The sequence below is a fragment of the Amblyomma mixtum genome, chromosome 8 (genome assembly GCF_055824585.1).
Source record: "Amblyomma mixtum isolate Tamu chromosome 8, ASM5582458v1, whole genome shotgun sequence".
Classification (NCBI taxonomy): Eukaryota; Metazoa; Arthropoda; class Arachnida; order Ixodida; family Ixodidae; genus Amblyomma; species Amblyomma mixtum.
Window position 1 is genome coordinate 95064744 of NC_143019.1, and position 58213 is coordinate 95122956.

General features: G+C 48.7%; 1 protein-coding gene across 1 annotated transcript; it reads right to left on the reverse strand.

Annotated features, from left to right (window-relative positions):
* Positions 1-14442: 14442 nt before the first annotated feature.
* On the reverse strand, positions 14443-30642 carry LOC149333605 (BTB/POZ domain-containing protein 2-like). The gene is made up of 5 exons (XM_089556086.1): positions 30505-30642; positions 28399-28437; positions 18381-18604; positions 15955-16263; positions 14443-14808 (listed from the first exon to the last, which is right to left on the reverse strand). The coding sequence occupies exons 1-5, from the start codon at positions 30622-30624 to the stop codon at positions 14523-14525; spliced, it is 978 nt and encodes a 325-aa protein (XP_089412212.1). The 5' UTR covers positions 30625-30642; the 3' UTR covers positions 14443-14522.
* Positions 30643-58213: the final 27571 nt, after the last annotated feature.

A 58213-nucleotide genomic window follows, 5' to 3' on the forward strand; every position in this document is an offset into this window, starting at 1 on the left:
AGTATTACTTGATGGCTATCCTACCGAATACCCAATCTCTCGAGGAAGAGCAGGCAGCAAAAGCTGTACTAGGGCGTGTATAGTGCCTTTCTCAGAACATATATTGCACTACCCACCGAGTTATTTAAATAATTTTCCGACATTTTCTTTAGCGATAGAGGTGCACACTTTCAAAAGCAGTAGAGGGACTTAAAATTGGCACATGCATTGAAAACAATCTAATGAACAACAAGAGAGGATACTACCATCACTGAAAAGTCGAAATAATTTATATGTTTTTATTTATGTGTCTGTACACAGAATTCCGAACGCCGATAATTTCGGCCTACGCAATTACAGGATTCCGCACACACACCTTGGTTGCACGTCTAAAAACAGAAAAATGTTAAAGATCAATATCGAGTTAAATGTTTGTTATTAACCGCTCAATCACACTATCAAGCAAATACACGAAAGTGCTGTACTGAGCACAAGAGATTACCTAGCTCTTGTACAAAGCAGCTTTTCTTAGCACGTCTGCCTGTGTGCTTGACATAATAGCACCATCAATTACAAAATTACTAATCGAATTACCAATTCCAATTTATCAAATAAAATTGGGGAACTAACTTCCGCCATGTACTAACCCTTCAGCCATTTATAAAGTGCTTTCGTCCCTCGCTAGGAAACTGCCGCGGAAGAGTTTCACGGATAACTTTGAGTGTCATCTTGCACAAGCTGTCGCCGCTCGTTGGCATTGTTTCCTGGTGGACTGAGGTGACTGCGAGGTGACTGGCAGGTCCTGTTGCTCAGGGGCATATGACAGATTTGTCTTTTGTGAACCTGATAACTGTTTAAAAGCGGTTTGCGGAAATAGTCACAAACAGTTTGTAGATGCCGTATGCTAGGGTGTTAAAACGGAAATGCAGGAGTACCTCGGCTAAATTTTTTCGCATTACATGCTAACGAGTATCTTTAGTAGCTTCATTTATAATGTGTTCAGGTCTTTTCGCAGACCTAGTTTTCATGCCATTATACCGTTTGCATGTCGGAACCGAATTATACATATTGTTACATGATGGCAAGCCGGATGAAGACACGACTACATGACATATCGCGATGGAATTATTTATTCGCGACGGGCCTAGCGTGATCGCTCCGTGACGCGGCACTGTCCACTTTTCCGTCTTTTAGTCTGTGACACTACCCGGAGCTAAAGAGCGTTCATCCCGATCGCGCGAACTAGGAGAACGGCAGTGACAATGAAACACAGGACATGACAATGGGCGTGACAGGAGGAATGAACACAGAAGAGAAGAAGGTGCTGGGCTTGCCGTCACGATGAAAGCGATGAGCAGATGATGATCGATGAGATCTGGTCCTGAAAGCTTTCGGGCCACAGGTCACCTTGAGCCGACGCCCGAGGTTCATGGGCGCACCAAACGGCATGGCCAGGGGGCTGTATGCGCACGTGCCTCGGATCACTCTGGTCGCGTAAGGTGCGGATGGCAGGATTAGTTCGTCGTGTCTTGTGGTCGGGGCGGAGGACGGGGCTGGGGCGAACGACGAAGATGGTTCTGGTGAGGGGGGTGGGGCACAGCCGGACGGTGCAGACCAGTGACACATGGGCGACGACCATGGCAGACGCAGCACGCTGAAGGTCCAAGACCGGCATGACGATGGTTGCCCAGCACCTCACATCAAATGTTACGTGACGGCAAGCTCGATCAAGGCAAGACTACATAACATGTGGCTATGGAATGATGTAATGGCGGCGGGCCTAGCGCTAGCTCTTCTTGACGCGCCACTGCCCACTTTTTCGTCTTCTAATCCGTGACATTATCAAAGCTTTGCAAAGTCGTCCGTGTTTGTTTATCGTGGTCACGCGGTTAAGGTGTTCGAACCTTTGTCCGGATCGATAACCGGGCGAGCGGGTAAAACTAAGCGGTGCTCGGGGCTGCGGGTAATTAACCTCTACAGCCATGTCCGGTCCATTCGCCGAAGGCAGATCGCGGCATGTGCTACAACGATGACAGCACGTTCATTGTGCAAGGAGCGGCTGCTGTGCGGAAAGAAAATGAGAAAATGACGATGGGAGCTCCAGAAAGAGTAAAAAATGACGTGTGCGGGTTAATAGTCCGAGAGGAGGGAGCGAGTCGGAGTGGCCAGGTGTGCTTTGGCCTGTGGAAGGCCTTCCGCTTGTCGTCCGTGCTCGTCATTGGCAGCTCTGGTGTCACACCAAACTGTCTCACCCTTGGAAGCTCCTGTGGAATGGCACAGCAATTTGCGGCAGCGGCAGCCTCTCGGCGAGCAGGCCTCGCAACAGCTCGTCTTCTACAGCACCCCAATATGAACACCACGATAAAGAGCCCAATGCGACGCTGACTAGGATGTTTAGTATGGCTTGTATACATTAGTTGGGTTAGAGCACGTTTTTACTGACGTCTGCGAAAACGCTGTCTTGTAGACAAGTGTGAACTGGTACTAGAAAGTATCCACCCTTGCTAGCGTAACCTTTTTCCTAATTCATTTTCCTGAAACACAGGAAGTCTTCTGACAATACGTCAAAAGCTACGCGTTAATGCTTTTTTTTCGCAGTGAAGACCCTGTGCAATAAGAGTCGGTACTCAGGGTGAACTTGTTGAAAACTTCGGCCACGTCATAATCTGTGTTTGCTATGATTAACGCCACCACAAGGTTTTATGCGGCGTGGTTGACAGCACGACCGCACACGTCCATGGCACGCAAAATACCGGCACTAAACTAGAAACATTTAGTCTGCCTACTGCGGCCTACAGTTACATATGTGTCGATGTCAGCGATATCAACAAATTACGAAGATTTGAGATCAACGAATATAAAAACACCATAGACGCAGCTGCTGGCGGGAGAATTATTGCAGAGAAATCTGGTCGCCTTTCGCATAGAAAATGAAACTAAAGCGCGTTCCGTCAGCTTGAAACGTTTGCTGCAATCATGAAAGGCTAACAAGATTTGCGGCATAATATTGTGTCTGCGAGTCCAAACTACTATGAAATTTTCATATTTTGTGAAGCTCTTCGGTCTTCGAACCTTGATCTTAAATCTGATACGTTGTTTGGGGGAGGGGGGGAGTAGGCATATGAAGGGTGACCTCACTGTTTTGTATTTACTTCATTTGTAGTGTTTTTCATCACTTTCGCTCCGACAACCTCCGTTTCAAGTTGGTAGCGCCATCGAAGCCCTAAGAACTGGAGGTCCCACCAAAGGAGTCTTTTGAACGCCGTGAGCAATGCAATGTCCACGGGGTTGACGCACTGCGTGGCTCACATTTCTGCGCAGAAGACACAAGGGATTCTACCCAGCGCACTATCGATTATCGCGCAGCAGCCCCAGCAAAGGCAGTCGTCGGGACTGCATGGTATTCACAATCGGTTTTGAAATGCAAGGCGCTGCCTCAGAGTATTGCGAAAACCTGTAGGACGCAGTGGTAAGCGCAACAGAGAATGCAGCTTTAGGTCATAGTTGAGAAAATGAAGGCGTGGATTGAGAAACTCATGTTAAAATGGAATGTATCTGCTTTCTTCGACGAGGCGCCTGACAGGACAATGCCTTCAGCTGGTTTAGGAAAGGTCAATAATGCAATTTTTATGCCATTGCGGGGGGAGTGAGCTAGCTTTTGAAGTAATATGTTTTTTGGATGTCATCGTCAACATTAATATACTGCAAATAATTTTGTGCGTTAGTCGTATATGAAATGCAGTGACATTTCACGGCACGCTGTGCAGGACAATAGCGAAGCCAGCACTTCTATCTTACGGCGGGAAAAAGCTACTTGTAACTTATCCGAAAAGCTACTTACGTTACTTCAAACAAGATTGCCTGCGTCGTTGTTTGGCATCTTGCTAGGCAGATGGCGGTTGGCGGCCGCATATGCAGCCTTCAGTTGCTTTGAATTTTAAAGAGATTCGTTCCCTCAAAGATCTGGCAGGCTGTGTGTAGGATATACATTCATTTATTTTCGATGCCTTCAAGGGCGCGAAATATACTTTATGTCACGTGGCATAGTTACCGTCATTGAAATGATTCAGATCGCCCAATCTGCTCAGGTGACTGAAGACTGCCAGTTATCTATGCATGGAAATTACAGATTTAGAAACTCCGCATGTGTGGGCTTAACCCACTGTCGCTATCGCGCCATACCCTTCAGCTGGAACTGCCACAGAATGAACAGCAAGAGAAATTGTCAAAGCATTCAAACGATCCACCGAGGATCGCCTAAGAGTTTTAGAGTGGAAGCAATTCTTCATTCGCAGTCCTCAAAAAGGGGGTATTTGTCTGAATGCTCTCACATACCTGCAAGAATAAAATAAATATTGCGCTGACTGGGATTCGCGCTCACTGCGGCCCGTACAGATCAACTTCGATGGCCATTGCACGTGAGCACTACGCTACGCGGTGCTTCTTACGCACGTGCTGTTTCTTCGAAGGCGGTCTATTGCTATTATTTTTCTGCAAACTCAGGCGTGGCCGATGCTTGTGATGCAAGTCGTCGCTCCACAACTTACTCGTGTACTGAGGCCTTGGGTGATCCTTGGTGAATGCTACACATGTTACCCGGTTAAAAAGTTAGAAAGCGTCATCTGCAAGAAATTTCTCTAATTAAGGGCCTATCTTTCACATTAGCCGTGCCTTAGCAGAGGTAAGAGTAAAGCGTAGCACACTGGAACATTAAATTGTGTACTCATATTCTCGTCAAAAAATAGCGAGACAGCCATACCTAATCTTTTGAACATAATTAACATATACGCCCGGCTATCGGTAAAAGCCCCCCCCCCCCCCCCCCCCAAAGTGTGAAGTGCGAGAATGCCAGAGACATGACATTTCGCGTGCGTGGAGCTGCATGTTCTAGCTCACATCGTAAGGAAGCTTCAGTTATGTCCAGAACCGCAGAAAATAGCGCCACGTTTTACGTTGAAGAGTACAAGCCGTAGGAAGCCATTTTACCGTGTGTAGTGTTTCCCTAACACACGCAATGCATAAAACAGCGCAGCATACTTTTGAAAGTCGTCCATGGTAGGGAGGCAACGACAGCGCTCGACACAATGCTGCTTAACGTTCCCGACGAAGACAACGTCAGTGTCTCCGCTTAGCTACGGCGCTCAGGAGCTACGACACCCGGGCGGTTAAACAATGAAGACCAGCAATAGCTCAGGTCACATTTTCTGGTAAGTCCACTGCTCGTAGAGCCTGATTGTCCTATTTACCTTGAGTGCTTACATCGATTCCCGGCCTACTGCCATTCTCGAGAGCCTGTCGATAACCACCGATATACGGTGACTCTCCTAAGCACCTCCTAGCCCCGCCGAGCATGCTATGCACATCGATTCGGTGCACGCTTTACGCGTAATTTTTTGCGAGGATAGACGTCGTCCCCAAAACACAAAACCTGGGTACGGAGCAATGGGAGACTCTGCTGTCCAGCGACGGCTGTGAAGACCAACAAGGTCTGGTAAAGCGAGCTCAACGGGCGCCTGTTGCCGGCGGAGCGCTGCACTGAGGGCAACCGACCATTGATTAGAGGTGGACGACTTCAACAGAGAAGACTCCTGGGGATAGAACCAAGGAGAGCACGTCTCTGAAGATGCCCCCAAACCGCAGGAAAAAGCACTAGGGTAAAATTAAATTTTCTCTTCCTTCTGAGCTATGGTTCTGTATACCTGAAAGTTCGTGAAATTCTTATCCGGCCTCTTTCTGGCACCTTCCGTGTTTCTGGTGAAGGTTAGATCTGGCGTAGTGTCGATGCTCACGCTGTTGCCCACCCTGGTCGGACAGCACTGGTCTGTTTGCAGGGTGAGGCCCAGTTCGTGAAAGTCTTCCCACAGCTGTCTTGCCTTCAGGTGATGCGAATTGCATTACCTTGGTGGGCGGCATTAAAGTCTCCTACAATTAGCGGGGGTTGGTTCCTGCCGCCTTGATCGCCTTGCAAAAGAGTGCCCTTAACTCTGCTTTTCCTACGGTTGTCCGTACTTTACTCTTGCTGCTGTTTAAGTTTTTTCATTTGTTCTTTTTGTCTCCTCCATTGTTCTTTTCGCATCTTTCGGTTCATTGGCTCCGGTTACGTATGGCTGTGCAACGCTTTCAAATTCTTGCAGTAGTAGTAGTAGTAAAAGACTTTTATTCGACCAAAATTTATAGGCCGAGCATTTCGACCGCCTGGGCGACCAGAAGCCGCTGTTCTTCTTCCCCTCAGCGCCAAGCCAGTCGAGCCAGGTGGTGATGGATAGAGAGGGTGGGGGGAAGGAACCCGACTGCTGAGCAGCCGGGCAATAGAAGAGGCAATGGGCCAGGTCGGCATAGATACAGGGGCAGTTGGGACAGGAAGGGTCCGATCGATAGCGATAGAGGAAGAGGCGGGACGGGGTGATAACTGCATTCATCTGAATGTGACGAAGAAGGCGAGACTCCGGCACCGTGAGTGATGGATGAGGGGGAGGGTAAAGGCGTTTGTCGAGGCGGAGCTCAAGGTAGACCTCTTTTATGGTGCGGCGAAGGGTGAGTCTCCCACCGTCCTCCGAGGGCTTGGGCCAGGGGATCAACGGTGCCCGGAAAAGTGTGTCGCGGGCGAGCTGATGGGCCAGCTCATTGCCGTCAATCCCCGAATGCCCAGGGACCCAGCGGAGGAAAACGATGGAAGGCTGCAGTGCGGAGACCGCTCGTTCGACCTCCTGTTGGAGAGAAGGGGTCAGGGTGCGTTTCTGTATGTGGTGTATAGCGGCTTGTGAGTCTGAATAGACTGTGTACTCTTGGAGAGAGGGAAGGAGGGCAAATGACTGGAGGGCATGCGCAATGGCGAGAACCTCGAGGGACAATGCGTCTGGAGGGTGTAGATACGGCCCGCTGGTGTGGGTTGCAGGAGCAGGGAGGTGTGGATGGTACAGGGCGTAGCCGCAGGAACCTCGAGGAGCCACGAAAGAGGCATCCGTGTAAGCTACACCCTGGGTATCAAAGAGGGGAATGGTGCTGCGCGGCCGCATGACGACGTCCGGCGTGCAGGACGGGGGACATGTTGGTCGGGAGGGGAAGGATACGAAGATTGGAGGCGGGGGTGGGAATAGGAGAGGTAAACGGGGAGATTGGAATGGGCGAGATACCCGCTTGAGTCAATAACCACTGACCCTGACGGGTAAGGGAAAGCCGGGCAAGCTGCGAGTCACGATGGAGACTGAGAAGAGAACGAAGAGGCTGGAAGAGGCCTGTGGCAAAGAGCTTAGTGGTAGAGGTAGTGATAGGGAGGTTGAGAGCTGCCTTGTAGAGGCCCACAAGGGCAGTCTCGAGAGCGTTAAGTTGAGTCGGAGTGAAGGAAGCGTAGGGTGCAAAGTACAAGACCTTGTTGAGGGCCAGCGCGTGGGCAACTCGGCACGCGTGAGCCTCGTGGAGACCTGAGCGTCGAGTGACCACGCGCCGCAGGAGGTGAGTTACAGAGTGGCAGGTGGTGACAGCGCGGTGGAGGGCTTGCACATTCTTAGTCGCATGCAAAGGGAAGCCAAGAACTTTGCACTGTGTGACGACAGGAATGGGGGAGCCAGAAAGGTGGAGAGAGACGAAGTGGTTGTGTGAGCGCTGGTAGGAGGAATGGTTGAGAAGGAGAAGCTCGGATTTCTCAGGAGCAGGAGAGAGGCCAGCGGTGGTGAGAAAGGAGTCGATGAGATCTAGGCCACGTTGCAGGGTGTCCTGTACGTGACCGGGAGAGCCAGATGAACACCAGAGTGTGATGTCATCGGCGTAAAATATATGATGCAGGTCGGGAATTTCAGATAGCTGGGAGGCGAGAGGGGCCATAGCGAGATTGAAAAGGGTAGGAGAGAGAACAGCACCTTGAGGAGTGCCACGGGTGAGGTGGTGTGGGTTAGACAAGTGGGTATCTACTCGAAAGCGAGCCACACGTTTAGAGAGGAATGAGCGGATATAGGAGTACATGCGGGAGCCACAATCCAAAGAGGCGAGTTGAGAAAGGATGTGATCGTGGCAAACACCGTCAAAAGCCTTGCGAACATCGACGGTCACAAGTGCGTAAATTTGAGTGGGTGTAGGGGACAGAAAAGTTTGCTGGAGAATCAGAAACATATAAGGGTTTAGCGTGCTTTAAGGGCAATAGATGGATGACGTTTTGTTTATAATTATGTTACTCTCGGTCTCATGATGCCACGTGGATTGTGGATTGCATATAAGAGTTGCTCCTTGCATTCAATAAACTGTTGGTAGTTCAGCGCCAGATCTGTCTTTTGTTCGTCCTTGTCTTTTCGCGCTGCTTCTTTTTATTATCTATTCTGACCAACGAGCCCAAATAAAGATCTATAGTTAGCCGCAATGAGCTCTTTATCCTATGGCGTAAAATTAAAATTGGTTCTGAGGAACGAAAAGACAGTAAGTATCTCACTTCTCGAGAGGTGCACACCTCACACTCTCGGTGTGAGGGAAGGGGTGCATGAGGGACGTCAACTAAGAGAGAAAGAGGCTACATAATGGAGCGCTCCAGATTAATTTCGATCACATAGAAGTGCACTGACAATCCACAGTCCACGGAAGTGTTCTGCGCTTCGCTTCCATAGAAATGTGGCGACAGTTGCCAAGGTGCTATCTCACGCCCTCATGTTCAGGAGCTCAACGCTCAACGACCAGCAGCCACCGCGGCGGGTCGCCCCCCCCCCTCCCTCCCCCCCACTTTCCCGGTTCAATGCAAACCGAATTCTCCGCTTGCTGCTGCTTGAGCGTTTCGTGCTACGGGGCTCATTACAGCTTTCAAGACAACTGGCGAGAAATAAGACAGTCCGGGGTTTGAGCATGGCCACGGCGGCCATGTTTCAATGGAGGCGAAATGCAACAAGACGCCCGTGTGCTGTGCGATGTCAGTGCACGTCAAAGAACCCCAGGTGGTCAAAATTATTCCAGAACCCTCCACCACAGCCCCTCTTTCTTCTCTCACTCTCTCCTTTATCCCTTCCCTTACGGCGTGCTTTAGGTGTCCACCGAGATGTAAGACAGATACTGCGCCATTTCTTCTCCTCAAAAACCAATTTTCAAATTCTATTTGGATGGGTACGGTATAGAGCTAGTCAGGGTATTCCTTGTGCACTGGTCAATTGAATAAATCTTTAAACGTTAATTTACTGTTTAGATATTGCAGTTAGGGCACCAATTTTAGCGCCAAATTGTTTTAGCTTGCAAGAGAATGTTTGATGGAACGGTTTGGTTTTCATACTTCATAACTTCATGCGGCGCCCACGTTTCGATGGAGGAAGAGAAGGAAAGAACTTTTCATGCACAACAAATGCATCCCCCCCCCCTCGGCACTAGGCCAGGGAGGCAGGAGGCGCCGCTATAGATGCTGGCCGGGAGGTCTTGTGTCGCGGCGGCCTCTTCAGCCAGTCGGACGAGGCGGAGCTGGAGCTCAGGGACCCAGCTACGCAGCAATGTCACCCAGGATTCTTTACAGTAGATACCTTGCGCCTTCCCAGAATAATTTGGAGGCGAGAAGCTATCAGACGCAGGTGTGCTTTGCGATGTCGGTGCAAGTTAAAAATAGATTGGCCATCAGGAAATGAAAGGCTCGGTACCTGTCTCACTACTCGGTAGACACCTCAACCACACCGTGAGAGAAGGCAGGAAGGGTGGAGTGAAAGAGGAAAGAGGTGTCGTAGTGGAGTGCTGCGCAATTATTTCTACCTCCTGCAGATCTTTGACGTGCACGCTGACATCGCACAGCACACGGGCGCCTTTTGCGTTTCGACGGCGGTGGGGGTGGTAGTAAATACATTTCCAGCCTTGTGTCGCTGTCACACTCGCTGAAAGGGACGGTTTCAAGGCCAAAGATTGTGGGCCCCAAAGTGGTCGCAATAGTGCGCACTATTGCGACCACTTTGCAACGCAGCGCTGCGTTGACTGAGATCGACTCTGCACAGAACTGCATCATCACGGACTCCCGAAAAGCATGTGATCATTACTTGGCAGGTGTCACAAAGTTCGTGCATGTCTTCCGTTTCTTTTTCTTTTGTGGGCGAGGTGGCCACGGCGCCGGTTGTTCGCAGGCATGTGGCGACGCGGCGGCGATGATTTTGCGCCCCTCGCGGGGGCAGTTGACCGCTTGCGACGCTGGAGGGTCAAGGCTACTCTGCCCCCTCCCAAGGATGATCGCCGGGGAGCGAGCGCTTTCACGATGTAAAGACGGGAAGCGGCCAGTCGAATGCCCCATGCCCCCTGCCCGACCTTCGCAAGCTTCACCGAGCTTTACGTCGCGTCCCCTTGAGGTTTTCGGGTTTCTTCTACCCCTTTTTTTAACACCTGCGAATCGTTGGCGCACTGGGCCTTGAGGATTTGTTTGTTTGTTTTTTGTTGTTGTTTGTCACGAGAACGCGGTGGCGGGAAAACCGCGAGCCAGTTAGTTGGTTTGGAGATTTCGGTGCGTGCGGACGTGTGTGAGGTCAGCCAGGGAAGTGGTCGGCAAGCGAGCTAAGGCAGGTGTGTGACGCGTAGAGCGAGGTCACGGCGGTCCGGAAGACGTGTGGCCCAAGTTCGCCCGTATCCGCAACCCCCCATCAGCCCGGCGCGCCACCGCAGCCCGACGCTCCCTGCGACGGGACCTTGCCACTACGCAGCTAAGTCACCGTTTCTCCCCACTCGCTTTACTCTTTTCCTTTGGTCTGTCGCTGTTCGCGTCCTATTCTTTTGTGCATTGCTTTAATCGTGTAACATTGTTGTATAGTTCTAGCCCTTGATGAATTCCTTTTCCTTGTTAATAGTTGTTTGTGTTCTTATTCAGTGTTTGTAATTCGCATCGCGCCTGTGTGTTGCCGCTATTTTGTTGGGCCGGGTTTTGTAACTTTTTGTTGTTATTCTTCGCGCAAGTATAAAGATGTTTGGTAAGTAACTTGCCTACGACTCATGCCTCCGGTCAACGGCTAATCACACGTGGCCCCTGTCGCCGGTCAGCAGTCGAACCTCGTCTTTTGCACGCGGGGTGGAGAAGTTTGTCGCTCCTCCCCCTCCAAACTTACGGAGAGTGCAGTGGTGGGCAGGTTGGCCCGAAAAATTATAACTTTCGACGCCAACCCAACATCAAGCCTCCCACAAAATCGTGACGGCAGGGGAGATCTCCCCCTTAGCCGCTTGTATTCTAAGACGGACTGCCACTGATCCAACACCGAAAATAATCATTCGTGCTTCTGGCTACCAGGGCTTATCAGGTAATGAGGCCGCTGACGCGGCTGCTCGAGCGCTAACTCACTGGGCTCCTCATCCCAGTTCTGGCTCGGAGACAAACGAGCCGCTGCTATGGTTCAGGGAAATCATAACACATTATAACGACAACCACCTCCTTTCGGCGGCCCCCCGCAAAGGGGCTGCGTAAGATGGAGGAGCGAACTTCAAGGTGCCTGCAGACAGGTACTCTACTCTGTCCTGCAATCATAAAACACTGCAACATTGATGGGCGATGTCTGCACTGGGGAGACCTGTGACATCTTCCACATGGTGTGGGCATGTACTCAAAATGCCCACCTCCCCCTTCCCGAGAGGCATGGGAGACTGCCCTCCTCAACTGCTCCTCGCTTGAGTCCCAAAGGGCCCTGGTGAAACGGGCGAGAGACGGGGCCCCGTCATGCGGTGCCCCGGACTTGGGACGCCAACCATAGCGGGGACCCTCTGGCTCCCAAACTCTACTCCCCAAATAAAAATTTTCACCTCCACCACAACTAGTACATAACTGCTGGTAGAAACTTGAGACCTGTCTTCGGTCGACAGTCGAACCATAAAATAACTCATGCATGACCGTCTGGCATAAAGCTCTGTGCCCTCAAATTTTCGGACAAGTGCGCAACTGATCGCGTTCGAATCTGAGTGAGATCTAAGAACTGCTATTGGCAACTTGCGCCAGCCATCGGTCGGGAATTGAACTGTCAACCAGCACAGGCAGTGGTGCATGAGAACACAACTAACCACAGACGTATCAGTATTAACGCGAGCATGAAGCAGCACAGCCCCCGTACGGGCATGGTTCCATCCCACCAACTTCAGCTGGACGGTAGCGCAGAATCTGTGGCAAAATACGCGAACATGCGGACGCCGCCTGGAAGCCCTCATTTTCCCAAGTGGTTTCTGTATGTGTTGTTTGTATAGAGTTCCAAGCTGCAGATCGGTTATTAGTGAGATCGTAGTGGAGGGCTCCGGATTAACTTTGTTCATTTGGGGTTATTTAGAGCAAACTTACATCACACAGTATACGGGGGGTTTTATCTGGCCATCCATGCAAATCCTGCAGCTGGGATTTGATATTTTACGTCACTGGGCTGACCAACCGAGGGCCATAACCGCTCTGTCACCACGATGGATGCAGGCGAAGGCACAGACGACGCCCAAATAGTATGTGGTCGCCGATGCAGGAGCCAAACAATACTCGCTGCTTTGAATGTTCGAAGAATCGGTGCAAAAGGAGACAGGGACAAAAACGTAGAACAGAAAACAATGACGACCGCTGGGTCTTGTCATTTTTGGTGCCTCGCTCTTGCCCTATCTGCTATTGGACTGTCTTTGTATACTTATAATGAAGCAACTCGCTGAGACCGATCCCTTTTCCATCTCTGAACGTTTCATGAAAGTCTTGGGAATCCTTCGAATCTAAAGTTGGTTTCAGTATTTCAAGAAATTCTGTGGCTTTAGACCACTTATGCGCCCGTGTTCGCGCTAACAGGTAAACATAGGGTGCTAGAAGAGTTGGTGAAGTACCTCACTGCCTCCTGGTAATCGCAGCAATTGGCAAGCAGAGCTGATACTACAATCAGAAGTGCCCATTGGCGAGTGCAACGCTGTCATTACCCATCACTGCACCCTCTGCGGAGAACTGAGATTTATGAAATGCGTTATTCCTGATGTGTTCGTCTTTTTAGGCGGTCTTCAATCCCAAAGGTAAATTATTCCTCGCCACTCTTTCGCGCAGCCAGTTGTCGTAGCACGCGCACGCACCTCGAAGAAAGCAGACTGTGATGGAAGCCCAGAGACCGTGCAATTGAAATCAAACTACTCTGCCCGAAACGTGCCCTCTTGCACCTAATCGCCAGCAGAAAAAAAAAGTTTTATGATACCAGCGTGATACTTTAAATGAGTATTGTCCCCAATGCACTAGACTTGAGTTGACCATCGCAGATTTTCCTCCCTGCCATGGATGCTCTGCAAAGCATTCGTTTTTTAAGCAGCCCCTATTCCCCGAATACACATAGCCAAATACTCACACACAAATCCTAGCGACTCTCAGGTTTCAGACTGGGTTCTGCCTCTATGTGAATAAGGATGGTTACGTGAACTTCTAAACTTTAAATCTAGTACTATTGCGCCAAATGCTTAGCACAGAAGTAGTCTGCAAGCGCCGGCAACAGGAAAGAGTTTACCACAGGAGAATTATTGCGCATCACAATATCCGGTTTTTGCGAAGCTATGTAAGCATTTGGCGCACAATACCCAACAGTTCAACCTGCAAACAAAAATTCACTAAAAGACAGAAATGTGGCAGAAGAAGAAACATACAAAGAAAGGGGATAGCTGACACTAGGCATATCAAAAGAACATAGCATTTCTTTATTCTGGACATGATAAATACAAGCAAATATACTGTTCAGAGATCATCATTTTGACTACACGATTTGTGTGCGTAATAAGGAAACCAAACAACACACGCAACAAAGCCAACCGCTTGCTCGTTCAGATGACAAGACTGCTTCACGGCTCCAGTGTGGGATGGTTGTCTCCAGGGGATATCAGTGAGGCATACACGGCTTCTACCTGCGGGGCTTGATGCGTGATTAAAATAAAAAGATACTTCCAGTTGCTTTGCAGACCTGTTCAAACTTACACTTGCATAAAATACAAAACAGTATGAAACAGTCCTTACAAACCCGAGTATTCTTATAAAAACAAACACTATTGGCAATACACATACTGAAACATCTCCTGCAGCTTGCATGGTATAACCTTTGGCACATACAAGGGGAAAACCTTCCACAATGCTCAAGGCATAAAAAAACTCACTTCATATTGACTTCACATTCTACCAAGTTTAACCTTCTATTTTATTTTTAATGATCTTCAAAGCTATTCTTCGATGCCCCATGTGGCGAGAAACCTTTGAAAACTGTTCAAACTGAAACTTGCAGAAAATACAAAATGTAGTGTGAAGCAATCTTTACAAACCCATGTACCTTTACGAAAATGAACACTACCAACAAAACACACGCTAAAATATCTCCTGCATCTTGCACAGAATAAGATTTGACACATAAAAGGGGAAAGCCTTCCCCAATACTCAGACCATAAAATACTCATGGCATTTTGATTTGAAACTCTAGTAAGCTTAATGTTCTTTTTATTTTTAGCAATTTTCAAAATTCTTTTTCGTTACATGTGGCGACGAACCTTTGAAAGCACTTGGGGTGAATGCTGGGTGGAAGGGTAATCCGTGCAACCTCACGCCTTATGCGCACCTTTTGTGGAAACCTCGAGTGTGTGTTCTCCAAACACTAATAGCGGCTCTGCGTGGAAGCGCAAAATCCCGAAGGAAGCGGCACCGCCCCCTTGGACGCGATGTTCCGCAGAACGCACATAGCCTCTTTGTTGTTCACAATGCCCCAGGCGACCGGCCCTGTCAGGAACTCCTCGGCGGTCATGTTCAGGAAGCGCAGCTTTGCAAAGAATGGACGAATCACATCTTTCAGCTGGAGCGGGGAATCCGAGCCGTGGCTTTTGGCGCACTGCTCCTTGGACCAGCGCATGACGGCTGTGGCTATCTTGATCTCCCGAACGTGCCTAAAAGGCAAGAAAAGCAGTGAAAGAGGTCTGTTAAAACATTATAGAACACAGTGTGTAGACAAGGAGACCGTGGGACGATTAGCCTTACAGTGAACATGTAAACAGTTGATGCACCTGCGTCTCACAGTGTAGACGAAATATTACTGGCATAGCATGAACCTAGAAGGCCCCGGCTCTCCAAGAATTAAAAAAGTAGCCTTTGTACGACATGCCTTTTACTCCTGTAGCTTCCGAGTGCTCTCCGCTGTCTACGCAACAGACGATGCGCGACCGCTAGATGGGCAACTGGATTGCGAAATAATCAATGGAATTTCTCATATAGCCTGCCGACGAAGCTTATATGAAAAACAATGCTGCGAGTATGACAAGGTTACCATGAATTATTAAAGGCTCTGGTGAGTCACGACAATCTCCTGCAGGCTTATCAACAGTCCTGGCCCTGAGATAAATTTGCTAATTTAGAGAAAGCCCAGGGGCGCAGCAGTTGTATAGCAGGAAAGTGGTATGGGATACTAATAACAATAATGACAATAAAATGAATGGGCCTAGCTATGAAAAACAGAAAAAAAAGCGTGGAAAAGGGACAACGGGAGCAAAGCAACAAGAAGAGTCAACAAATAAGTAACAAAAATATGAAGAACAGTGCTTTCTCATTACCGTGAGCAGTATTAAAGAACTGTACATTTACAATTCCTTGGTGAATGTAATAACACAGTGTTGATCTAGACAACACATCAGATAGCAACTCATAACACTCACAGTCTGTACATGCAATAAAATAGTACTTCATTAATTTAGTCTGGAGTTCATTTCTCGTGTTTTAAAACAGTGCTCTCTTCTGTTTGAGACAAAGTGGGTGCTTTAGAGTAATTCTGGTTGTCAATGCCTTCCGAATTATTGCAATCAGTTCGAGCCCTTGCTCCAGACGCCTTCTGCGGAATCGTTCCATTCCAATGTGTTTCTTTCTTTCACTTATAAATACATGGCTGTAGTAAATCCGACTGCGCAGTTTCAGATTCTGTTTTATCTTATCAGGGAGGCACTGCTAGTACTGATGCCACACTGGGGTTGCACATTCCCAGTGCGGCCTTACCATTGATCTGTATGCTGCATCTTTATAAATCCTGTCGGGGCTGGACATACCTAATGTTGTCAAGTATGAAGTGGAAGATGTGCTCTTCTGCTTGGGCGAGTTCTTTGAGAGACAACGCCTGAAGTGCCAGCGACTGCGACCACGACTTCAGTACCACTGGAACGTAGGCATCCCTGTCCGGTTCACCGGTCAGGCTATAGTAGTCAAGGTAGGAGAAGAGGTTTGAAGGAACCAGGTTTTTGCGTATATACTCGGTGCATCCATTCCTTAGCGAGACTATGATGTACTTCCTTGCCGCTGCTCGGGCGTGCAGTGCGTCCAGTACAGTGCTGATGCGGGCACAGCCAGAGTAGAGGTACCTGCATCATATGCATGGATGAATGATAAAGGTACGGACACACTGGCGGCAAAGCGCGCACGGCACGCCGGCGGCGGCATGCCGCTTGCCGCTAAACCTGCCGCGGCGGCGGTTTGATCTGCCGCCCAGCGAATGGGTCGAGGAGCCATTTTCGGCGGCTTGCCGCGTGCCGCGGAGACCAGTGAGGGGTGCCCGGCTTTGTCACGTGGGGAGCGTCTGTGTCGCCACCTCTTGGCTCCTACTAAAGTTACATGGCAGCGGCGGCGGCGGTGCCGCGCTCGCTCCTGCACAATCGCGGACCTAGACCGGTTTGTTACGAAGGGAGCTTTGCGCGGCAGCGACTCTTTGCCGCCGAGTGTGGCCGTCCCTTTCGCGGCGGCGGTGGCGCCGCCAGCGGCATGCCGCGCGCTTTGCCGCTAGTGTGTTCGTACCTTAACAGCATTACCTTTGAAATAAGGTGGTGACAGGCATCACCAGCCTTAGGGTTTTTATTTATTCTATATTTTCTCAACATTTAAACTACTACCAGCAACAGGCACGTATATACAAGGCCTCACTTTCCTCCTCCACCAAACCCCTCAAAAAAAAAGAACCAAGCTCAATCCCTCCCCCAATTCTCTTGACTGCACTTGTTGGCCGGGCACTGGAGGAATAACATACCACACCACCGACCATCCCCGAGCTGACTGAGAAATTTTTCTTGATAGCAAAGATCCCATGACAAAAAAAATTCTGTCATTTTCTAGATCTAAAGTGGCTAACAGATTCACTTGTAGACGACCAGAGGAGGGAAAATAAAAGTACAGACAAGCGTCATGTCTGTGAACAAAGGTATGGTGCTGCGGCTGGCAGCAACTCGGGTGTTGGGAACAACGCGGCATACCTATGCATGCACCAAGCAACGCTGGCTTAGGAACCCAACACGTATGCGAATATTTCAAAGCTTGGCATTGCTTGTGGTTAGAAACATTTTCTGTTCATGCCCGGAGAGTAGTTGAGCACTTTTTCAACCTGTTCACAGGATATTTCAAGTCATTCGGCTAATTTTAAAATTTACATTCATGTGCGTACCTTATTACAATTGATCAGAGTGACTTTTAGTCTGGTATTTTCTGCTTCTGCCAGGCTCTCATCTGCCTGCAATGATAAAATTCGTGTAACATGGGAATTAAATAACACTGCGTGACTTTCCCAATATCCTATAGCGACGTTTCATCGTTTTCTAGGACAGATGTTGAAAAAACACACTTATTGAAGCCAGTAAAAGAGAAAATAGAGAAATAATACTAATCGTACTTACTGCTACCAGAGTACAGCGTTCCCTCAAATTTCAAAATTTTCGCTATGAGTGCTGTATGTGACCGGTATTAGCTGGTTTGCATTCTTTTTGCACAAAGAGATTCTCGAAACATAGTCACGGTGATTGGCATACCTGAAAACGGCCCCTTGCATTCAGCTTATCATCACACGCACACTCAATATCACGTCTAAACTTCTTGTAAAGAGAGATATACAGAACGCGAACAAGTTGCAGGCGTTGATTCTTCCCCTGTTCGCTGCACGACTGAAGAGCAACCATGTAGATTAAGAGACACAAACTATCATATTTAGATGCAGAAATGCGATACTAGCCGCAGAGTCAAGTTGTCGCCGCACTTGTCCCGTTCCACGGCCGCTGCCAATTGCTATGAGCCCCATGTATAACTGCAATAAACTAGTGGAAACTTATGCTGCAAACATTTTTCAGCCTCGGGTTTCAACCACCCGCACCACAACTCATTGGAACATTGCCAAATACGTTCACAAATGTGCAAATGTGCCATACCCAAGGCACATGGTGCAGCCTTTTGCCAACACAACGAAAGTCACTGCTGGCGCCAGGGCTGCCGCATCTTCGGGACATCACCGTCTGACACTAGTGTATGCAGGCACCATCCTACTTCGCTTAAAGGATAGTCGACACGCAGAAGCTTCACGGGAAATACTGAAGTGCATTTTAGATCTATTTATTAACGAAAGACGAACGCCCCAAAGAAATGGAATCCGTCTTCCAGGCATGTGCGCTACTCAAGAAGGCGCCGCCCAAGAGGAAGAAGGTTGTGCCTTAGTGCCCCTCACCTGAGCATGATCTCGAAGCCCTTTGGGTGGACGTCCGTTATGATGACGACATCCCCTTCGGCCAGGTCGCCAAAGAACATGGCCTCGAACACCTCGCTCCTCAGGGCGAGAAGCCGCTTGTGGGCACGAAATTTGCGTTCGGGAACATCGGGAAACAAAGCCGAGCGAACCTTGAACTCGACGTTGGTCAGGCGACCGCTGTCGAGAGAGGCCTCTAGGTCGATCTGCAACCGGATGTCGTAAGATATAGAAGGGCGTGAGTGCACTGAGAGAGCATGAAATAGAAGTCAGATGGAGATAAAGCTGCTGCACTGAGTAATTATCCACAGAATATGAAGTTTCAGGGCCTAACACATGGTGCGGATATTCCCAATGTTAAAAGCTTGCATTGCCCGTTGATGGCCCATCTCCAGGAGCCTACCAGACCGTCCATTGCCCGAGCTCGCCAAACGATCTCGGCCCATGGTCGGGGATTGAAATTTGCCCTCCACTGGCTGATCCCTGCTTGCCTAAGCCGGGAGATGCTTAGCCCTACGATGGCCTAATGATAAATAACCTTATATACCAGAGAGTACACTTGAATGGCAGCTGTAGAAAATGCATGAAAAACATTCACAAAGCATAATTTGCACTTTTTGTAATTTAGACATGAAAAAGAACGGCCAGCAGCTTATAACCATGTAGTAGTTGTTTGGCCTAGTGCCGACATATCAGGAGTTTGCAGCAGGTGAAATCTTTATAGTGTAGTGTGCCAACTGTGACAGGTTCCGCTACCGCCATGCGCCGACACTACGCTGCGCCTGACGACGACGAAGTTGCCCCGCTCTCTTGGTGCTGGCTACGCCCGTCTACGCTGCCAGATCCTGCACGGCGGTTCGGTCTCTTGAGGACGCCTAATAAACGCACCCCTACAATTGGTGGAGGTGCTGAGTTCGTCCCCTACCAACCTGGAACTCCGGAGCCGTACGCTGCCGCCTGTGTCAACCATGCCAGATGAGACTGCCCCAACACCGGCGGCCAGTTCAACCACCGTCATTTGCTCTGGCGCCATCCGGCAGCGTGACCCTGCCCTCTTCAGTGGGACTGCCGACCAAGATGTTGACGACTGGTTGTCATCGTATGAGCGAGTGAGCAGCTATAACAAGTGGGATGACACTATCAAGCTGAGTAACGTCATCTTTTATCTCACGGACGTGGCGAACCTCTGGTTTCGAAACCATGAGGCGGACCTACCCACTTGGCCCGTATTTAAGAAGAGCTTTGCGGAAGTGTTCGGCCGCCCTGCGGTGCGCAAGCTCCGTGCCGAACAGCGCTTACGGGACAGCGCTCAACACACCGACGAGACCTTCACAAGTTACATTGAGGACATCGTTGACCTCTGCAAACGTGTCAACGCCGCCATGCCAGAAGCGGACAAGATCCACCATATCCTCAAAGGCATCGCTGACGACGCATTTCAGATGCTCCTCGCGAAAAATCCCACCACCGTCAGTGAGGTCATTAAGCTTTGCCAGAGCTACGACGGCTCCGCAAGCAGCGCGCTTCTACACGGCGTGCCGGTGTCTGCGACGAAGCCCTCTCCACTCTGGCCCTGGGCGGTACTACTCCTGAGGACTCCCCTCTTCTCAACCACATCAAAGCCTTCGTTCGTGAAGAGGTCGCTCGCCAGCTGTCCCTCATATCCCATTTTCAAGACCCCGCCCGCCAAGTTCCTGACTCGACCCCGTCTTTGGCTCCTACCATTCGCCGTGTCGTGCAAGACCAAGTCGCTGATCTGCTACCGTCCAGCCCTGTGCCCACGCCTGTGACAGCACCCCTGACGTACGCCCAAGCGGTGTCCAGGCCACGACATACGCCGGCAACCGATTCCTACCAGGCCGCCCCTTCTTTCCGTCCTCCGCCGCCGTCTGAGCCCCCGTCTCAAGCTCCGTTTTCAAGGGTTCGCGCACATCCTACCAATACCTGGCGTACTGCGGACAACCGACCCATCTGTTACGCCTGTGGTCTGCCCGGCCATGTCGCGCGGCTTTGCCGCCAGCGCCTTCCGCCTTCTCGACCTGACCTGCGCTCCTACCCGTACGATGCCGAACTATCCTCGCCGAGAAGGCCACCTGGTCCCCCCTTTGTTTCCCCTGATAGCCAAATTTACACCACTCGCCGATCGCCTTCCCCTCGACGCCGTTCCCCTTCTCCGATGCTGCGACGTTCTAGCTCCGCGCTTGAGGGAAACTAACAGCCGCAGTTCCGGGGGCAAGAACTGCGCTTGTTTCGAACTCCTCAAGTCCTCCGTGTCGTCCTGCTAATGTAATCGTAGTGTTCGTGGAAGGTGCCAAGGTTCTCGCCCTCGTCGACACGGGCGCTGCAGTATCTGTCATAAGTGAAGCTCTCTGCCGCCGACTCCGCAAAGTGACTACCCCAATTTCTGACTTTTCGCTTCGCACCGCCTCATCACAGCGCATTCATCCATCAGCCGCATGTACGGCCCGTGTCCTCATTCAAGATGTTTTGTACACCATCGAGTTTATTGTGCTGTCTCACTGTTCACACGACATCATCCTGGGATGTGACTTCCTTTCGACTCATCGTGCCGTTATTGACTGCCCTCGAGCTGAAATCGCCTTTTCTCCGCCGTGTGTCGCTCCCTTTTGCGACGTACCTACGCAGTCTGCCAAACTTGTGGTCGCGACTGATACCGACATTCCTCCGTTTTCTGCTGCCCTCGTGCCGCTCTCCTGTGTCGGCGTCCCTCATTCAACTGTTTTCTTCACGCCTTCCGAAACCGCTTCCCGCCATCCCTGCCTCCTGCTTCCCTTTGCTGTTCTGACGATCGACCATGGACAAAGTGCAATTTACGTCTCGAACCCATCTTCGTGCCCGTCAGCAGTGCTCCGAGGTGAATGCCTCGGGCGTATTGAAGAACTTGATTCCTGCCTTCCCTACCCTATTCTCGATACCACCGCTTCCTTCGATGTCGATGTGCTCAGCTCTTGTGATGTTCAGAATGATCCACCGCCCTCCGATGTCTTCCACCGTGCCATTGACGCCGACCTTCCACCCGCGCTACGTGATCAACTCGTCGCCCTCCTCCAGCGCTTCAGTTCTTCTTTCGATCTTCCTCAGACTGCCTTGGGCCGTACGTCTGTCGTTGCGCACACCATCGACACCGGTACACACGCCCCTCTTCGCCAGCGCCCCTATCGTGTCTCGGCTTCTGAGCGCCGCGTCATTTCTGATCACGTGGACGACATGCTCCGTCGGGGTGTCATACAGCCCTCCCACAGTCCCTGGGCGTCTCCTGTTGTGTTCGTAAAAAAGAAAGATGGTTCCATCAGGTTCTGTGTTGATTACCGCCGGCTCAACAACATCACACGCAAGGACGTCTATCCCCTGCCACGAATCGATGACGCCATGGACTGCTTGCAGGGAGCTGAGTATTTCTCCTCGCTGGATTTGAGGTCAGGCTACTGGCAGGTGCCCATGGCTGACGCTGATCGCTCAAAAACTGCCTTCATAACACCTGACGGCTTATATGAGTTCAACGTCATGCCGTTTGGCCTTTGCAACGCCCCGGCAACTTTCGAACGCCTGATGGACACTATCCTTAGTGGACTCAAGTGGGAGAGTTGTCTTTGCTATCTCGATGACATCGTCGTCTTTTCTGCGGACTTTTCTTCTCATCTCATCCGCCTCGAGCGCGTTCTGACTTGTCTTACTGACGCTGGGCTCCAGATGAATTTGAAAAAGTGCCGCTTTGCTGCCCGACAACTCACCATTTTAGGACATGTAGTCTCTAAAGACGGCATTCTTCCGGACCCCGCCAAACTTCGTGCAGTTGCCGAATTTCCGAAGCCCACCTCACTGAAGCAGCTCCGTAGCTTCGTTGGCCTTTGCTCTTACTTCCGTCGCTTCACCTTGAATTTCGCCACGATCATCGCTCCTCTGACCCAGCTACTCGCAGGCAGCTCCAACCTCTCCGCTTGGACGCCTGCTTGCGATGACGCCTTCGACACTTTGCGCCGCCTTTTGGTTTCGCCTCCCATCCTGCGCCACTTTGACCCGACTGCGCCTACTGAGATCCACACTGACGCCAGCGGTATTGGACTGGGTGCCGTTCTCACTCAACGCGAACCTGGCTTCCGTGAATATGTGGTCGCCTACGCCAGTCGGACCTTGAGCAAAGCGGAGGCCAACTATTCTGTTACCGAACGAGAATGTTTGGCCATCATTTGGGCTATTGGAAAATTTCGTCCCTATGTCTACGGTCGCCCGTTCTGTATAGTAACCGACCACCATGCCCTGTGCTGGCTGGCCTCTCTCAAAGACCCGTCAGGCCGCCTAGCTCGCTGGGCTCTGCGATTGCAGGAGTATGACATTCATGTCATTTACCGCTCTGGCATCAAGCATAATGACGCGGACGCTCTTTCCCGCTCGCCGCTACGTAGTGCTTCATCGCCTGCTCCTGTGTCTGCTTACGACTTGTCCTCGCTTGCCACTGCCGACATGTCCACCGAGCAGCGGAAAGACCCTTGGATCGCCACTCTTATTAACTTCCTTTCGAGTCCTACGACTGATAATTCGTCCCGTTCCCTCTTACGTCAAGCCCGTCACTTTTCTATTCGGGACGGTCTCCTCTATCGTCGCAATTACCTGTTCGACGGACGCAAATGGCTCCTAGTGATCCCCCGCCATCTACGCACCGACATTTGCGCCGCTTTCCATGCGGACCCCCAGTGTGCACACGGCGGCGTGTTGAAAACCTATACGCGTCTGCGTCTCCGATTCTACTGGCGTGGCATGTACCGCTTTGTTCGCCACTTTGTGCGATCTTGCTCATCCTGTCAACGGCGTAAATGTCCGCCTCACACCTCGCCTGCTCCACTGCAGCCGTTACCCTGCCCTGCCCGCCCGTTTGACCGCGTTGGCATAGACCTCTACGGCCCCCTCCCTCCCACTCCCGCTGGTCACCGCTGGATTATCGTGGCCGTGGATCATCTCACACGTTATGCTGAAACGTCTCCATTACCATCTGCCTCCGCCCGCGACGTGGCTTCCTTTCTTCTAAAGAACCTGATTCTTCGCCATGGTGCTCCTCAAGAACTGCTCATCGACTGTGGACGCGTATTCCTGTCTGACGCTCTTGAGGCCCTCCTCAAGGAATGCCGCATTATCCATCGAACCGCTTCGTCTTACCACCCTCAGACCAACGGCCTGACCGAGCCTTTCAACCGAACCCTCAGTGACATGCTGTCCATGTACGTCGACGCCAACCACTCCAACTGGGACCAAGTTCTTCCCTTCGTCACCTACGCATATAACACTGCGACACAAACCACCACTGGATTCTCTCCCTTCTTTCTTCTGTACGGCCGCGAGCCCCCCTGCACGATGGATACTCTTCTTCGCTACCAACCCGACATTTCCGAGTCCACGCCACTGTCCGACGCTGCCAGGTACGCCGAAGAATGCCGCCAGCTTGCTCGCTCGTTTACCACGCAGACCCAGTGGCAGCAAAAACATGACCGCGACACTTCCGCGGCCTCTACCTCCTACCCTGCCGACTCCCTTGTGTGGCTCTGGGTGCCTCCCACAACTCCCGGCCTTTCGCGGAAACTGCTACATCGGTATCATGGTCCCTACCGGGTTCTCAAGCAAACATCTCCGGTCAATTATATTGTTGAGCCTGTTGCACCCGCTGCGGACTTGCGTCGCCGTGGCCGCGAAACCGTCCACGTCGACCGACTGAAGCCGTACTACGACCCCTCTGTTCTTCCTTCCCCTTAAGACGCCAGGATGGCTCCTTTTCACCGGGGGGAAACTGTAGTGTGCCAACTGTGACAGGTTCCGCTACCGCCATGCGCCGACACTACGCTGCGCCTGACGACGACGAAGTTGCCCCGCTCTCTTGGTGCTGGCTACGCCCGTCTACGCTGCCAGAACCTGCACGGCGGTTCGGTCTCTTGAGGACGCCTAATAAACGCACCCCTACAATAGTAATATTATCACGCTGTCACCCTGACGCCTAATGACATACGTAAATTAGAAAATCTCATGTTGCACCAACATGTCGAGCCTAAATCCACACAACAAAGCATTTTCACGGGCTTATACACTCCAAATAAAAGACCCTGCTGTTGGAGCCTGCGGCTCTTGCACATTAAGAATAAAATTTAATTCAGTTGTGATTCTGTGATGACACAAATCAGAAATGCAAATGAGCGGACTGCATTTCAAATACCTTCTATTAGAACAAAGTTAAAAGTCCACTTTGCAATCTTTGTTGCGAACGTTATGCTAACGTAATGAGACTAGATTTTCTCAGGCGCCACAACTGTGCGGCATGCACGTGTCATGAAGGTCATACTATCATATATTTGAACAACGTTCTGCCGGCTGTTACACGTACGATCAATACATACCATTCTGATGAGTGGCTGTGCTTTAGCTAATTACGTGTAACTGCCTAAAAATTTACTGGAAGTGGTTGGTGGTGCTGTGTCGGCCTGTTTGCTTGCCTACACGTTGGCGACCAGCTATTGCCAGGCGTTCGCCAGCGGTCAGTAGTTTGTCTTTTGCGAATCACAGGCAGACACAGCAGTTGGTCTGCCATTGCCCAACACAGGCTGAGCCAAGTTGGCCAAGCACATCAGCTACCAACACGAAGCCGGTGAGCGACTAATTATCGGCCATAGGCCAGTTTCTCTTGGGTTGCCACCTGACAGAAAACTCTAAGAAAGCCAAGCAAAGCGTATTTCCTTAGTCTTGATTAACCAAGTTCATAGAAGCCGGCGAGAATATGTACGTTCCTGCTTTGCTTTGTCATTGCGCTTATTAACTGGTCGCAGCAACTTTGCCGTTGGGACACACGTATCTATATATAATCAGCGGTCTTTTGACATTTCGGTATTTCATCACAACCTTTACAGGCTAGCCATTTGTCTTGAATACGCAAGCGAAATTCTGCATGAGTATGCTTGTGCTTTGTTTCATTGCATATGGAATTCAAACGAGGCTCATTTCGTCAGCTTTATCGGGGCTGATCTCTAAGTGTGACACTGATCTTGATAAATATTGCAGCCATTGCCGGTTGACATTGTTTAGTGCTTCCTAAGGAATAGAAGGCAAGTTTTATTGCCCTTTTAGAAACTGCAGAAAAAGTGGCATTATTTACAGCTCGTGCTTAAGCCTTTAGCACAAAAACAGGAATTTTGACGATAAGCGAAGCTGCTTGACGGAGGGAACAATGCACTGCCCGTCGAAGCAACGGCTTGGTCTGAGACCCTTTTCCTAAAAAGAATTTTACCTCAGATGAGCTGAAATCCACCGCCAGAAGAGATCTGTACTCCTTAGGAAACAGGTGGGTGCCTGGCGGCTGTAGGGATTGAACACAGCACCTCCCAAATGCTTGGCGGGTCCTGTACCACAAGGCCACCTTTTCTGTTCTGAGCACTGTATTTCATTCAACCCCTTATCCCCACAATGCCTTGACTCTGGGCTCTTCGGTGACAGCCTGTACGCAGCGACATGTGGATACTAAACTGTCTTCACTCTCTCTCCACTTTACCCCAAGTGTCCACCCTGCTGTTATGCTGTCACTCTAGGAAAGAGTTTTGCCTCAGACTACGACAAGCTTGAGAACCCTTCAATACGCGCTGAGCATTAACTCCCGAAATTCTTTAACGAGACTCAAGAAACTTTTGCCATTAGACGCCATTGAACGAGACCATTCAAATGGTGTAAGCCAATATACACCCATTTCTCAAAACATATATGGATACAGCAATTCAGCCGTTTGCACTACAAACGGAACACGAATGCGAAGGATACGAGTTGTATAATGCATCCTGCATTAAAAAGCCACATAAACCACCTAGAAATGTTTACCTTGCAACCCAGCACTGAGAAAAAACACTTGAAAAGAGGAAGGCGGCTATACTCTCTATCAGGCTGGCCAGTATCGAGGCGGCAGAGTACAGAGGCCAGTGTTTTTGTTTCATCGGTAATATTGGGCATACAAAACTGCACCTCTGATCGTTTCGTCGCAGCGCTCAAACTATGAAAATATAAGCAATCCACCGTGCTGATACCTCTGTGTTTACATATTCATCTAATGCTCTGGCTATGTTTTGAAGCACAAAACAGTAACGAGACATCAGAAACAACAGAAAATCTACCCCTGCAGCAACCTTTTAATTAACATCTGCAGAGTCTGTCAACGAAAATTAAACGCTCCGTGCAATCTATGAACTCGAGTTCACAGAGTAGTTCGGCAGGTCACAACAGCCACAAAAGGCCCGCATTTCATAAGGGCTGCTTTCATGGTAGTAGCTTTACTCCTCCTGGAGAAAACGGAGAGTCAAGATCGACAGAGAAGTGCTTTGTACTCAACTGCATTACAGTGTTAATGCACAGGACTTCTGGTATTGCTGTAGCCAAGAGGCAATGCTACAGTAGCGAAACTGGCGCACTAATTGAGAGCCTGATTTCGACACGGGCTTTTGCAAAGGCTTGCAGCTAATTGACCGAATTGCAGTGACCCTTGCTTTTGTCCACAGATGTAGAATAAACATGTGAAAGATATACGGTTTCGTACAACCACTTCAGGCCCCAGTGTTGAAGCTTCCGGGGATCAAGAATTTTGTAAGGCGAGACAAAGTCGGCTCACAACTAAATGTTAACATCCTGCTCTGCCATGCCAAGGAGGTGGGAGAGGCTCCAGGGAGGAACGTTCTCTCACGTTCGGTCTGCGATAGCTGCTTCAAGAAGAGTTCGTTACGTTATCCCAAGTGCGTATTCCATAACAGCGACTCCTCACTATCTGTGCGTTAAACTTACAGCAGCCCCGCCAAGTACTTGTTACCCAACCTAACACCCAGGAAGGTTGTGGGACTATTCATCTCTCAATTGTTCCTCACATCCAGTTTCTACAGATTGCACTCACCTGCATGCCACCGTGCCGTTGCAGAGGGCGGCCCTGGATGCAGAGCGCTCAGATAATTAAGACGGGAGTTGGTGTATCCTCCAGACAGCAGAGGCACTGGCTGTGGCAGAGCATGCATGGCAACCACAACAAGCCTCGGCCCATCTTGTGCTTTCTGCACTCTAACGATACCTCCACCTCCAAACCTGCTCTGCTCTTTCTAATCCCGAATGCCTGCCATGTCCATCAAGCACAGACAATCTTCCACTACCGTTTGTTTTTACTGAGAAAGCTGACAAAGCACTCTGGTGCCTAGAGGACATAGTCTGTGTCACTTCTCATGTAGGTAGTAGCTAACATGGCTGCAAAACTCCGGCCCAACTTCGTCTTCATCTGCGCACATTCATTGCAGGTTGAGACATTTCGTGCAGAAAATGCATATGTGCTTCACACTGCATCACACTGAGGGACATAGCAAACATAATGCGCATGCACGAATGTAAACACTATAAAGGCTATAGGTTGCGCCAGCCATACATGATCCGCCTTCAGCGCCTGAAAGTCGCCGACGTTTACTGAAGGAAAAATCTGCGGGTTAAAAAACCCAAACTTTAGTTGAGCGGTCTTGCATTATAATGATGCGCAAGACATCAGTAAACACAAATTGCTGGTATGAATTATGACTATAATCGAATTTCCTTCCTCATGTTACTTCACTTTCGGTTTCATCAGCCAAACGGCTGTTAAGGCGTTAAATTTCAGTTCAAGTGAGGCCCACAAAACTTGTAGCTGCTCATCCTTTGGAGCTTGGGGCAAGCCAGCATTAATTTGTAGCGAATTAAAATGATAAAGTAGTACCTATATGTCACTTCTTATGTATTATTTCATGTAAACTAAACTTTGGCTTCATAGCCATCATGTCAAATAAAATCAAATTTCTTTCCCTTTGCACACGGTACAAGGATGGATTTGTACGAGATAGAATGGATGCTGTGTAAACCAGAACTGGAGTAGCATGAAAGAAAAAAATTACTTAATATGACACCAGCTTTTGGTTTGATAAAACAGGTAGTGGACAAAATAAGATGAAATCATGCTCACATTGTGTTGAAAAGCAGCTGCGGCCATATCTTCGGAGCCCTGAAAAATGGAAAAGTTTAAATTGAGAAACCAAAGTACTGCCATTGAAAACACCTGATAGTCAACAACATTACCACATAGTCCACACACGGGATGAACTGACTACAGAGCACCGGTGGATACATGGACAGAGGGTATGTGCATACACTTTCAAATCAGGTGTCGTCCGGAGCAACTGGGCTGAACAACTTTTTTTCCCACTCGTTTTACTTAGTATAAAAATATGTCTCAGACTACGGGCTAGAATAAATTATTCCAGAGGAAAATAGCGCAAAGGGAACACGAAGGATGCACAGGAGGATGCAGATGACGCTTGTCACAGTCATCATGCCTGTCCTTCGTGTTTCCTTTGGTAAATCCTAAATCCAGCTAAATCCACCTGCAGAGACCACGCATAAGTATCTCTCGCAGTTTAAAAAAAAATCAAGAGGCACTTCGACGATCTGAAGTGTGCGAGGCAAAAGCTTTTCCACGCAACTTGTCTGCTAATGACACGACGGCCCTAGGCACACAAGAGGCGGCTATGGGGCGACTTGGATTGGCTAGTCATGACTAGCCAATCCAAGCCAAGCAATTAGTCATGGGTCATTAGTCATGACTAGCCAATCCAATCCAAGCCAAGCAATTAGTCATGGGTCATGACTAACTAGTCATGACGAATTAGTTGAAGACTAACTATCCACAATTTGTTAATGACTGACTAGTCATGATTGGTTAAAGACTAACTAGTTGTGACTATTAAGTTGATGACTGGTTAATGACTAGAGACTAGTAATGACTGCTATGACTCACTTCAGATGTAACGGACGGACGGACAGGGTCATGGCCGCGAGTGTGAGCCAATAAAGTCTTTCGCATTAAAAACCTCTCAACAGCATCTCCCATTATCTCCGGACGCCAAAGGCCGCCGCGGTGGTTATGGCGCTCGGCTGCTGACACGAAAGACGCGGGTTCGATTCCGGCCGCGGCGGTTGAATATCTTTGGAGGAGAAATTCTAGAGGCCCGTGTACTGTGCGATGTCAGTGCACTTTAAAGAACCCCAGGTGGTCGAAATTTCCGGAGCCCTCCACTACGGCGTCTCTCATAGCCTTAGTCGCTTTGGGACGTTAGACCCCATAAAACCAACCAACCAAACGCCGACTATAGGGGCGAACACACGAGATAAAGGCGGAGAACAAAGAAAGGAAGACGAAGACAAGATCATGAGCTCAGTGGTCACCGGTTCCAAGGGGAGGAGCGCCTCAGGTTTTGACAGGGTAAGCCGGAGGAAGACGTTGCTGCAGGAGTCATAAAGTCGATACTCAGTTTTCATTCCTTATGACCTCTTTGCATGCATTTGCTGTCGGCAATGAAGGCAATCCTCGAACGTGGTTAACCAGCACAGTCCGCTTATGCTTCTGGCAGCTGCAAATGGATTCATTCGACGAGTACCATGACTGAGAGACACGCTGCGCCGCGGCCCGGGATATTTGACCTCTCCTGTGGACACACCACGAGGCGCGCCCACATTCGGACTCTGAACCTCTCAACTCTAGAAGCCTCGGCACTACGCGAGCGACGAGCGAGAAGCCCACTGCGAAAATGCCCGCTGCGAAAGTACCAAGCTTCGAGCGGGGCCATTTCCGATAGAGACAAACGAGAGACACTGCCGACGGCAGCACTGCACCCGTCCACGTTCTGCACATCCACCGAACCAACGTAATGGATTTAATTAACGAGTTCGCTTTCAAATTCAGTAGCCAGCCTCAATGCTGGCATTTAAGTTGCACCAATCTGAGCTGCACAGTTATATCGCAGGGCTGGCGCCGTAATCTACGATCATGAATTGCCAATGCCGGGCAGATCACATTATCCCAAGTGGAGGGGAACGCCGATGCACGCCACAGCGGCGATCAGATCTGACATGCAGCGCCCAGCACATGAGGGAAGTTTTCTTTCCGCCATCGCCCACAACGACACCACGAGATCCGCGCAACTACTGACATTTTTCTGCGCAAGCACGACAGCCACGCCGATGGGTCATAAACACACTGCAGTGGAAAAAAGCACAGGTGCACATCACTCACGTATTCAGTCCGTGTATCACTGCAAGTTGATCTGAGGCGCGGGGTTCCTACGCACTGGTTTTCAAAACGTGTACTCCAACTTCCAAGGCACTCACGAAACGAAACTTTGCGGCGGCACATCTTTCAGACAGCATGGGCAATGTAAGTTCACACGACGGTGAAGAGGTGGCGCTAGCTGTCCAGGGTACGGCAGCGCGGCAAGGATGGTAGAGAGCGTTGGGAGAGAACGTTGAGCCCATGGAGGTAAAAAAAAACTAGGAGAGAGTGCGCTCAGCCTCTGCAAGCTATCCTCCTCTGACGCCGCTGCCGAGGGCCCTTTTGCGCACTGACTCTTGGGAAATAGGCCCTCCACAGTTACCAGACTGGCAACCAGCGGTGCTTTTTAGTGAACGTCCGTGCTCCGATGTTGCGCAGAAGCGCAGCGCCCATGCAGTTCTTTCCTTCCTCCATGCGCAGCGCCTGTGTTGCAGCTTTGGCGGAATGCGTACCGAGCTCGAGATTGTCTGAAGGCTCCGCGTCTCAACACTTCTGTTGATTACACTCTTGAGTTTTTGGGTGCACTATAGAAAACTGCAGGTAAACTTTTCATCAAAGGGTGCGGCCGCGACCTCGCCACTGTTCAACTATGGTTCATAAAGAGAATGGAGAGGAATTCTTTTCGTCGTTATACACACATACGGAGCGTTTATTTCAGCGCATGCTATAAGCGGAGAACTCGAGAGTAGGCGAAGAAACGAGCCTCTAAAAAAGGGCGCAGTGGCTTCCAGAGCACTCACGGCGGACGGACGTGTTTAACGAGCGCTCCGGCGCGCTGCGCAAGATTCTATTTCTCAGACGGACTTCGGCCCGCCCCTGGGCCCGGCACAAGTCGTGCCGAATACGCTCGCGCACATACGCGGTTCCGACGTGAAATATTTCTCTCTCTCTCGCTGTCGAGTGAGAGTGCCGGCGGCTTTACGTCTGCCCCTGCGCGGGGTCTCCCGGCCACTGCGCACAATCACTTACAAAAAGAAGTAAATAGTATAGCCGCGCGCTTGTAGCGTCCTGTCTCGGACAAATCGCGCGCGCGGAACACTGCACTAGCGGCCGGGGTGGGGCGCCCGGCCGCGTATACCGTCCGAGGTAGCACCCACGGAGCGATCGTGTCACGGGTTCACTTGGCGAAGAGCAAGCGGGAAGTCAAGCCCGCCTGCTCGATGAACGCACAGAGGCTCACCATTGTTCTGTCACGGGTGCGCGCACTGCCGGGCGGCCACAGGAGCGCTTCGAGACTGTCCGGGATGATTCCCAGCGCCCTGCAGGCCGCGAGAATCTCGCGACGCGGCACTGCAGAAGCGGCACAGCGAAGGAGCATGTGCTCCAATATCTCCACTGCGCCGCAGTCAGCGCATGCGTCGCTCGGGGTCGGTGGCCGCTGCGGCGAGCGAGCAGTTTGCGCTCACCACGGAGCCGTCAGTTAACACAAGCAGATGGTCGCGCAGTTGCTCGTACAGCGAGAGAGCGAAACCGAAACCGAAATCCGGCTAAGAGCTACCACTGCCTTTTCACGTGAGGGCCTATTTCCCATGATTCTTTCCATTATATGTTTTATGACTAGGCTTCAAGATTGTGACGTCATGCTCCCTCCTAGTTTTTCTTCCTCCATGGTTGAGCCTCTCCTACCCTGAGGAGCACCACGGAGGTTATCGCCTTTTCATGTATATATAAAGAGCCAGGTGAGAATCAAGCAGCATGCAGTTTTGTGATAAAATTCCAGTCGCGTTCGATTACCTGCATAGAAGGTTTCCGCACACGTGTAGGACTGAACCGGTGCGGAGGCGCTGCGCGACACCCCCTCCTACCCGCCGCCTGTCTAGCACCAAATCACCACTTTTTATGTCCTCATGGCTTGCTTTCAAGTCCAGTTCATTCTGCACCCAAGTACTTAGTGCAGGCGAAGACATTTTTTTCTATTTCTTATTTAACACCTAGACCTAGCGAACGTGCCCCACGAGAGATAATTCAGCAAAACTATATATGAGAAGCGCGAAACCGACAGAAAATCAAACGCGTGCCGTTTTATTATTTCAAAAAAGTGAATTGCAATGAAATCAACAAGAGCAAGCGGTTTTGGACAGGGGAATGTCCAGAATGAGATCGTAAGAATACAGGAGCCTCGCGATAGTAAACATTGGGCGTGTACAATAACTTGTAGCCGTATGCGCACGAATATAGCTAAAAAGGAGTGAAGTGGCAGATGCCGGAAGGGCTATAACAGAGCGGCAGTGCGGGCCATTTCGCATACCTCTGACAGAGCGAAACCAGCGAAGGTAATGTGAGAACAAGCAGGAGCGCCATCCTGTGCCCTGACTCCTACTTGGGTTCGTGTTTCTTCCGCAGGTTGCTCCACCTGAGCGTAAGAAATAATGGAAGTTTTTGACGTGCACAAAACGACTGCACTTATAGCCGCAGGAATGACTAAGAGTAAACGAATAGCGAGCAAAAACATTGTCAGACCATTGACATTAATACCACGCACGCAGGGATATGAATAGGGATGAGAAATGAGAACTAAAGAGACAAATCTATAGCCCGAGGGAAAATTCGAACGCACAGCAAGGAACTGAAGTCAAGAAACAAACAACCCGTCAAACAAGGTTGTTATATATATCAAAAAACAAGAAACTTGCAAAGGTCACAGCGAACAAATAATTAACTCTGTCGCACATACGAAACATGCCAGCATATATCACTCGACGCATCCGTTAAACGACCAAGAACCCACAAAAGGGCGAACGCTTAGGAGCCACTTTTCTTCCGGTGACTGATAACGAAAATAACAGGGGTATTTTAAAAGTGGGCATACCAGCAAAGAGTTTCAAACAAAAATGAAAACTGGATAAAAATTTTCATTTTCTGTCCTTGAGAACTGCAGAGTTGCTGATCACTTGTTCAAAATTTGTGCGTTTTGCCAGTTCGCTTTCAGTCGATAATAATGCAAGATCGGAAAGCCTATAACTGACCCATGAATGATTCCATTTAGGTTTTGATTTCTTTCAGCTTGGAAACACTCCTCTTGTCCTAGAATGGTGTTGCTAGTTTCGGAATAGAAACTTTGAGTTCTTCCTTAGTTGAATAAAGATGACCTTTCGCTTCAAGAGGTTGAAAAGAAGTTGCCAGCTCTAGAATCGCTTTTGATCTTACGCGCAGCTCGGCATAACATCTAATGCACTCCAGCATCGCCCTCGTATTTTCTTCCTGCAATGAAAGTCCTGAATCTTTTGCTTGTTCACCTGCCATCCTGTTCTTTAACCTGGAGCGTCTTTCAACTGCAATTCCGAGTTCATTTGATTTTATGAGCGCCGGCTCAATAGCATCGTGGACTAGGCGACCACGTTCCTCTTTGAGGAAAAGCTTGTGGCCTCCAGCTTTGCCACGAGTTTGTCAAGGGGATAGTCCTTTTGTCTGCAAATACAGTTGCGCAGCATGGACTACGTCAAGTACTGCACGCCACAGCTGCAAGTAACATAGAAAAGTAAAGTCAGAAACAGCGACTGCAATGCATTTTGCTGCACACTTTGCGTCTAAATTTTCCTGCGGTTTACAGAGGGCTTCCATGACTAGTTGCTACCAATTCGCCGCCATGTTCCCTCGCTGACTTTACTGCAGCGTAATGGGCGTTCCAGCGTGTCACTGACATCCTTCTGAGAGCCAATCCGGTGTGGCTGATCAACAGGTATCATCGGTGAGTTGACGCCGCGAAGAAAGAAACGAGTGCCTCAATAGATCCAAAAAACTTCATGCAAGATAAATTCTGAGCAAAGGAATGGTGGCCACTGTTGGGTTTTGGGGCATCCCACCGTTGTCACCACTGTTGGGACTGAGGCATCCCACCGCTGCCACCACTAATGGGACTGGTGGTCCGAGCCAGGAAACGGTCGAGGCGACGGTGAGTAAAAGGACGTTTATGTACAGTATGTACAAGGGCGTTTACATGATGCAAGGGTCAAGAGCACCACGGGCAGGCACACAGAAGAAGGGCGGACCCGGCGGCGAGCGTAGCTCCGGCGTGATGGCTCTTCTGCTGCCCGTCTGCTGCTCGGGTTCAGCGCGGCTCCGCTTTTAAAGCCGCTGGAAACGGTTACGGCAGGCAGCCGTTCAAATCCTCCAATCACAGGCCACCGTTCAAATTAGACCAATGGTCGAGAACCGGCGAGCGTCGGAGGAATTCGCACCGACGGAGAGGAGGAGAGGAGGAAGGGTCCGTGTCGGCGCCGCGGCGTCGGGGTGAGTCACGCTGCATGTCGCGACTTGTCCGAGAAAGTCTGGGCCTGCTTTGAGCGTCGGCGAGCGCGCAGCGCTTGTTTCCAGGGGGGCCAGCCAGCGAAATGGGAGCTCCGGCACTACACCACACAGGTCTACGCAACAACTCAAGTTAGCTTTTTTTGTGTTTCTCCTTAATAATGGCTTGTACGTTCCTTGGTACCAATACTGGCAGCATTGTCATAGCTTTGTGAACGGCAGATTGTTATGTCTATCCCGTAACGTTCTATGCATTGTAGTATTGCAGAGGCAAGATCAGAAGCTTTCTTAGCCCTTTAGTGAAGTAAATGTCAAGAATACGACTTTCACTTCCAACTTCCTTTTTTCCTCTTCTGAGGCACCTGATCACTTCCACCATCTGGTCGCAATGAGATATCTCCAGCGAGCTGTCAAACATAATCCCGTAGTACTGCGCGGATTTGATCCAAAACAATCTTCTCTTTCACATGCCTTGCGAGCACGCCACTAAATTTGTTTTGTGTTACTGGGGAACGATAAGAGACGGCCGGGTCTTTTATTTTCTCCTTGGTCTCTTTTGCTTTAAAATGTGCTCTTTAAGCACTGGATCATATTTAGAAAGCATTCCAAACATTTCCAAAAAGTTGCCTTTGTTGACCGCCAATTCATATTCCTTGTGCTCGCGGATTGCCAGAGTCTGCTTTGAAAAAAAAAAACAGTGAAATATCAAGCAGTCGATGCAATATACTACACTGCAGTCCATGCAAAAACAGTACAACTTCTCGCTGACAGGTGAGTATGGCATCAATGACGGCAAGATTTCCTGGCCTTTAGGGATTGCTTTGTAAAACCAATCCTTGGAAAGCTGGCGCAACCCCCCCCCCCCCCCCCCCGCCCTTTGGCTTTCACCCCTTGTGTCTCGTCCCTGAGCCAAAATGTCCCTATTTGTTTTGAAATGAAGCACTCCCCATTTTTGGCATTTCAGGTTGACAAATATCGCTTAATGTTATCTGCCAGAGGGAGACATCACGAAACATTTGAGAACTTTCTTCGTGAACGTCACTTATACTACGCCTAGTGCCATCAGTCGATTCACTCTCAGCTCTCACAACAGCTTCTTCCGTTCTGTGCAGTTGTTCATGATCTTCAGATTGCACGGTGCTGACAGAAGATTCGTCTTCAGCTGGAGAGCGTCGATTGGAGCCTTTCGATGTGTCCGCTGTATCACTCGCTCCCTTTTTCACATAATGAAGCATGACTCCAGCTTGTTTTTCGATTTCCTTCCATTCTGGATCTCGCGCTTTCAGCTGCTGAGCCCCAATTTGCCTTTCTGGTTTGCGCACTCGTTCCCGTTGCTGCTGACTGAACGCGTCTACAAAATGACAAATTGAAATATTTTCCTTCCTGTACTGCGCTTCCAGAATCAAGGCTTCAAAACACAAGAAACGGCGAAACGCATGCACGTTCAGTGATAAATCGCTGCCAGCTACGACTAGTCGTTAATATTTGCATGTATGGCTCTCAAATCTTCTGTTCATATTCTTTTTCCGCCTGGACTCTCATACAATTCGCGCACCACATATTAAGTACCGCTCTCAGCCTTAGCTGGTCAATCCATGGAGGCGGCCATTCCCGCTCACGAGTCCTGCGTTCAGCTCTTGAGCTGCAATAGGAGCCGCAAGAGCAGACAAGTTCTAAACTGCGCTCTGCTATGATGCAACCGCCGCTCGCGGTCTTCCCCGAGGCGTTCGCAGATCTCCGTGACGATGAGAAGGCGGCGGGTAAACATGTGACCTGCGCTACGCACGACTCGATGTGCGGCGCTCCTAGTCATCTCAAGTACCTTCTCATGCTGCCGAGCAACTCTATCCGACGGCCCGATTCCCGAGTGTCGAATACCAACATCCGGTCGAGCGAATGGCCGCATAGAAATCGTGTCGCATTCCACCTGTGGCTGTCTGTGCAAAAGTCTTCGCTGAGGATCGCATATCGAGACGGCCAAATGGTTCAACCTAGCATCGCCACTGCAGGCCCTTGCATACGGCCGTGCCCATGCTTAATTTTTGTTGTGTGTTTTTAGCGCAGCATTTCATTTTTGGGCTGGTGCAGTGGATCCGTCCGCAATGCAGCTGACATGGATAACAATAACGCTTACTTGGATATGAATGATGACCATCCTATTAAGCGCGCGCTGCATGTTAACTATGTGGCCGCCTATGCAGGAGAATAAGTTACCCGCATTGTCGAAGCGAGTTTGGAAGGAGCAGACCGGAAGCGAACAATTTAATATGATGATGAAAATGGAGAGAAGCCATCAATAGCAGACGGTGGTGATGCTGCAAGTATTTCCATAAATGAATAAAATTCTGCTGCCGGGTAACGCAAAAATATTCACTGCCGAATTTCTTGACAATAAACTGGCCCAGAACAGTATTTCTACAGCAGTTTCAACAAGCGTTACGCGGGTGTATATGCAAATATGTTACTCCTTGCCTTCTCAGTGTGGCTTCTCTACTTAAGCCTGCAGTACACGCTCATACGTGTTATCAGCCATAGCCTGAAAGAGAACACAACTGCCCCCGCTGTGATGTCCTTCGAGGCCCATAAGCGAGCGCGTAAGATGAAACTCTTGGAAACAGCGACCTTACTGCCACCACAACAGTCCTGTGCTCAGCGCTGGTGGTTGTTTCTCAGGATTGTTCCAATAACGAAAGTGCCCCTCAAATGGCGCAACTGCAAGTCCTCGTCATGTTGCAGCTAACAGGCTTGGGGTCTTGGTCTGCAAGCGTTCGCACCAAGAGGGCGGTGGTACGTAATAAGCGCGGTCTCGGATTTCACAGGGAAACACCCTTTCAGCGCACTCTATACCCGAACCCGTTCCTCAACTACTCTCCGTCTCAAAGCGTTGTAGTTAGGCCCCAAGCAGAGCGCTTTACATGCCACATGCATAGATGAATGCCCTTTACTTTGCGCTCTCATATCACTTTTCACCTCTCCTTTCCGCGGAAAAGTGCAAGTGGACTTCCGCATCCAGAATGCAAAGATACCAACGCGTACTGATGTCGTACCAAAAGAAAATATTATGCGCGAAACAGCCTTTTCGACCTGGGGTACGTGGGCCCGGCGTCCGCACTGAGGCTCGGTTTTGTTTTTAACGTATTTAGTTATTTTTCTCGTTTTACCAAATACTTTTCCTTGTTCAGAGAGAGACAAAGGTCACAACCACACAACGCAATGCGTGAATACCTTTGGGTATACCTCCTACCCATTTTCCGTTCTAAAGCACCCGACCTGCTTACACACACACAAAAGAGGGGCGATGCGGCGGCGCGTCTGCCGACGGGTGTCGCCTAACACGCTGCCGCGCAGGGGCCTCGGATGAGTATCGGATTAATGCTCGAGTTTCCAGGGTACACGCAAGAACACATGCCCGGGCCGACGTTAAGACAATGGTGTAGAGTCTCTGGCGTTCTAGAGCAGTCCTCACAACAGAATAATTCGTTCTACGTGAACATCTGACTTGCCACTGTACGTCTCAGCAGCACCATCCCGCACCTTTTTCTGTTTTCACACAATAATTCATTTCACCCCCCCCCCCCCCTCTATCTCTCCCTTCTCACTGCCCAGCTGCACCCCGCCTGAGCGCATCATCCTCGCGACGCCGCCGCCACTCACTCAACACACCCCTTGAATTCCGCAGTGCCGTCCGTCAATAACTAAGGTCCAAAAGTGTGTCCTGTTCAGGCTGTTCTCAATAAAAAATTAGCTGTGAGTCAGCGCTCCTCTGTGTCGCCTTCACATTTTGTCTTTCCTCTGTGTCGCGCTGCACCACCCACAATCAATTCTTCGCATTACTGGGATAATATATGGAGTTTTAGGAAAACGCTTATTATACACACCACAAACGCAGTAAGCAGGGCACTGAAAACCATTCAAGGGATGTGCAAATTAATTTCAGGAATATGGTTGCCGCCTTTGGCATCAACCATGCTGTGAAAACGTGCATGATCTTGAACGCTCGTGCAGAGTGCATCCTTAAGGGAGGGGGTTCGGGCCACTGTGTCGAGCGATTTAGAATTACCTGGGCACGACAAAAGAGACATGGTAGATATAGACCACCGTTATTGCCTTAAGAATTTTTTTTTTCACTTGCTCCAAAGTAAACAAAAAAAATGTCCTACTCCTTCTATTATTACCCTGACATTATTGTTGTAAAGGCTAACATTGTAAAGGTAAATTTTTTTGGACGGAGACAACCTAATACCAATCGCATTTAAAACAAATGCGCTGTCGGGACTTAAAATCAAGGGAGATTTTCTCTGAGTACGCAAGCGCGCCGACAAGGTGTATGATGTTTTTTTCCTTACTTGCTTCATTCGTCGCCTCGAGTAGCTCCTGGCACCGCAAATTTATTTTTAACGAAATGGAAACACTTTATGTTTGGAACTTAATATTCAGCGTAAGGAGCGCAGATTTTACTACCCGCCAATCGGCCTGCACATCATCGCGCTGAACACATTATTATCTTTGTCCGGGAACGCAGTCACGACAACCGTGCCCATACCAGGCATTAATTTAGACCCTCTGCACCCAGGACCCTTTCCGCACCTACTTCAAGGATCACCTACAGCACGCGAAATATCCATCGCACCCACCGCACGCATCACGCAGGAGGTTTCACTGCTCTTCAACAACTCATGCACACACGCAGAGTGCAGTCCACAAACAGGACGAACGAAAGCCCGCAGCGAGACCGTATACAAAGCGATCTGTATGCATTTCACGTAGGATGCACGTAAGTTTGACGTGGCTAATCTTGCACTTGACGACATTTCTTTCGCCACTTATTTGTCTCGGAAGTGACATTGAGGAACCTGAAACACTTGCCCGCTCACTGACTGTCAATGGCCGAGTCTTCGTCGTTGCCTCTTGCAAGGGTTGCTGGGACCGTTCAGACGCCGCATGGATTCGCCTATTGCCGGCGGCCTCTAGTCACTGGCTGGCGCAAGACTTAGGTCTTCACTGGTTACTAATGGCCAACCAGGCAAACAGTTTGGAGACGGTATTTCTGGTACCATCACTGAGACCACATGGCTTCAATGAATGTGCCCGTTTCATAAGCCAGGGAGACGTGACAACATACCGAACAGTGTGGGTGTTGCTAGGGCAGGACGAAGGCGTGGAGCGCTTGACTGATCTCCACATCAACCTTCCTGGAAACCGCCTGTGCCGTACAGGATTTGTGTGCATGATGTCATGCAGGAAGACGCCGGGGTCTGTTACGCGCTTCACTCGTTTTAGGATCCTGGCGAGAACATGTGACCGAGAGCGGAGTAATATGATCACAGAGAGCCACGTTTTTCCCGTCGGCGCCGCCATAAGATTTGCGTGTGTGCGCATGATAAGTCAGGCGGCCCAGCTGTCTTGTTCAGTGTCCCCGCATAGTCTCCTCATTGCGTTTCTTCGAATTATGAATGTGACAGTTCAGAGGAAAGCATTTCCTAACGAACAGTCTTACGGCTACGAAATGGTGCGCAGTGCGATCGACGTCGCCATGACGCCAGTGCCACTGCACGAGAGGCTCGGCGAGTGGTTCGACTTCCCTGGGGTGGTCTCTTATTTTAACAGCGTATTTTACTCTCGACAAGCCCTAAGCAAGACGCTTTCGTTTCACGGCGTGGTAGCGAAGTCGCAGCTTGCATTCGTGTTGCTCATAGCGTGTTTTTATTTTGTGCTCATTGGTGCTCAGCGTCGCGGACATGCTCGAGTTCAAATTCTCGTTCCTAGACCACGCCTACGACTCAGTCATGCTGGTCCTGGCGGCCGTGTACGCGACGTCTTCGCAAATCCCTGCGTGGCGCCTCTGTAAGCGCTGCAGATACACTGCGCTGTGCTTCTGGTTCTTGGGCGTCTTTCCTCTGTCAGCTTACATGAGGAGTCACCTCATCTCGACGCTGAATGTTCGAGCGGCACCAGACTCTCTGGACACAATTGTAGAGCTGGACGAGGCTTTGGATCGCGGCTCCCTCTTCCCTTGCGCTATCGTTGGGTCGTCATTGCACTACGAGCTGACAGTCAACCTGAATCCCAACCCGCTGGCGCGAAAGATCAGCTTAGCCTTCAACGCCAATCGCCACGCGAGAAAACTCGAAACGAAGGTGTTCGAGTGATGCGCACTCAGGCCGGACCACGTATGCTTAAGCGAAAAATATCCGCCTTACGTGGTTGAGGCTGTGAGTCAAGACATTTTGCTGTCTAGGGACAAGCTGAGTAACATCTTTGCGACGACCCTAATGCGGAAGACGTTCGAACTAAAAGCGCAGTACAGACAGTTTATACTCAGAGTGCACGAGACTAGAATTCTGTACACGCCTCAGTGGGGAAACCTCAGAAGCAAACTGCAGCGGGCGAACGCCACAGCCGAATCCAGGCACCAGTTGGTGGAGCTTACCCGTTTCTTCACGTACTTTATATTCTCACTGACGGCTTCATTAGTAGTCTTTGTAGCGGAAATCCTTGTCAGATATTTTGTCCAAACACGCAGCAGGACCCGCATTCAACATTTTTGACGGGTTTTTCAGCTTGCGCCGGAGCTCGAAGACCTGGATGGTGCAGTGAAAAAGCAGTGACGAAGTTCTGTAATATTGCCGCAAATATTTGTAGCGTTTGTTTGTTGTGTTTATGTGTTCATGCTCCAAGGCTGCCGGCACGCCGCTTTATCGCTTCGTTTGTGACGCAAGACGCGCCTAGAATTATCTCGATTGATCCCATCCAGGCAGGCCCGATTCTACTTTGTGCCAGAAAGTTCTAGAACCTTCCACGCGTTATCTAGAAGGTTCGCTATCAGCTTTAAAAAGAGCACGGCCGACAGCGGCGGGGATTCTGTTCGACGACCGCCGTGCACGCTTGTTGCTACGCCGACGCCGCCGAGTGATTCAGTTCTTTGCGGGCGCAAGTCAGCCCGAATAAAGCGTTTCGTTTCGAAGACGTTCTCGCTGTTTTCCTGTTCGCCGTACTGCAGTCACCTCTACGTGACAATATTTAAGGATTATCGCGCGAGAAAAAAAAACAGACAAAGGTAACGCATGCCAAGTGACCATTGGAGGGCCGTAAAAGAGTTCAGGCGCCATAGGCAGTTCGAGCATCACATCTGACGGACGTAAACTGTACACGCGAAAATATCACTCGAACGTATATATAAGAGTATGGGGCTTTTATTAACGTTCAGCGCACTCTGTTCAAAGTCACCTTCTGGCTGTGTTAAAGTAAACTACTAGATCTTGCAGGCGAACAATAAGGTGCCAAATACTCTTCAGAGTGCGTCACAAAGGGCGATATCGAGATAAAGTATCTGCAAAACCATTCGATTCATATCTTAACACACGACGTAAATTCCAGAACTCCTACTGCCACAAGTACGAACTGCTATATCTCTCCTTATACCACTCGCTTACCGAGGGTAAATCTCAAAGTGGCAAAAGTCTCGACGAAATCTCGTGCCAGGCTGAAAATTGCCACCGTCGTTAGGGCTAGGATTATAGGGGGGCTAGGATGCATAGGCCTTAGCGATGCATTTTCCATAAGAAAATAATTGTGGTCCTGCTTTTTGACCGCAGAAGTGCATGAAATATAACACACAAAAGGACCGGCCCAATCCCAGCCAGCCCTTCCAATGTTTGTGTATAAATGCGTCCATAAGTTAGTACGGGTTTTATAAAGAACAACTCAAGGCCAGCACTTTCCCACTATTTGAAAAGCATTTCAGGCTAGGAACGTTACGACCGCCGGACATTTACTGCTGACTTGATGTAACTAATTTGTTTATCCCTAGCCCTTAGCGCTACTTTCTTTCTGAATGTTCGTCGTGGAACAAGAACTTAGTTTGCGGCTCATGACGAAAATACAACATTGCAATAAAGGTTGGACATAATGTCCCTAAGTCATGTCAGCGTCTTCATTTAAATTGATTTTTTTTCCGCTGAAGGCCTCTCAGCCCAGTATAAGTAATGGTAAGAATTTTAAATAAGAAGTTGACTGTGATAGGCATGTATATTATGTATACCTTTCACAGTAAATTTCTTATTTAAAATTCCTACCATTACTTATACTGTGGTGAGAGGATATATATATATATATATATATATATATATATATATATATATATATATATATATATATATATATGATGAAAAGCCCTAAAACGCCTGAAAAATCGATATCCTCTTTGAGCTCCCCTCCCGCCAAACTGGCACGTGTTTAATATGCCTAACAATGCCAGTTTAAAATGCCTAACAGCGTATTCCAGGAATAACCCCTCAAAGTCCAATGCCGAAACGATTACGCGCAGTCGTTTCGTACTGTGAGAAATCTAATGCCCTCTGAGCCCGCAGAGGTGGAGGCTGGTGGAAAAAACTGCAAGCGCCCCTCTCAAGCACCGTATGCCGTGTGCTCTTCCCTGTCATTATTCGTAGGGAGAGGAAAACTAAGCAAATATTCGGGAGGTATGTTTTACGGTGCTGGTCATTTTTTTGGGTCCGTTATGTAAGAGCAAGCTTTAGTTTGCATGCTACGCCTTCTAGCTGGGTGGGTCACGATGGAATCGCTGAAACAGAAACGCATCACATGCAAACATGCAGCGTACTGTTTCTTTAAAGCACGACATAATTATTTACAGAAATGACGCTACAGTTTCATGGACCGTGCAAGGAAGACATGATAGTCAATTAGTATGCCGCTGCAGCCTTGGCTGCGGAACAAGAACGCCCTCCGTTGGCTACCGGCACTGCCTAGCGCGATATTTTTATGGCAGCCCTTGCCGCACAACCAAAAGAAAAGAACGAAATGTACCAAAAGGTAAGTAAGAAAAAAAAAAGAAGAAAGAAAGGAGTAGACGTGCGAAAGCACATGTTTAGCCTCACTGGCTCATGATCTTGCTTTGCACCGTCGTCGGCACGTTTGCCGACGATATCAGACTGAGGTTAAGCTCTGATCTCGGTTAAGCTAATGGGATCTGTGCCCGCCGCAGGTGGAAGCCGATGAAGACGGCAATGTGTAATGCACAGCACGAAATTGTGTCGAAGTTTAATACGAGGTGTGATCGGCTGCGGCGACTGCATGGGCACTAAAAGATCACATCTTTTAGTGCTCATAGAACTGTTGAGCCTGTGAAAGAGTCGCATCACAGATCATCACGCAGTGCCACCACGTTCATCGAAGTCTCTGTTCTCAGAGCAGTGTGCTATCTACGGTGCGGGCGGTATATGCTGCGCAGGATCGACCTCCTGCCTGGCTCTCTTTCCTCGATGCATGCGTGTGGCTCCCGGAATTTTTATGTGCGGGCAAACTGAGAGATGGATGCTGGTGTGACTGTGTATGACGGGTTGCGCGATGCCACCTGGCTAAATCGGCTCGAAGAAGAAGAAAAAAAAATCCGTAGCGACAGCATAGTGCTCTCGTGCAGTGGCCAGCGACGCTGATCTGTACCAGCCGCTGCGGGTGCAAATCTCAGTCGCGGCAATATTTCTTTGTTTATTTATTTATTCGCCAATGTCAAGGCTTCAGCGATGACCCGGCTTTTGCAGCTTAGATTGTGAAGTAGAGCTATCGCTCAGAAAACCTCCTGACGCTGGTCTCGGTCCTTCCTGCTGCCAAAACAGTTCCCAGGAAATCACTAAGCTTAGAGAGCTGCTCTAGTTGGAGGTTTGTAACACTATGGCTCATCTTTCCAACTGACATAACGCACACGGATAAAAGCAGAATGGACACCACGGTTATCATGGACGCTGGCACACCTTGGGATCACATATCTGTCACGGAGACCGCGGTCGTCAACGCATCGCCAGGCTGTCATGTGTGACCTGACTGCTGCAGGTCCATGTGTTTTATGTGAGCTGGAAAGATGAGTCATAGTGCAAGCTTTCCCAGGGAAGCGTGTGTATTAGAGCTCAGAACACGGCTGTTGATCACATGCGTGCTCCTTGAAACCTCTACGTGACACAACGTGAAACCTACGCATGGCCTACATTATTCGCACTGCAGACCACGCATGTGCATACTCGTGTGCACTAGGACATGTGAGTGTGTGCGTCAGAACCCGTCTCTGCACCTGTACTAGGAGTTGTTGTTGTTGTTGTGACTGAGAGAAGGATGAAAAGGAAATTGCACGGGCCTGCTACTGGCTCGAGCCAAGCCACCACCGCTGCCACGTGCAGATAGAGGAGAGTTAAGAGAGCAGAGGAAAGAGAAAAAGGAAAGAAAAGACGCGCGTCGCAGCAACAACTGCGTCCGCCGGAGCGGACGCTGCTGAAAAAATCAGATAAGCGGCCGAAGCCGCGCTCGCCGAAGCGATGACTAGGAGTGCATCCCTGATAGTCAAACCTGTATGATCATACTTAGGTGGGCTAAGTTGTGTGTTTGTATGGAGGGGCCATGTCAGAAGACTATAAATGATATGCGTCGGCGGTGCGGAAGAAATGGACTGCGGATATGCTACGCGTCGAATCATTATTAGATGAGTGCCAGTATGTGGGCGCGTGAACATTTATACTGACCGCGTCACCCCATGCAATCCGTTATATTACGACATCATCAACCTCCAGCCGCATTGTACCGCTCCCTTCCCTTCCCCGTTCACGAGGGTGCTATGTTCCGGGCTGGTTGGCTAAACATTGCTTTAAAGGGAACAGCGCAAACACAGGCCAGAGGAACGTACAGCACAGACGCTGACTTAAAACTAAAGTTTATTCGAATGGTGCACACGCATTCCCTCGTTCTCCTTTGTGGAGCAGCTGGCTATGGTCACGTTACCGCCTGGTGACCTCTACGCTTTTCCTCTCATTAAACTTTACTTTCTCTCCCTTTAGTCACTATGGACACCCGTCACGAAGCTCTACGGCGGACCTAGGAAAACCCATCTGGTGCTGTCACTTCTTCTTTGAGGCGGGGGAACGTTTCTGATAAAGGACACTTCGACTGAGTTTTAGTTATGGAAACAGACTGGGATAACAAATATAATTGATTGCGCATAAAAGTATTTTATAGAAGAAAAATGCTACAATTCCGCGAGCGTGAAAGTCTGCGGTGCGAGTAAATCCTTAAAAGTTTTAGGCAAATGATGTTGTTGCCGTGGAATGGGGATTCCAGATACTCGCAGTAAGAAACCGAGACGGACGCTCCCGATGCAAAGGCGTCAGATGACTTCAACTTGGCGTTATTTGATTGCTTTTTCTGCTTTTTTTGGTGATGATATCGTCGGTTCAAATGCGATTACCTTGAAGGCATGAAATCGTGATGTATTTCTATGTTAATGTCAAGAATGGACAATTGTTTGTGGCATTTCTTCTTGTGCGCGTCTTTTTTTTCCATGTACAAGTTCTGAACCAGAACTTAAGTAATTTTAGATGGTCGCCAGTTTATTCTTCCCCTGCTCTGGCCCGAAATGATGTGCTCAAAAATTCTGGTCATGGCAGTAAACAGTAAAACTGAGCGCAGCAACACCGAAGGCTGCGGGCACCTCAACTACTTCACATGAACTCTGTAGAACGGCGGCTGTTACGGCGGGCGCCCCATGCGGAAGCGTGCTTCTGTCGTATGTCTATATGTTCCTGATGGAAGTGAAGCTACTGAGTACGTCTTGGGCAATTACATACGGACGACGCATATCTGTACAATGAGTGCTAGACTGGTAGTCCTGACTCTGAAGGACAAGATACCAAAAGAGTCTCTGCAGTCGTTTGCGCAATTTCATGAAGAGTGGGAGCTAGACCATTATCGTCCAAGACTTGGTCATTATACGCAACAAAAATATTTAAAAGAGCAAGAAGTCGCTGAAACAGGGAAAACGGACACGTCGCGGGCACATCTAGATTCGTCAGTCGTGCAAACCGCTGCTCTCACATTGAATAGGCACGACTGCAACCTTAAGTTAATGTGATTCGGATGTTTTGCATAAAATATTCAAGAAGATAAAGCCATTCTCATCTCAATCTCAAGGAACGTTTCATTTTTTATACCAAAATGTCACCGAACTCGATCGGTCTCTGTACTTTTTTTAATCCAGCGGGGGTGAACAATGCTTCAACACGGGAGCATGCAAGCACTTTTTCAAATGTGGGGTCTCCACGTCTTACCCGTGTCTACACTCTCCCAGCCCCTACCACTTTTTCTCTACCCCAAGGATCAGTCGAGAAATTAAAGAGCAAATAACGGGGAAAGAGCCGGAGCCTCTTTCTTCAAAAAAGGTGTCTGGGCTACGTCAGTCAGCCGGGCGTCGCACTGACAGAAATCGCCTTGCTTCATCTATTTCTTCGCTATTTGTTGATGGCTTTCTAATTGGCTCAGAATTACATGCATGGCCAAGTATCAGTTTCGCGCTCATCGTAAACAAGCTCAAGAGAGAGAGAGAACCAGAAGGACGGGGAGGTAAACCCAAGAGAAACCAGCAATGCTGCGCTGTAGACAGAGCTTGTCGCTGTATTGCGCTGTAGATAAAACTCAGTAGTTCTTCTGCAGCGAAAACTAAGGCAGCGCTGCTCTATCAGTCATTACATCTTCTTTATGAAACCGTCCACCTGTCGGAAAGCCTGTTTACTCTGTCATCTTGAGAACCCTCCCTGCATAGCTTCTCGCTCTTCTGCGCCTTGTTCACTTAGTTTGTGCGTGCGGCAACAGTCTTGCGGTATGTTGTGCACAATCTGGTGAAGGCGTCACTTAGCGACCCGCAGCTGTGGCTCAGCGGTTCGGGCGCTCGGCTACTGATCCGGAGTACGTGGGTTCGAAACCGACCGCGACGGCAGCGCTTCGACGGACGCGGAACGCAAAAGGCAAACGTGTACTATGCGATGTCATTGCATACGAAAGATCACTAGGTGGTCGAAATTGTTCCGGAGCCCTGCAATACGGCACCTCTTTTTTCCTTTTTTCTTCGATTCCCTACTTTATCCCTTCCCTCACGGCGCGGTTTAGGTGTCCACCGAGATGTGAGACGGATAGTGCGCCATTTCCTTTCCCAAAAACCAATTTTAAATTTTTTACACTTAGCGGCTTCGTCGTTACAGGCCTCTAGAGCTTTTCAATGCAGTTGTGTATATTCAGTGGGCATGAATGACTCTCTTCTAACATCTTTTGCACATCCTCATCGTCTACGTTACTCACCAAGCCAGAAATTTCACTGAACACGACAGAAGCTTGCCCTGAGAATCTGCGCTCCCGTGTTCTTGCCCACACGCTTTTCTTGCACAAATATAGCTTGCCGCGTCTATGACCATCATTTTTGCCGCAAGCCAGATTTGAGAGGGAATTATGGCCTTCTGTCACCGCTCCCCACACTTTGTCATCCGGAAGTTTTCACATAACGCGGACCAAAGGCCTTGATAATCAGTATGTTGATGGGCAGAGCTGTGAGTATAGCTAAGAAGCTAAGATTGAGTAGCTAGGAAGCTAAGAAGTCCGAGTGAGATGAGGTGTTATCTTCGCAGATTTGGCCGCAGAATGAAAGGCTTCGAAGTATCAATAAATGCTTGAACTGGTGTTTTTTTTTTTTTACAAAGTGCTTCAAAAGTAGCTTTCACCTGAAGTGCCCCTACCACGACCACACACCACAACGGACATCGAGCTAATTGATAAAGGTGGAGATATCAGGTGACATCAACGGGTTTATTGCTATAATCTCACGCCTCTAAAAGTATCATCGGAGCATGGTTTCAATTTGAGCAATCATAAGCGAAATGTTTTCAGTACGCTAGCACAAAACTTCTGGGGGGAATACTTTTCTCGTTTCCATATTCATGAAGGACTGCGTGAACGGTCTCTACAGCTGCTATCACTGGAAAGACAACAATTTCGAATCCATACCTAAACTATGCTGTACGAAGAGCTTAGCTTCTCATCACGCTCCAAGGATATGGCGCTTCATTATACAGAATCCTAGATGTCGTGGAGAAAATTTTTAGAGAACGCTAGCCGGCGTGAAATTTAATTTGTACCCATGCGTTCAGTCACTACTCTACGCCCAATGGGCACGTAGCCTGCTCACGCGAATTTCTCATCGTGCCTAGCACAATAATCACGGCAGAAACTTCATGGTTCTTTCATCCTTCTGTCCTGCGCGTGCCGAGGCCCGTCCGCAAACATGGCGAATGGAGACTACCCTCACACCTTATCTTACACAATGCAGTTTGCAAGCATAGCCTGCGACTCAGCTATCAGTTTATGGAAGCTAATGTTCATTCATGATGAAGTTTAGCGCCAAAAACGAGGACAAAGAAGGAGTGAAGACTAATGTTCATCTTTATTCTGCTTTTTTGGCCTCAAAAATGCTTGGAAGCAAATACTTTGCAACCCGAAGCTCTCCTACACTCAATGACAGCCAAGGGAGGACACAATTTCATTGTGTCTTGCAAAAGATATTGGGATGGCTAGGACATTGCATGGACTCGTCTATTGTCGGAAGACTCAAGTCATTGGCTGATTCGTGACCCAGGCATGTACCGGTCCCTGAAGGCCAACCAGGCAAAGGGTTATGAAACAGCAGTGATTGTGCCGTCGCTGAGACCGGACGGTTTCAACGAGTGCGCCAACCTCCTCAACAAAGATGACGTAACGACGTACCGAACCATGTGGATGCTGCTAGGCGAAGACGAAGCCGCCGAACGCTTGACGGATCTACACCTCAGCCTTCCTGGCAGCCAGCTGTGCCGAACGGGGTTCGTGTGCACAATACCAGACAGAGAATTGGCTGGGTGCGTGGACGGCCTAACTCGTTTCAGAATCCTCGCAAAGAACTGTGAACGATCATGCGGAGAGGTGACTCCAGAGGGCCACTTCTTCCACATGGGGCCGCCATAATCATTGCTTGTGTGCGCACGATTAGTGTAACACAAGAGCTGACATGTCACGTGCATCCTTTTAGTCGCTTGATTTCTTTCTTGCGAGCGCTCAACCTAACAGTTCGTGAAATAACCTTTCCAGATGAACAGACTTACGGCTTCGAAATGCTGCGCAGTCCAATCGACGTCGCCATGACGCCCGTTCTGCTTCACGAGCGGTTAGCAGAGTGGTTCGACTTTCCTGCCGTGGTGTCTTTTCACAGCAAAGTTTTTTATTCGCGACGGGCTAGAAGTGAGATGCTCTCTTTTCAAGACGTCCTGCTGAAGTCACGCGCAGCCTTCGCATCGCTAACTGCGTGCTTTGTGTTATCAGGAACTGCGTTGTGCGTCGCGGATATGCTCGAGTTCGGATTCTCATTCCAAGACCACGCTTTCGACTTCGTGGTGGTGTTGTTGGCCGCTGTCTACGCGACATCGGCTGAGCTGCCCGCATGGCACCAATGGAAGTGCAGCAGAAATACGGCGCTGTGCTTCTGCTTTTTGGGTGTCTTTCCTCTGTCGGCTTACATAAGAAGTCATCTCATATCGACGCTCAGTGTTCGAGAGGCACCGAACTCTCTGGACACGATCGAAGAGCTGGAAGAGGCCTTGGGCCGCGGCTCTCTGTACCCTTGCCTCATAGCCGGATCTTCAATACATCACGAGGTTAAGGTTAACCAAAATCCAAACCCGCTGGCTCGGAAGGTCAGTCTGGCCTGCAATGCTAGCAGTGAGGAGAAAAAACTTGAGACAAAGACGCTCGAGAACTGTATCATGTGCGCACTCAGGCCGGATCATATTTGTCTGGCCGAAGAGCAGCCGTCGTACGTCGTTGGGAGTGTGAGTCGTGGTATCGGGGTGTCTAAGGACAAGCTGGGTAATATCCTCGTGACTACCATAGTCAGAAAGACGTTTAGCCTGAAAGCGCAGTACCGGCTGTTGTTACTCTGAGTGCGCAAAACCAGCCTTCTGCACGAGAATCGATTAGACGAGCATAGAAATGAGTTGCGGCGGTTGAATTGCGCAGTAGATTCAGGTCACCTGTTGGTAGAGCTTTCCGGTTTCTTCACTCTCTTTACTTATTCCCTTGCGGCGTCTTCAGGAACTCTGGTAGCGGAAATCTTTCTTAGCTGCAGTTTCTTTGGAAACAGCAGGAATCGCAGGAGGCGTATATAAATGTTTTTCTTGTATTTGTTCTGACACAGTCGAGAAGTGCAAGTGGAGCGGGTAGCAGTTGACCTTCATAATATCTAGACCTGATTCCATATAAACAAAAAGGCCTCAGGTAGACCGAAGGCTACGCGAATCACAAAGCGATGGACAAAGGCACTGAAATGTTTAAAGCTGTTTCAAATAAAGCACCGCAACTGCTGAACACGGCAGAAGTGATGAGTCAAAGACAACAGAATTCAGAGCTGCATAGCGTACGAAAGGAGGTAGTCTCTTTCGTATGTATTTGTGTTATTTCAGTCTATCAAAACAAGTATATGATTTGGCGTGAGAAGCGAAGAGTGGCGCAAATTAAATACATCAGGAAAGTGCGAATTCCTAAGCTGGATGCGAAAACCAAGCTTATTGGAGCAGGATTTCTACGTGGGAAGTGGAACTGTCATGCAGTGAGTCCCATACGGAGAAATTAATACAGTGACAACCACTCTGCCCCGCCTCAAAGTGGCCCGCTGGGGTTTGCCCTGCGAAAAGGAAACTACAAAATCCCAGCTCCCTGGCGCATTCATCAGTTTTGATGTTTTTAACAGGTAGTCTGCATTAAACGCAGCAATATAAAAATAATTCATCTAAATTGTGTGCTATGAATTTTTTGAAGTGAGCCCACGTTCGCCAGCCAGGGCCTTATATGCTCCCCATATTCATCAGCGTAGAAAAACCTGTATTCACTAAACTTTTTTTTTTGCTTCCTACCCTTGTTCCCTACCTTTCCCTTTCTGATGTCCCTTCTGACGAGGATAATAGCCTCAGATGTTAAACAAACATGGGTATGCCTTTCGTAAGCTACTGACCGGTTAAACAGCAACCCAGCCACCAGTAGATTTCGAAACTCAATTTAAGACTGACTAATCAGCTAGGAAACAGGGCGGTAAAAACTCCCAGAAAAACAACATCAGGTGAGGCCTGGACCAACGTACGCTGATACACATTTAAGAGACGACTGGAAAGACGAACTAATTGTTTATAATTGGTTTTGAAGGGAAGATACAACACAACTGGGACGCAAGGTAGGGCAAATGCAAACAGGGTAGGAAGAGTAAGCCCAGGACAAGATTTCAGGTGACGATGATTGCAGACAGGAAGGTGAACGAAAAGGCTCGTCTTCTGCTAGGTGCTTAAAACACAAACCTCTACCTGCAGTGGTCACGGTAGAAGCGCCCCTTCATTAATTCTGCGTTCGGCAGAGCGTGGTCTTTTGAATGCATCTTGCTGATAATGCGCTTAATTGCATCACTCGTGTTCGTCTTTTCTTTTTTACGTCACTCAATCTGCACGGCGATCTTTCCCTTTATACGTATGTACTGTGTGAGGCTTGAATAAAACACCAGCTAGTAGCACTTGTGAACGTCCTTGTCTGTGCTCTTTTATCCTTTTTTTTTGCTATGTTTCTCTGAACATGCAAAAGCAGTTCACCCATCATCATGATTTACTAACTTGTTCTTGCTTGTGTAGCCAAAACATTTCCAGTCCTGAGTGGTCAGCTTAACTGGAAGCGTACTACAGTCTTCTTTCGAGTGTGTCAAATTTAAATGCCTACTGTTTTAGAACCAGCATAAAGAGTGTTGTATTTCCATTAAAAGCCATTTTCTCTCACGCGTGCATCTATATGCGTTTTCTACAACAGCCCCCGTTCCAGGTTTTGTTCCTCAAGAAATGTTGGCAGGGCGTACTTTACACCTTTTTGTGCAACCTTTCTTACAGACACTCTCATCAAATCGTGTGATGAACTCGTCGCAGCATATCCCCCCCCCCATGTTCCGTTACGTGGGCTTCTGACAGCGCACGCCTCGCTTCATTCTCCTGGCCTCTACCGCAGGATCTGCCTCCATTGCAAGAAGTGTAAGTGAACAATGGTATGCATTCGGCTAATTTTATAAACCATTATGATTGAGTTACTAGGAAGTTCAGACACTTGGGACGTCGCATTTTTCTTTCAAGAGCACTGTTTGAAAGCGATCCTTCATTATTGCCGTTTGTAGAGTATTCTGGACAAGTATAATTTGCTATGTTTCTCTTCAACCCTATTGTACATCACATGACTGAAATAGAGAAAATGTGTCACAGACTCAACCGATCTTGAAGGAAGTATACTCGCAATAAAACAGTGGGGATTATTTTTAAGTGTAAGCACAAAATGAAAAATTGAAGGATTTTTTGGCTTTTTGCAGAAATGCTTCCAGCTGTGGACAATGCGGTGTGGCTGGTTGTCAAATAAAAAAAAATCAAATAAAAGCAGATGCACAGAAACATGCTCCTCGTTTTGATGAGCCCCTTGAGAACATACTATTATTGATCAAATTTCTACCAAGACTTGAGGCATGAAGATTGCAAAGAGCAGTTGTATGACTCATCGCCACTTTCCGTCGCTATACAAAGGCGAATTTGAGGAAGCAGGAAACGATGCAGTAGAAAAATGCGTTGAATGAACTTAGGGTGGCTTCCCGAAACCTTGATGGCTGACCGGATCCTTCTACATGCATTTCAGTACCCTTTGAAATAAATTTCAAGCCTTGTTGAAAGAAAACCTTGGACATTGCTAGTCGATTGGCTTGGAAGCTGTGAAGTTCGTAATGCAGCGCTTCCTGTTCACTGAATACCGAATCCATTGTAGGGTAGTTTAGGAGCTAAGTCCTTAGCTCGAAGGTTCAAGGAAGAAAAACTGAAAATGATCAGGAAAAGCTTTTGAGTTACAAGAGCACAGAGTCTGTCTCAAGATATGTTTGCTGGATTCAAATTAATCTCGAGATGAAAATCTAATTCATCCAAGTAGGAGTGCAGCATTTTTTTTTAGGTGAAAGCAACCTTAAGCCCAGTGTGTCTTTTTTAAAAAAACAAATTGAGCTCTGAATTGCAAAAGGGTGGAAATTTTTGGTGTGCTGGTAGCATCCGTTGTCTTGGGGCACGCGAACATCCGGTCTTTTCTGGTTCAGAGCATTTCGTCACTATGCTGCTCTAATATAATGAGCTCTGAACAGGAAAATGAAAAAAAAAACAGGCTATTTATAAATTGGGCAGTTTAGCTGTGGCAGAAAGCGAGGCATTTATTCACACCTTTGTATTTCGACTCAATATTAAAGCTTCTGTCAAAAGAATAAGCCGCTTTTTATGGCAGGAAGCGGGAGAAAATCGCCGAAAACATTCCAGTACATTGAGTGCCAGAGGAAAGATGGCTATAAACTTCTACTAAACATAATATTCTAAACTGAAAATAAAGTTATGTTTATTTAGTAAAACAATATCAATCTTTGAATCGTACAAAGCAAAGTTGTAAGGATTATTTACTCAGAATTTTCTCCGTATGACTAACCTTCTGATCGCACGGCGATCGCATTCAATCGCTCCAATATCCAAGGAAAAATTTACTTCAGCTATTCCTTTTCTTTCTACTGAATCAAAATCTGGCAGTAACCCATCACCTTAGCTGACACCTTGATCGTCGAGGCACACTCGCCACCATCACCCTAGTTCATCATCATCATCAGCCTGACTACGCCTACTGCAGGCAAAGGCCTCTCCCATGTCTCTCCAGTTAATCCTCTCCTTTGCCAGCTGTGGCCACCGTGTCCCCGCAGAGTTCTTGATCTCATCCGCCCGCCTAATTTTCTGCCGGCCCTAGCTACGCTTGCCATCTCTTAGAATCCACTTAGATACTCTTAAAAACCTGCGGTTTATTTTGCCGTCGCATTGCATGCCCTCCCCAAGCTCATTTCTTCCTCTTGATTTCGACTATATGTCATTAACCCGCGTTTGTTCTCTCACCCACTTCGCCCGCTTCCGATTTCTTATCGTTAAACCTATCTTTTTTCGTTCCGTAGCTCGCTGCGCTGTCATTACCTTAGGCTGAACCCTTTTCGTCAGCCTCCACGTTTCTACTCCATAGGTGAGTACCGGTAAGAAACAGTTGTATACTTTTCTCTTGAGGGCTATTGGTAAACTGCCATTCATGATCTGAGAGAACCGGCCATTGACACTCCACCCCATTCTTATTTTCCTAGTCATTTCCCTTTCATGACCGGGATCAGTGGTCACTACCTGCCCAAGTAGACGTATTCCCTTACGACCTCCAGCGCCTCGCTACCAAGTGTGAGCTTCTGTTCCCTTGTGAGATGGTTGAACACTCATACCATATATTACACGGATATATTTATTCAAGATTTCATACTTCTCTCGTGCGATAACCGATTTCAAAAATTTTTTGTCGCCTTTATTCACAGAGAAAGTGCTAAACGCTTAGCTTAGAACTTTCAGGTGTCTCAATCGCGTCCTACTCATCTGTATGCCCCATTCCTCTCAAAATCTATGTATATCATTGATATGAGTATTGGTTTTCACTGAGATTTAATGATACGGCATTGCGCAGATGGCACCGAAGTTTGTGCTTGAATAAATGGTTCCGATGACCAGGCTAGACTTAATACGCCGCCGCCATATGGGATCCCCATTATGAAAAACTGATAACATTGCTTGAGCTAGCTTAAAATAACGCTGCTCGTTTATTCCTATCGAACTTTAACCGTACCGCAAGTGTAACAAGCATGAAAGCTAATCTTTCTTTGCCTCTTTTAGCATCCCGCCGGCAGAAAATTCGTTTGAGCCTCTTTCATAAACTATACCATCATCCAATTCTACTTGATGCCCTCATTTCGTCCCTCAGAAACGTGTCAAACCGCATTGATCATCGTCACAAAGTTGGCATTGAAACGTGTAACACTGTAACTTCATTTCAGTCTTTCTTGCCTCGTACATCACGCGAATGGAACCGCCTTCCCGCAGATATTGTCGATATACGTGAAAACAAGCATTTTCGTTCTGCACTAGCTAACATTGTATAACAGGAGTATGATAATACTTTTTTTTCTATCACGCATTGCATCTGTTTATGTATTTTTTTGTTTTTTAAACACTACCCTCTTTAATGCCTTTGGCCGCGAGGGTTCAATGAATGAAATGAAATGATTTTTTTGGAGAAAACTGACCAAATTGCAAAATTGCAAAAAATGGCAAATGGATGTAAATAAGGAATAAAAGTTTTCATGAGAGGTATACACTATAAGAACCCATTTCTGTTTTCTTACAAATTCTACAGCATTTATTTAGGGGACACAAAAGAATATGAGTCTGTCTGTGTGTACCTCACTAGTGACATGAACTGGTCTGCACATGTAGCCCATGTGTGCAACAAAGGAACAAGGAAGAAACTATTTAGTACGACGGCAGTTGTAAACCTTTCTGCGTATAAAATGACTGTGATACGCCTCTTGACTTATGTCAAGAGGCGTATGAGCGCCAACAATTAACACTCATCCCTTAACGCTCATCCCTTCGCATCGCTTACGTTTTTACCGTGTCTCGCCTTCTCATGCTTTTTTTTTCTTTTAGCAAAATTCGCGCCCTCAACTCTGTTTTTCCATTTTTCCATTTGCGCACACAACCTTTTTACCGTGTCCTTGCCTTCTCATGTTTTTAGCAAAATTCGCGTCCTCAACACTGTTTTTTCCATTTTTCCATTTGCGCACACTCAACCCTGTTTTTACATTGTCTTGTTTTTCCGCATGTCATTCGTGCTTCTTTTCATGGAAGTCTTTGTATAGTGCGATAGTATTTATCATTTTGATGCCCTGGACATCGTGTTGGTCCCAATTCGATCGCGCGCCTTGATTACCCCCCTGGTGGGATTTTACCTGGTATGTGTAAAAAGTGCGGGTTCAGTTTTTGCTCAAATAAAAGTTGGAAGTTCAGCGCTCTTTTCTTTCTTCTCCTTCTTTTTCCTGTGTTGTGTTCGCGCTGCTGATACATATGGATCGCAACCAACTAGCCCGACAGATGGTGTTATTCAAATGACATTGCTATGCCGAAAAAAGTGCTCTTCTAACTCAAAACATCTTAGATTGTAGAACGTCTTAGGTCGCCTTCGCGTCCTAGATAATTATATGCGTATAGTATAGTATAGTATAGTATAGTATAGTATAGTATAGTATAGTATAGTATAGTATAGTATAGTATAGTATAGTATAGTATAGTATAGTATAGTATAGTATAGTATAGTATAGTATACGGACCAGGAATGGGACGAAACACGCTTTTCGGCTTAACTGGAACGGGCTGGCGCCGCTGCTCGTCCTCAGTTTCGCCATCGCTCGTAAAAACACACCCGAAGCTACCACGAACGCCAGGCCAAAAATTGCCGCCCCGACCTTGAATTGACACCGTTAAGTTTTTTTTTTATATTGGCAAGATACAAAGCCGGAGAGCCGGCGCCTACTCGCGGTTATCATTAAACAGATTTTCTGCTTATAAAACTCCTCTGTTTGCCCAGCCACCAGGTGCACCAGCGCTTTTTGGCATTTGGCGCATGTTGCGCATTGAATGACAGGCGTGGAATTGTCCACCTCATTCAGAAAAACATAGAAAAAAAACATGCGCGACTCTGCACATACATGCAGGCATGCGGGAAAGCACGAGCAGAGAACCCAACAAGTGCATCCACTGTCCAACGAGATGTCATCCATCGCAGTCGAAAGTGATTACGGACGGGAGGCGGGACACTGCTCGGGTTTCCCACGACGCCGAAACGGGCGACTTCCGCGATCTTTCCCGCCTGGAGGGGAGAGACAATTGGCGACCGCAGTGCAGACGGTTCCACCTCGGTCGGACAAGCTATGGAGAAGTCATGGGCCTGGCCGTGGAGGTGCGGCATGATATGGTCTTCGTGTTGATGAAATTAACCGACGAAACTGCCGCTGAATCTCTGTGGTAGCGACATGAAACTTTTCAGACACTTGCGCAATGTTTGGCGTCAGTGTCTTTACATGCAGTGCACTTCCCTAAGGGGGCAGCGACCGTGAGCGAACCGTTACGCTAGCAGACGACGTTTGGCGAGGAGGTGGGGCCTCCTGGCCGATCTGCACGGGCCTGTAAGTATAGCGAGCCAATGCCTAAAACCCCACCACTGTTCTACTTAATCCCACCACCGTCTCATCACCCCCCGGCTTCCGTACTTGTGAGAATTTTCTTCTCCGACTTGCAATTCCTACGCAATATCCAGCTTGTCAAGGATACTTACTAATTGTTGAGGCCGACAGACGAAGACCTCACCCGAAAATTTAATTCGGTGTACTCTTATTGTTTTGTTTTCTTCGCTTTGAACCGAAAAGTCACATTGCTATTTATGGCAAAGGTTCCCTGCCCCCGATAGAAGTAGCCACTGTCAACAGCGAGTGGCCGCGGTGACGTGCCCACCTCGCACTAACAAGAAGAGAGGCAGGACAGGATACAAAAGGGGACTGCCAACACTATAGATACTGTATAGGAACGAGTTAAAAGCTTTCTTTTTATTCAAAGAAATGAAAATAAGTGAA

Excerpts from the sequence above, each read along its gene's own strand:
- LOC149333605 (XM_089556086.1), bottom strand. The coding sequence starts at position 30,624 with ATGTGCCGCCGCAAAGTTTCGTTTCGTGAGTGCCTTGGAAGTTGGAGT. Across the intron at positions 18,605-28,398 it reads CAGCTGCTTTTCAACACAAT|ATCGACCTAGAGGCCTCTCT; the intron begins GTGAGCATGATT and ends ATCCGGTTGCAG. Across the intron at positions 14,809-15,954 it reads TTCATACTTGACAACATTAG|GCACGTTCGGGAGATCAAGA; the intron begins GTATGTCCAGCC and ends CTTGCCTTTTAG.